Here is a 72089-nt window from a genome sequence, read left to right as displayed (position 1 = left end):
GGATGGTACAGACCAAGTTTGAAGTCCATCGGATGAAATCTCTAGGAGGAATTCGTTAAAGTATAGCACCTTGACTTTTAGGCCTACTTCCTGTTGCCACTAGGGGGCGCTATGACTTTAAGTAAATATCGGCCTTTATTAGTCCTCAGGGTTGGACCAAGGGGGTAAGCTTCGCTTCAGAACACGAACCTCCGATGGCACCATTTTGTTGCTACAAAGCGATCACCTCTTGTTAGAATTACACTGACCGCCATTTTTTTTTTTACGTCACTTGACTGCGAATAACTTTACATCTGAAGCGTTTAAAGACTATTTGTCCATTGTTTATTTATAAAGAAAAACGACAATGTATAAAAGGCTCCATTACCTTGTACCTCACGTTATAGCTCCGTAGCAGACGTTTTTGTAAAAATAAGCTAACGATTGTGTCATAACCAAGTGACTTACTGTCGCACAGTAGAGGAATTACCGTATAGTACAGGAGAAGCTCGCAGGCAGTTTTGACTTACATGAGCTGTTTAGGTTTAATTACTAATGTTAACTAGCATGTTAGTTAGCAATAATTAGCCTGTGCTTATGTTATCTCCTTACATATACCTACGCTCTCCGTCTCTGTAAGATTGGGAATGATTGAGATTTCTCTTGTCACAGCTACCAGAAGACTTACAACTTTCAGACACGTTGCTCACGTCACATTTGTTGTCTCTGTCAGTTGGAGGCTGCGCAGTAAAGCAAGTGATCACCGGAAAAGTGCTTCTAATAGCCTTCACTGGTCTCCGTCCAGAGCAACGGGGTCTATTGGTCCATTGTATATATGTCAATGGGTTGGACTCTTATGAATCCTGAAAAGTTTCGAGGTAATCGGACAACGTACACTCGAGTTACACCCACTTCCTGTTTCGGCGCCGAAACGCACAAAATGGCCGCCCTGCCACGGCCACGCCCTATGACAACTTTTCATCTTTAACATCTTAAGATGGCACAGACCGAGTTTGAAGTTGATCGGATGAAATCTCTAGGAGGAGTTCGTTAAAGTACGACATGTGGAAATGGCCAAAATCGCACTAATTTCGAACATTTAATTCAAAATGGCGGACTTCCTGTTGGGTTAAGGGTATGGCTCTAATGAAGTTTTTTGTACATCTTGACATGTTACATATGTGTACCAAGTTTCGTGAGTCTACGTTAAACGCACTGCAGGGGCTCAATTTTCTTAACTTTCTAGGGGCGCTAGCGAGCCATTTTTTGTGCGCCTATTCCCAAAACCCTTAAAATACGTAACTTTTCACCAGACTTGATGCGACCGCCAAATTTGGTGAGTTTTTGAATATATTAAGCCCCTCAAAAAGCCAATTCATTTGACGGGAAAATAATAATAGAAAGAAACAATAATTCCTTCAGTTTCAATAGGGCCTTCGCCGCTGTCGGCGCTCGGGCCCTAATAAAACCAGCGGTGTAGTGTCTACGTGATACGCAGGTATACACAGCATACCCACTAAGAAAGCTCCAGGATTTCCATATACCCTCTTAAAAATGACACGTAACAACATACTTTCCATTATATTTTTGATATATATGCACACTTTAACTAGGACAGAAACCGTTCAGAACATGTTTTTTCCCATGAGCCTTTGCAGAACAGTTCAAACGACCCCACCCCTCCCATTCAGAAACTTAACATCCTTAGTTACAATATCTCTGCTCAAGATGATCTGAGGACTGAATACATAGGCTGATTATTACAAACCACTAATGTGATTTAGTCATGAATATGGTTTTTTTTTTTTTAAAAAAAAAACAGGAAAGAATAAGTAGTGACCACTAAAAAGTTTAATAACAACTAAATCTGGGTTTACAGTGTGGAGTTACATTGCAGCCTGGAACTTGAAAGCTGAGGCTAAAATCAATCTTGCTAAATAATGGACCAATTTCTTGTTTACATTAGTCACTTAAAGGTGCCCTGACGCACGTATTTCATGACTTTGTGGTAATGTCTGAAGTTCTACCATGGACTCTAACATTTTTTGTGGAAAAAAATGCCTTGGTTACCTTGTTTCAAGCCATTCTAGCATGGTATAGAAAGCCTTCAGGAAGACTCAGCTTGATTTGTGCCAGTTCTCATTAATATTCAACGAGCTAAGCTGCTTGACTCTGATTGGCTAACAGCTAGCCAATGAGAGCCTGGCTATCAGCATCCTTTACCCAGCCCAACTGGGTGAGCTCATGAATAGTAATGAGCTCAGGCAACATGATGTCAGACTGACCAGCTTTTGTAATTGGCCTGATTTCTCTGCTTATTTCTTTTCAGTGGCTAGAGCTGACAGAGGAGGTAGCAGTTCATTTTCACATTCACCACATAACACAAACACATATGGACCTACTTCAAAAAATGCAAGTAAAAACGGTTTTGTGTGGCAGGGCACCTTTAAACACCAATGCATGGGAAAATGGAGTCCAGGTTGATGAATAACCAAAATAACCCTTTTATCATAAACATTTTGCTGGCAAAAATCCCAATTGAACATCATGCTGATATGTTCAGTGACTTCTTTACTATGTATTAATCGATATGTATTGTCATGTAAATGTCTGATTTGGTTTTACATCTACATGTGTGTTGAATGTTAACCCTGCCTTTATTCTAATAGTTTGATTAATGAGACATTTTTGTCTCAGTCAGGTCATAAAGGAAAGCTGGTTGCCATGTGGAGAGAAAAAACAGCATATTTAATGTTTGGGTCACTAAAAATCCTCCACTCTCTAATTTAGCCATTACTTTAACCTCCCTTCTTAGTGATTTATACCTTGTAACCAAACATGCAAAGCTGTCGGTACTGATGTCATGACATGTCTAACAGTTTCCTCCACATAGGAATGTCAGGGTACTTCCTCCCCTGCCCTAAATACTTGAATCATGATATGAATCACTTGTTTTTACAAGATAGTATTTACAGTAGGAACATATGAACTGCCAGCGGTGGAAGTATTCAGATCCTTCATTTCAGTAAAAGTCCTAAGACCACAGCGTAAATATACTGTTACAGTAAAAGTCCTGCATTGAAAATGATAGTTAAGTAAAAGTATGTATGTATAAATAAATGTACTTAAAGTATTAAAAGTAGTTAATGCAGAACTTCTTCCATTGTAGAAAGTGTAAAGGATCCAACCAGTTGTGTGTTTAATGATCTCATCATCTCAGCTGGACTTGTAGCCGTTATATTGTTGGCTAGTTAACTTTAGAATCAAACATCAGATTTTATAAAGTACATGGGTTTAGTGTGCAGGAATCTTAATGTGTAAAGTAACTAGAGCTGTAACAGATGAATGTAGTGGAATAAAAAGTACAATATTTCTCTCTGAAATGTATCGGAGTAGAAGTAGAAAGTGGCACGAAAAGAAAAGACTCAAGTACCTCAAATCTGTACTTAAGTACAGTACTTGAGTAAATGTACTTAGTTACATTCCACCGCTGTGAACTGAAAACTGAAGGCATTGCTGAAAAAGAAAGTTATTGTACAGAGCAGTGGGTAGGCATGGAACTCTTCATTTAAACCATAATTCATTTATGCTCATGTTGAGGTTAATGTAAATCATGTGCACATGACAAAGAAATGCACATAAGAGAAAAAAAGCAACCCCTCCCGAAAAAAATAAATAAAAGGCAGCGGTGTATATTCATAGTGCATTCCTTTCAAAGAGAAGTCAGTCATTATGCTGGGTTATCATTACAGGGTCCATTTGGAGTGTTGGAACATGTGGTCAAGGTTAACTGTCTGTAGGCTAGTTCCCACCCAACCCACAGCAGTTAAAGTGATGCCCTCTGACCGCAGAGTGCAGCAAGTGTGTGTGTGTGTGTGTGTGTGTGTGTGTGTGTGTGTGTGTGTGTGTGTGTGTGTGTGTGTGTGTGTGCTCCCAGGGATACAGCTTGATTGACGGATGTCAGAAGTCAGTGGTTTGATGAATGAAGAAGTGATTGGCAAAATAAACAGAATCTGAACGGTGACACCAGCGTATCTCTTTAGGAACAAAGGAAAGTCACACATTTTCTCTTCATATTACCACATAACATACATATTATAATACATATTTCCAGGCCTTAGTTCAAAAAGTGGACCTTTTTTGCAGTTTTTCCCTCATTTTGTATTTAATTATAAGGTTCAAATACTTCATTCTGGTGACTTTTTATGCACTTATTTGTGCTGGATTATCTTATCTGCTGGTATCTTAACGAGCACCAAAAATATTTACTACAATGTTGTCAAATCGCCCACCAAGAACACACACACACACACACACACACACGTATAAGTATACTGGTAATGATTCACAAATATATATATAAAAATTCAACCTAAGCCACCTCTATCACGTCATGTTGCTCATTGCAGCCACATGTCTGCCTGTATTATAATAAAACATGTGGAGCTCCAGGCGACAGTTGGGCCAGACTCGTTAAAAATAAAGATGACGTGTACAGCGGTTACCCCGGTTACCGGTGTTTTGGATGGAGAAACTAGGTGAAGACTGAAACCAGATCCAGACTGTTCACTGTCCTGGCTCCTAAATGGTGGAACGAGCTCCCCATCGACATCAGGATGGCTGAAAGCCTACCCATCTTCCGCCGAAGGCTAAAAACACATCTCTTCAGACTACACCTCGGATAAAATATATAAAAAAAAAATAAATAAATAAATAAACCTGTACTTTTATACGTTTCTTTGTAGCTTTGCTTTTTTAAAGCTAATGTGCTTGCACTTACTACTTGTTGTCTAGAGTTTGGACCTTCTCAGTTGAATGCACTTAATTGTAAGTCACTTTGGATAAAAGCGTCAGCTAAATGACATGTAATGTAATGTAATGTTTTTAGTTTTGTCAATAGTTAAAGCTGGGGTAGGCAGTTTTGTTTTGTGTCACTGGGCAAAAAATCCATAATAATCTTCAAGCATATGGTAATTCAAGTGATCTGAGAAATAACTAGACTTCTGCCCCTCCCCTTGGCTGTTTTCAGTCTTTAGAAAAACTAGCCCGTGACGGTAGACTATGGCCAATCACAGGTCATTTCAGAGAAAGGGTGTTCCTATTGGCTGTTCTACAAAAGCACAACAAGCACTTTAAACGTACATTTTTATAAATTTTGTATTGTATTTATGTATTGTATTGTATTATATTGTATTTATTGTATTAGGCGGGTATGAGAAGTGTAATTTCCATTTTTATGGATGAAATAAACTTGACTTTGACATGCAGATGTGCGGACACGTCCCTTCAGATGGTGAAAGCCTGATTCAATGGCAAATCCAGCAGAAGACGTGCCTATTCCAGCATTGGCAACAACTGCCTACACTGCAAAGCAACCCAAAAAAAAGGAAGACTGACATATCAAAGGAGTCTAAAAGGGAGTCCGACAATAAACAAAATAAAACATGTCAATATCGGCAAAGTGTTTTTAGGGATGGAGAGAAATTGTTGCTAATAGTTTAGCCTTCAAGGCTAAACTATCAGCAGCATTTTCTTGGAAAATGTAGAACTAATCCTTTTCTTTGAGTCTTTGAGTTGGTTGACATGTTCTCCAAAGCATCAAGTTATCCACTTTATCGCAATAAATGGGAATCAATGGCCATACATAACTTCAGCCTTATAGATCCATATATTCCTATTAAATCTTCAGTTTAATATCTTGGAATTTACGTCACCAAAGATGCCAAGATCAGTGAAACCTTAAATATACAAGAAACAGCTCAGGATTCGGCCTGGGGGTGCAGTAAAAAAAAAAAAAAAAAAAAAACAGAGCAGGCTACAAGGCTATACTTGTCACTCTGTAAATATGGGTGTATTTATATAGGAACCTTATGTAAATGCACTGACTTTGAACTTTGACATCCTTGAACAAAACGCTACCCTATACTATACGTATGTTGTAATTCAAATGTGGGTTTCTTTGATCTCCTCACATCCACTTAAAAGGAGTTTTTACCCGGGATGCTAAATTCACTTTTTGAACTACAAACTCAACTTGCCATGAACTTTTTCTCATTTGATGCATGTTTTGCCCCCAAGCTTTTTTCATTCTGTCGCCTTTTAAAAAATAAAACAAATACCACACTATGTCACGGGAGGGGGTGAACTAAGTTCACCCAGAGCTGTCTTGAGGGAAAACACGACCGAAGACAATTAGCCATAATGTCATTACTGCAAACATGGCGAGATATTGCATTTAAGGAGCAACATTGAAAACTCCCTGTGATGAACTCGACAGAACAGAAACATGTTTAGACTCTCCAGAGGTAATCCAGTTTGGGCAGGTTATATGGTATTGTCTCGACAATATCATATAACTGGAGCTGCAAGAGTCATTCTAAACATGGCAGCTTTATTCCAAATAATTTGACTGTAGAAAATTGGAATCTGTGCGTAACATGTTAGGACTGGATACCAACCAAATCGCGGGTTAAGGTGGATTTATATTTCTGCATTAAGGAGTTATGGCAGAGGTGATATCAAATGGGTCAAATTAAACGCTCACCTATAAATCAAAACCTAGGCCGTATGTATTTATGCTTGGACTGTAAATGTATCTTCAACGTCACGGTTCAACCAAAGCCTATAGTGGAGATCTTCAACAGGGGGTCCTCAGAGTTACCGCCAAATTATTGTTCAATGCATTTTTTAAATTTATTTTTAAATTTAATTTACACAATATTGAAGATAGGCTTAATATAGTTAAGGTAGCCACTGGTAGCCATGCAGATACATTTAAGCTTAATGATTCACTGTGACTTCCACATGCATGTTTAACATTAAAACATGATGTATACATAATAAAGAATTATCACTTCATTTTCTTCCATCCAGCCCAGTTCAATGCAACATTTTATACAATATATGTAGTAGAGGGTCCCTGCTCCGTCTCTCTTTTAGCTAAGGGGTCCTTGACAAGAGTTTAAGGAAAAACTGCCAAACAATCTAGGTTAAGGATCAAAGTACATGTTTGAAATGTTGCTCTGTGTTATACTTTTTATATCTTTATGATAACTTAAAAAGAGTCACTAACCTTGTTAAGACAGAGAAGTGGTCTAGCAGGAAGTCCAGCTCCTCTGCACCATAGTCTGTCAGCTGATCTCGTTGCTCTGGCCAGGAATCATGACTGAATATCTTGAATGACTTCACTGCCTTTGCTGATGCTGATGTAGACTCTTCATCTACCAAGGAATAGAAAGACAGAGTTGAGAGAAAGAGAAAGATGAATGTGTCATAATGACTGAATGCTTATCTTATCTTCACCGATTATTTTAAATATATAATTCTGTGCTTTCACTTACGAAGCAGATTGCTGAATCTCTGCTTCAAAAGAAGCACAGTGCAGTCGATGGTTGCTCTCACTGCTTGTTGCAGCTTAGGTGTGCTTGCCATGGAGAGTCCTTCCTTTCCCAGCCCAGCAGCTTCACATTTGATGGTGATCCCCTGAGTTCACACAACATTCAGCATTTAGACAACAATGAAAAAATAAAAAAATCAACTCCAAAGCGAAAATGGACTTAAAAAAAAACCTGATACTTGTACAAAAGGAGAGTCTCACCCTCAGACTGTTGTGGATTTCTATGGGAGGAATGTCTGCCAATAATTCTGCCAGCCTACCAGCCGGCTTGCATCTCACTGACATGGCCTCAATAGTTGCAATGAGATTCTCAATCCCATTCACAGCCTGTAAAACATTTTCCTTGTGAGGGTAAAAGCTACATATTCCTGAATTGAAAATATTTGTAGCCTACACGGTTTTAATCAGGTTAAACTATATTCTTCTTAACATGTCAACATTACCTGAGGCAAAATAATATGATTTCTTTGAAGAAGGCTGAATTTGATTATGGCCTCAAACAAGTCAGCCAAGAAGTGACAGAAACCCACACAGCTTCCATCTTCCATCATCTTCTTGACCTGCAAGACATAACCAATTACTAACCACTTACCACCAATATCAGTTATTTGTATGCCTCCCAAATATGAAATCATTTTTGAAATTAAATACATACCTTCCTTGATCTCCCAGCAATATCAGCATTGGTGGATGGTGCAGTCAAATGTTCCATGTGGTAATAATAAACTGCTGTGAACTGACCAGGGGTCTGTAGAGGTCTATCCTTTCCTCCAGGTTTCAGCAAGGCTTGCAGGGCCCTGTTCACACGTGGAAGCCAGCGTGACACTACCTGGTACATCGACACGCACACCCAACTCCTCTCCAAGTGATCCTGGTTCTCTCATAGACTTGCTGCTAAAGAGGTATGTCTTCCAAACCACGTTGAGGAGATTGTATGACATGATCCACCATGGAACTTTTCCTTTGCACAGATAGCATTACTAGCTCCAGTCTACAATGAAACATGCATTGATTAGGCTACTACCCTATCTTTATTCTAGAGGTTCACACGTAACCTACTTATTTGGCATGCAATTAAAATGGGACAATAAATGGGACAATTATGTCTTACATTCACTGGACGAAAACACCAATTCCCTGTCATCATCACACCTCACAGCTGAATCATTCTGGCACCTTAAGTGATTATTTAAACTAATAAAGATTCACAGTAAAGCCAGCTAAAGAAGTTAGTGATGGGTCTAAACATAATTTGAATTTAAAACATACCTTGAGCATGTGCATGTTTCACGTCAATGTGGCCAATCAAAAACATTCCTTGGTTTCCCTTCGTTTAGGATCCTCGCGTATATGATTTTGCATTCCTTTGTTGAAACGTCTGCGTCCCCATGGATCATAATTGATATATAGGCCTACGGAGCATCCTTGATCTTAGTGTAAGTATTCCCCTTCAGAGTAGCCGCAATTACTCCAACGAATTGTGCGCGTGCTGTATTGTTTGTTGTATGTTTCGTTAAGTTTTAAGCCATTCTTCCTTTAAAGGTTGAGTTGCCTTTTGAATTTTGTGAAGGGCAGTCCCTCCTTTGCAACAAAGTAGGCCGTGTTAAATTTCAACATCATCTCTGCCTCATCTGTGCTCTGATTTACAGCCTCTTGTCTTCTAAAAGCAATGGGCAGCGGCGTTGCTTTTTCATTTATTGACTGCATGCTCGAGGCTAAGATTGTGTTTAACAAGTGTATTGTGTTTAAACTGCGAAGTGCCTGCACTGTCGACAAACTTCGTTTTCCCCGCAGTTCTGGGGTAGGGACTGCTACGTTCGCAGTTCATGGAGTTTGTCTCCTTACAGTTCCTCAACCAGCTGAATTCTTGCAGCCAGTCTTCCCGAAAATGGTGGGTTCGGGCCTTTTTCGCCACACAAACCTCTGACTCTGAATCATCTTCTGACTGTGACGCTGTAGACTCTGGCATTAGCACGCTAGCCGCAGGTCGGAAGAACGAGTCAATAGTTAAAAGTGCTCATTGTTCAGACGCACGTAGCAGGTTGTGATATCTGTCTCCTTCCCACAGACGTTTACGCTCGCTCGATTACCTCTGGACCCTCGACCTCCACACATTAGCCACTTACAGTGGCCATTCCCTATCCTTCTCACACTCATTGGCCTGCCACAGATTCATTGACGCGCACTCTCTCAGATTTTGGTTGCAGTCTGGAGCCCTGAGTAGAAGATCTGAATAATTCTTCCACCACTGGTATTGCTACGGTGACAGTAAATTACATCTGCACTGCTGGAGGTGTGGCAGCTTTATTCAGGAGGAGCCAGAAAAAAAAACACACAACAAAACAAAGAGACATAAGTAGTATACACAAATATCAACTGATGTGGATTTCATATTTTGACGTAGTGGTGTGCTATAGCACAACCAGCAGGCTCTCACTCCAGAGAGCCAGGACCAGACTGAGCTTGGCCTCCGGTGTGGGCAGCTGGAGCTGGGCCACAGCCAGCGTCTCTGCCTGCTGGAGCTGCCTCAGGGCCTGGAGGTGGGACACGGGGAACTGCAGACCCTGCACAGACAAACACACCCGGGGACATTCTCAACCAAACATCACATACATTAAGGACCAAACCTTGGTACTGTCCTGGCGATGCACAGAGTGCTTCAGATGTTTGTTTGTGTCCACTGCTATGAGCAGCTGTGACCACACACTGAACCAGATGAGACTTCTCCATCCATGTTTATAGCCATGCAATGGCTCACACACCCTGCCATATAACAGACTTACCAGTAATTATCGCATTTATGACCAATACACATGCCCATAGTCTTTCTCTCTATGCTTTCTGACTTTCCTACGTGCAGCTCTAATGAAGAAGTTCACTTAGTATGAAGAAATACAGTATTTCTAGTCTATATCCATGGTCAGCCAGCAGTGTGTTAATGTGGTGTTATCATTGTGCCAGCCTTATCCTTTAAAAAGAGTGAAGAAGGGAAATTACAAGCACCTCAGCAGCGAGTCGGCAGCTTACCCTGGAGATGTCCTGCTCCTCCTCTTCATCACAACTCTCACCCATCATGTGGCTCTCCCTCGGGTTCCTCAAAGAATGCAAGACAAAGACTACCAGCTCTGTGGCCTCGTCCTGAAACACACACACACACACACGTCAGTAAATTCAACCTTTCCTGTCTGGATATGTGAGCAGTGATGGACTTACTGTTCTCTCTTGGCTGGGCTCCACGGTTATCACCATATGGTCTTTAAACCTCAAACACACCACATCCTCCAAGGCAGGAATCCTCCCAGCTGTGACACACACACACACACACACACACACACACACACACACACACACACACACACACACACACACACACACACACACACACACACACACACACACACACACACACACACACACACACACACACACACACACACACACACACACACACACACACGCAGAGTGAATTATATTATTCTGCACATAGTACATGTGTACATTGCACATGTTTGAACACATACATACAACGCCAGACCAGCTCACATGGTGTTAGCAGCTCCTGTTGGATGTACGGTGGCAGTCTGTTGCTGATGAAGTCCCTCTTCATGTGAGTGGAGCGGACGGCCTGCATCCCTGTTTCCATTTCATCAGCCAGAGATCTGAGGCCAGCAGCCAGCTGCCTGCTGACATCCAGGCCTCCACCGTTACCCTGAACACAGCCGACAAAACCCAGACGGAGCCTGTGTAAGTGCTTGTTGCTGAAGCAGCTTTCCATCAGTTTAAGGTAGAGGCGTGCAGATGTTTACTGCTGGAGAGGTGGACATGTGTGCCGACCAACTGAAGTCATACAAACGGCCGTTTGCACTGGTCGACATGAGCAAAGGCACAATACTAGGGCACAATACTAGGGCAAATGGACTCCCAACGTCACGACACGCTGCCTGATCTGCATAAACATGACCTCAGCTGCTCCCCCCCCAGTAAGTGGCGTAACATTTGCATGAATTCTGAAATTCTGACTGAGGTCGCGTTGCAAAAAATCTAATCTGTATTTGATTTAGCACCACATATGAATGTGGCCAAATTCTCAATTGAAAAAGATCAGGTTCCATGGGATTTGTGCGGTTTACACTGTTATTAAAAAAAACATACAGTGGGGGAAATAAGTATTTGACCCCTTGCTGATTTTGCAGGTTTGCCCACTTACAAAGAATGCAAAAATCTACAATTTTAATCATATGTACATTCTAACAGTGAAAGACAGAATCCCAAAGAAAATTCCAGAAAATCACATCATATTAATTTATTAAAATTGATAACCATCTGATGAGGAAAAACAAGTATTTGACCCCCTGGACAAACAGCATGTTAATATTTTGTAGAAAAGCCATTATTGGCCAGCACAGATGTCAAACGGTTTTTATAGTTGGTGACAAGGTTTGTGCACATTTCGCAGGGATGTTGGCCCACCCTCCCTGCAGACAGCCTCCAAATCATTCAGGTTCCGAGGTTGTCGCCTGGCAACTCAATTTTAAGCTCCCTCCAAAGATTTTCAATCGATTCAGGTCTGGAGACTGGCTAGGCCACTCCAGAACCTTGATGTGCTTCTTCTTCAGCCACTCTTTTGTTGCTTTGGCGGTGTGCTTAGGGTCGTTGTCGTGCTGAAACACCCATCCTCGACCCATCTTCAGCTCTCTCACTGAGGGAAGGAGATGTCGGTCCAGAATTCCACGATACATGGCCCCGTCCATCCTCCCCTCAATACGATGGAGTTGTCCCGTCCCCTTGGCTGAAAAGCACCCCAAAGCATGATGTTGCCACCACCATGCTTGACGGTGGGGATGGTGTTCTTTGGGTTGTACTCGGTGTTCTTTGCCCTCCAAACACGACAGTTGAGTTGAGGCCAAAAAGTTCTATTTTGGTCTCATCTGACCACATCACCTTCTTCAAGGCCTCTTCTGAGTCGTCCAGGTGGTGAATGGCGAACTTCATGCGGGCCTGTACATGTTTCTTCTTGAGCAGGAGGACCTTGCGTGCGCTGCAGGATTTCAATCCATGACGGGCGTAGTGTGTTACCAACCGTTTCTTTTGTAGCTGTGGTCCCAGCTGCCTTCAGTTGATTCATCAGTTCCCCCTTGTGGTTTTGGGATGATTCCTCACCGTTCACATGATCAGGGACACCCCACGAGGCAAGATCTTGTGTGGAGGCCCAGACCGAGGGAGGTTGGCGGTGGTGTGGTGCTTCTTCCATTTCCTGATAACTGCACCGACAGTTGATCTTTTCTCTCCAAGTTGCTTTCCGATTCTCTTGTAGCCCATCCCAGCCTTGTGCAGATCAACAATCTTGTCCCTGATGTCCGTAGAAAGCTCTTTGGTCTTGCCCATGGTGGTGATGTCGGATGCTGGTTGTTTGGGTGTTGACAGGTGTCTTTTATACAGGTAACAAGGTGAGGCAGGTGTATTTGATGTAGATAATTGGTTCGGATTGGGGCTGTGTCTTAAAGAAAGACTAACTGGCTTGTAGGAGCCAGAATACTTGCTGTTTGTCCAGGGGGTCAAATACTTGTTTTTCCTCATCAGATGGTTATCAATTTTAATAAATTCATATGATGTGATTTTCTGGAATTTTCTTTGGGATTCTGTCTTTCACTGTTAGAATGTACATATGATTAAAATTGTAGATTTTTGCATTCTTTGTAAGTGGGCAAACCTGCAAAATCAGCAAGGGGTCAAATACTTATTTCCCCCACTGTATCTGAGTCCCATATGGGCAAATAAATCAGATTAGAGCCTGATTTTTGCCTGCAGTGTGAACGAAGCCTTTCAGTCCTCAATTCTGAATACAGCCCCGAGTGATTATCAGTGAAGTGAAAACTTATTGTATTGCCATTTGTCACGAAATGTCACAAATGTACACACATGTAAATAAACATAAATTTCTTGGATTAAGTTGTTCTTCATTTCCATATATTAAAACATCTGTCAATCAATTTGAGAGTGAAAGCATCGGCCAGTCTTAGGTCTGAATTGTCACGAACTGGGGCAGACGGCACACTTATCGTCACACGCACTCTTTTAGCTAAAAAGCTATAAAAGTAGCATTTTACTTGTGTCACAGTCATCCAAACTTTTACCAGTAAGAATCTTCTGGGCATGCCCTCTCTCAGGCTGACTTCAGTCTTGCTGCGGTCACACAGCAAGCTGGGAAATATGTCCAACAGCAAATCCCCCCACGCCCTGAGGTAAGGACAGGGAGAGAGGATCACAGAACGTGGCATTTCTACAATTCTACAAACAGCATAGTAGTAATAAGATAAGTGTAGCCTAATCTTTATCTGCAACTGTGAGTTTCAACAGAATGAATAGACAAGCGGTGAAGTTTCCAACTATTTGGTACAGCCCTAGTCGGCACGGTGATAAAGTGAAAGCTGCACAGAAGAGGAGTCCCATACATTCTCTGGTAAGTGCTGAGAGTCAAGTGGGTGGAGTGGTCCACTCCTGCTGGGGTGTTGGCTTGATGGATGGTTCCCCTGGGAAAGTACAGAAGATCTCCCGCCTGTGGAGGGAGAAGCTGACTCACTCGTACGGATAACACAGAACTCTATTTTCTATAGCAACAACAGATTTCTATATGATTTGTGCATGAATGTACATTGGTTTTGGGGCTGTACCTTCAGTATAATATCATGGGTCGGGCTGCCGATCCTCTCCTCGGACTCCACGCTGTACTCCGCTGCCAGAGGAACCGTGGGTTTGTAGAGAAGCCAACGTTTCTGTCCCTCCAGCTGCAGGATGAATACCTGGGCAAAGAGCACCCCCGTTAGCATCAGAAGAAGAAGACATAGGGAAGAGGACAAGGGGAAATTACATTGTTACACATTACACACAGGCCCGAAATACACTCAGACACACGTGCACAGAACTTAAACATGCATTTATGGAGAGATGTCTAGAGTGAGGGGGGCTGTCCATGAACAGGCACCCCGAGCAGTTGGGTGTTCAGTGCCTTGCTCAAGGGCATCTCGGCAGTGCCAAGGAGCTGAACTGGCACCTCTGCAGTTACCAGTCCACACTCTAATTGGTCCTAGGGCTGGGCGGTGTATCAATATATTTTCAAACGAGATATGGGATTAGACAACGCCGTTTATATCGTTACACAATCCATTTCTTCTGTAAAGCCGTGCCTGTGTTTGCATCTGTCCTTTCACTCTCTGTGTAGCCCCTGCCCCTACACATAGGCACTCGGTTTTAATTGTTATTAGCACAAGCAGCTGTATATTTTGTTAAGCATGGGAGGAAAACCTGTACATGTACCAGTGTTTCCGCTGGTAACTTGGTGGCGGCTGCCATGACGAAAAACGCATTAGAACGGTAGGCCTGCTGGATGTAACCAACTTCACTTCTATGAGTAATAGTGGGAGAGAAGGCGCCTGCTGGACCCAGCGAGAAAGGTGAACCACGGCACAGATTATCATAAACATTTAGCACGGTGACGAAACAGACATTTCATACACAAGACGAGTGTAACGCCCGAGACCTCCTGCCGACGCACATTCAACCCGCGCTGGACCGGTTCATAACGAATCAGCCGTCACTCTGAGCAGAGAATCCACTCTGCAGTGTAGTTCAGACACTGATAAACCAGGGGAGTGTACAGTGACAATCAGCTTCATGGTCAGTGAAGGTTTACCAAAGTAACCAAAGTAAGAATAACTTAGATTAATATAGCGCATTTCATGAAACCCACAGATGCTTTACACAGATACAGGGGGAAGAGGGAAAAGAAAATAGTAGGCCAACACAAACACGGACTGAAAAGAAATAAAACCAGGCGCTAAATGGAAGGGGACGTAATTTAATGTTGGCTATTGCAGACAACCACATCGGGCATTGTAAAGTTATTTTATGAATGACATAGATGAAATAGACATATTACATACTTGAGGGCCAAATCGGGGAGGGTTTGGAATCATTTACTATCCCGTTACTGTCTCCATCTGTTAAAAGCCCGACCGAAGTTAACTCGCTTTTTCGCCTGTCGTCTTTCACTTTCCCTTTTAGTTGTCCTTCGTTTCATTTCCTTCCTTCCTGTGATGGTCCTGCCCCAGTATCGGCCATAACTACAGCAGATAACTTCTAAAATAACATAAAAATGCAATCAGGCCTCTATAAAGAAATCTCCTGCTACCTTTTACCTGACTGGATACACTAATACAGGCTATTCTGGTGTTACCCCGAAATCTGTGACCCGTCTGAATGTGTTACTGTAGCGCCGTCTACCTGCCTTAAATCATTTTGTGACTTTGCGGGAAAAATCGACCGGGCAGAGGCATTAATAAAAACTATATAAAAATAGAGTTCTTTTCACTGTTGGTCTCGTTTGCTGTTACAGATCATTTATGATCATCACATGAAAAATTTGTTTCAGAAACATTTTAAAGTTACACAACAATAGTCACTTTAAAAATAGGCTATTTATTTTAGATATTCTTTTCATGTGTTGCAGCTATATATTTTAAAACAGAGAAGGAAACCCTGTCTTTGCATTTTATTTTGATCCCAGTCTGTTTTTTTTTTTAAAAGTGCTTGTGACATCTCACGTGGCTTTGTCTCTTTATTTAGCCCACTTTGTAAAATACACCATGATATCATATAATGATTTTTGGTCTATATCGCCCCGCCCTACTTTGTCCGTACGTGACAGCCTTAAACAGGCAACCGTCCGGTTCCCAAGCCGAGTCTCTACGGACTGGGCTACTACTGCCCCCAAAGGGCAACATGAAGGCAAAAATGGCTCGGGTGCTAAATGAGTCCAGTCGTGGATTTGTTGCTGTACCTCGACATCATCGTAGTGAGCTGGAAGGCCCTGGGACTCCTGTGGTGTGATGTAGACGTTAGAGCCCACCAAGGCTCCAAAGAAACACTCCAGCTTCTCCTGGATCCTCCACAACTCATCCTGACAACACACAGCAACAACCACATGAGAGCCGCTTCACTCAGCTGTCTGATCGGAGAAACGAGTCACTGATAGTTGGACTAACAATAGCAGTAGCATCACCTGTACTAAAAGTATACGGTAGGGCTGCAACTAACGATTATTTTCATAGTCGATTAATCTGTTGATTTTTTCCTTGATTAATCGATTAGTTGTTTGGTCTCTAAAATGTCAGAAAATGGAGAAAAATGTGGATCAGTGTTTCCCAAAGCCCAAGATGATGTCCTCAAATGTCTTGTTTTGTCCACAACTCAAAGATATTCAGTTTAATGTCACCGAGGAGAGAAGAATCTAAAACAGTATTAACATTTAACAAGCTGCAATCAAAGAATTTTTCCTTTTGTCTTAAAAAATGGCTCAAACCAACTAATCAATTATCAAAATAGCTGGCAATTAATTTAAGAGTTGACAACTAATCGATCAATCGTTGCAGCTCTAGTATACGGCCTGAAAAAGTTGAAGTTTTAAAACCACTAAAATGTTCCGTCATACCGTTCCTGTGGTATGAGCTGTTTGTTTAGTTGTAGAAATCCCTCTCCCTGCCAGTGTGCAGTGTGTGTAATAATAAAATATGTTGTGTTCCTAGAAAAAAAAACTGTTGTTGTGTTTTACCCAGACATTTTAAAATAATACATTTTAACCTATGAATGCAATACGGTGATATTTCTGCCGAAGGTCAGAATCTCCCACCGACCCATGCCTACTCTCACCTTGAACCTCTGCGGCTGGTGGAACTGGATGGTGGCCTTATTCTGAACAAAGTCCTTATTGAGAACGCTGTTCTTAACGTGCCCCTGCTTGTTCAGCACTTTCTTCTTGCCGTTGATGCAGCGGACCACATTGACGTCCCTGCAGTATTCCAGATCCTGGGAGCACAGGCCCCGCAGGTCTGACAGCTGGAACAGAGACCGGTAGTAGGAGGCTGTGTGGGGATCAGACCTCTGCAGGTGGAGGGGTTTCTTCTCCCAGTACTCCCTGAAGAACTGCTCTGTCCCCATGGGCTGGATGAGGCTCTGGAACAGGCTGCCTGGGCTGCTGAAGCACAGAGGGGACGGAGTGTCGCTGGGCTCTGGCCTGCTCTGTTTAGGAGGGAGCTGCTCAGCATCAGCATCACTGCCCCGTCTCTTTACACTCTTTGCTTTGCTTTTCTTTGGCATCTTCACCTGAAAAAGGGACAGATTAAAAAAAGATATGAGTGAGAAGCTGAACTGAAATCAGGCTGAAAAGCAGAGGTACTGGGGAAATTATTTGTTGTTACTTGGGCTGCAACTAACAATTCCTCTGCGTTATTTTGAGTGTCAAAGACTTAATTTACTGTATTTTCGGATACACTTTTATGCACCAATTTACAGTGGAAATACATGATTTAGCCTATGCCAAGAAGAAAAACACAGATCGCAATTCAAAATATATATCAAAAATATAATGGAAAGTATGTTGTTGCGTGTCATTTGGGCCTTTTTAAGTGGGTATATGGAAATCCTGGAGCTTTCTCAGTGGGTATACTGCGTATACCTGCGTATCACGTAGACTACACCGCTGGCTGGACATAGCCTTGACCTGAACTAAAGTCAAATGGCTGTGACAGAGAAACACAATGGCCCTGACAGCAGTGTAGTTCTTGTTTCCAATTCTCATCAGTCTCCTCTCCTCGTATTATTTTGAGCTGCAGTGATGACGGAATGAGAGCATAAAGGCATCAACGCTGTCAGGAAAAAAACAACAACCTTGCAGCTATCGTCATTATGCATTTATTTATTATTTACCTTTATTTATTGTGGTTAGGGCTGGGCAATATATCGATATCGTGATATGGGACTTAGATTTTGGATATCGTAATATCGTGATATGACATAAGCATTGTCTTTTCCTGGTTTTAAAGGCTGCAAGTGATGTACTTTTCTGAACTTACCAGACTGTTGTAGCTGTTCTATTATTTCCCTTACCCACTTAGACATTATGTCCACATTACTGATGATTATTTATCTAAAATCTAAGTGTGAAGATATTTTTTTAAAGCACTAATTGTCAACCCTGAAATATCGCCGCAATATCGATATCGAGGTATTTGGTCAAGAATATCGTGATGTCTGATTTTCTCCCTATCGCCCAGCCCTAATTGTGGTTAACAATTGCCCCTCAATTTGCTAGAGGTTCTACTCTAAACCCAGAGTGGAAATGGAAAAGCCTGCAATAGCAGTGATTCTACTGGTCTGGTCTATGAACAGATCTATTGTTCTCTTTATTACTTTTCATTTTATAGTCCATCTAGGAATAATGAGTCAGTTCTTCCAGGGATCTGATTGGTTGCTGGTCGTTTGGGCTGTTGACAGGTTTAGATCTGATCCTCTGAAGTTAAAGGTCCCATGGCATGAAAATTTCACTTTATGAGGTTTTTTAACATTAATATGTGTTCAGGAAAGAGACTTCAGATACAGTATTAGGGGACCAGTAAGGCCTATACAGTGGGGGACATAAGTATTTGACCCCTTGCTGATTTTGCAGGTTTGCCCACTTACAAAGAATGCAAAAATCTACAATTGTAATCATATGTACATTCTAACAGTGAAAGACAGAATCCCAAAGAAAATTCCAGAAAATCACATCATATGAATTTATTAAAATTGATAACCATCTGATGAGGAAAAACAAGTATTTGACCCCCTGGACAAACAGCAAGTATTCTGGCTCCTACAAGCCAGTTAGTCTTTCTTTAAGACACAGCCCCAATCCGAACCAATTATCTACATCAAATACACCTGCCTCACCTCGTTACCTGTATAAAAGACACCTGTCAACACCCAAACAACCAGCATCCAACATCACCACCATGGGCAAGACCAAAGAGCTTTCTCACGGACATCAGGGACAAGATTGTTGATCTGCACAAGGCTGGGATGGGCTACAAGAGAATCGGAAAGCAACTTGGAGAGAAAAGATCAACTGTCGGTGCAGTTATCAGGAAATGGAAGAAGCACCACACCACCGCCAACCTCCCTCGGTCTGGGCCTCCACACAAGATCTTGCCTCGTGGGGTGTCCCTGATCATGCAAACAGTGAGGAATCATCCCAAAACCACAAGGGGGGGAACTGATGAATCAACTGAAGGCAGCTGGGACCACAGTTACAAAAAACGGTTGGTAACACACTACGCCGTCATGGATTGAAATCCTGCAGCGCACGCAAGGTCCCCCTGCTCAAGAAGAAACATGTACAGGCCCGCATGAAGTTCGCCATTCACCACCTGGACGACTCAGAAGAGGCCTGGAAGAAGGTGATGTGGTCAGATGAAACCAAAATAGAACTTTTTGGCCTCAACTCAACTCGTCGTGTTTGGAGGGCAAAGAACACCGAGTACAACCCAAAGAACACCATCCCCACCGTCAAGCATGGTGGTGGCAACATCATGCTTTGGGGGTGCTTTTCAACCAAGGGGACGGGACAACTCCATCGTATTGAGGGAGGATGGACGGGGCCATGTATCGTGGAATTCTGGACCGACATCTCCTTCCCTCAGTGAGAGAGCTGAAGATGGGTCGAGGATGGGTGTTTCAGCACGACAACGACCCTAAGCACACCGCCAAAGCAACAAAAAGAGTGGCTGAAGAAGAAGCACATCAAGGTTCTGGAGTGGCCTAGCCAGTCTCCAGACCTGAATCCGATTGAAAATCTTTGGAGGGAGCTTAAAATTTGAGTTGCCAGGCGACAACCTCGGAACCTGAATGATTTGGAGGCTGTCTACAGGGAGGAGTGGGCCAACATCCCTGCCGAAATGTGCACAAACCTTGTCACCAACTATAAAAACCGTTTGACATCTGTGCTGGCCAATAATGGCTTTTCTACAAAATATTAACATGCTGTTTGTCCAGGGGGTCAAATACTTGTTTTTCCTCATCAGATGGTTATCAATTTTAATAAATTCATATGATGTGATTTTCTGGAATTTTCTTTGGGATTCTGTCTTTCACTGTTAGAATGTACATATGATTAAAATTGTAGATTTTTGCATTCTTTGTAAGTGGGCAAACCTGCAAAATCAGCAAGAGGTCAAATACTTATTTCCCCCACTGTATAAAAGAGACTTCAGATACAGTATTAGGGGACCACTAAGGTCTATATAAAAGAGACTTCAGATACAGTATTAGGGGACCACTAAGGTCTATATAAAAGAGACTTCAGATACAGTATTAGGGGACCACTAAGGTCTATATAAAAGAAACTTCAGATACAGTATTAGGGGACCACTAAGGTCTATATAAAAGAGACTTCTGATACAGTATTAGGGGACCACTAAGGTCTATATTAAAGAGACTTCAGATACAGTATTAGGGGACCACTAAGGCCTATATAAAAGAGACTTCAGATACAGTATTAGGGGACCACTAAGGTCTATATAAAAGAGACTTCAGATACAGTATTAGGGGACCACTAAGGTCTATATAAAAGAGACTTCAGATACAGTATTAGGGGACCACTAAGGCCTATATAAAAGAGACTTCAGATACAGTATTAGGGGACCACTAAGGTCTATATAAAAGAGACTTCAGATACAGTATTAGGGGACCACTAAGGCCTATATAAAAGAGACTTCAGATACAGTATTAGGGGACCACTAAGGTCTATATAAAAGAGACTTCAGATACAGTATTAGGGGACGACTAAGGCCTATATAAAAGAGACTTCAGATACAGTATTAGGGGACCACTAAGGTCTATAGAAAAGAGACTTCAGATACAGTATTAGGGGACGACTAAGGCCTATACAAAAGAGACTTCAGATACAGTATTAGGGGACGACTAAGGCCTATATAAAAGAGACTTCAGATACAGTATTAGGGGACGACTAAGGTCTATATTAAAGAGACTTCAGATACAGTATAAGGGGACCACTAAGGTCTATATAAAAGAGACTTCAGATACAGTATTAGGGGACCACTAAGGCCTATATAAAAGAGACTTCAGATACAGTATTAGGGGACCACTAAGGCCTATATAAAAGAGACTTCAGATACAGTATTAGGGGACCACTAAGGTCTATATAAAAGAGACTTCAGATACAGTATTAGGGGACGTCTAAGGCCTATATAAAAGAGACTTCAGATACAGTATTAGGGGACAACTAAGGTCTATATTAAAGAGACTTCAGATACAGTATTAGGGGACCACTAAGGTCTATATAAAAGAGACTTCAGATACAGTATTAGGGGACCACTAAGGCCTATATAAAAGAGACTTCAGATACAGTATTAGGGGACCACTAAGGCCTATATAAAAGAGACTTCAGATACAGTATTAGGGGACCACTAAGGCCTATATAAAAGAGACTTCAGAAAGCATCCAAAGAGCACCATGTCATGGGACCTTTAAAGGTGCTCTAAGTGCTGTTACGCATTCACTGACAAGAAGGAGTTGGTTGAGTCACGAACGCTCATTGTGGAAGTAGCCTATGTGCTAACGCTGCTGCGGTGATGGCTCAACCAACTCCTTCTTGAACACTGTTTGTTATGTTTGGTGGTGCAGGTTGGCACAGTTTGTTTTTGTTGCAGTTTGTGGAGCCTGGGCTGTCTACAGAGACCGCGTTTGCTGTATGTGACAAAAAATGTTGTAGCCAAAAAAAGCTCATGACATCGCTTAGAGCACCTTTAACAAAACTCCACCGGGCACCTTGGAGTTTCTTTACAGAGGCTCTAGGATCAAATGTTCTCCTCAGCATATTCTGGCCCACTGTGGCTGGACAGTGTAACTTTCATGTGTGCAACATTCAACTTGGCTGATATAACTGCTAAATCAGCTCTATGCACCCCCGCTGTTAGCAAAACAGACTTTATTTAGGGCTACTTGGCTTGACAGTGGTAATGTGATGATTGTAACATTAGTGTGTCTGCATGTAAACACTGAAAGTGTGAGGGGTTTTTAATTTCGGGCCGAGAAGCATACAAATATCGTTCGTTCTTAACGTCTATAAACAGACTACAACAATACATAATAGACAGAAATACACTACCGTCTATCACCGTTGATGGACCTGAACCGAGAATGATGGTTGGGTCGTTGTTTTGACAGTAAAATAAGGAAACGCGCCCGGCAGCGTAGCTTCTGCGCGCTCCCGCAGCTCTCGGCACGTGAAGCACAGTGACAGTTTTTACTGCAGTCCGGTTCACATAACGGTATGGTTATGAATTAGTTATGTTTATGATAGAGTTGAACAACTCCACGGACCCACTCACCTTTTCAACAGCGGCTGAGACGAGCCGCTCCACGTGAACAGAGTTGTGTTTCCCTAAACATGTCCGACTGGAAACTCCTACCAACGTGGAACCAGAACACTGCTACTGAGGAAAGTGTGATCGTAGGGGGGCGACGTTCTACTTTGTATAAGTGGTTACATGCTGCGTCTTTTTGTTGACTTTTTTTTTTTTTACAACTGCTTACACACGTTTTCAAAGCTATGTCTCCTTTTTTTTCAAAGCTCTACACACAGTTCCCACAACTGCACACACAAAATGCAGAATGCAATGAATCGCCTTCAAAATGAAAAACTGCATTCTAAATGCCATAAATACATCTCAAAATGAATGGCAAACACCTTTTTCATTATGGTACATTTTCGGATACACCATATAGGCTACACACCGTTGTTTTAAATACAAAGCTCCTTTTTTCTGAGAGGGGTTGAGGACCACAGTGTAAACAACAATACAATGTTGAAACAGAGCGTGTGTAGCATTTTGATTGGTTGTCTGGAAAAGGAAAGCAAATCAGTTCTTGTTAGAATTTTGTGACTTAGTAGAGAATTGTGTTTTGAAAGAAAAAAAAGTGTTTTATGCAATTGAAAACTGAGTGAAAGACTGAGATATAGCTTATTGTTTGGTTTGGTGTGTACTTTTGCTCTTTGAGTAAGAGATTTAAAAAATCGTGCAACATTTGATTTTGTGTCTAAACTGTAATTTCCTGGCACAGCAGGGTCCCATTTTCTGATTGCCTGTGCCAGATACTGACCTTCATTCTGTTGTGCTTGTGTTGTTTTTGTGTGTTTTTCAGCATTTAAAGAAGGTGAGAGAGGCGCCTGCAGATTTAAAAATCCAATTGCATCATGAATAAAGGCCTTAATGTGAATATGACTTCTTCTCTTCTCCCAGAATTGTATCTTTCCAACTGTATGTGCTGTATATGTGTATAGGTCTCTGGTGGTGTCTAATGTCTTCTGAGATTTTCTAATGATTTTACAGATTTTACAGTGTTAACCTTAGTGTCATCATTACATTGTGTGTGTGTGTGTGTGTGTGTGTGTGTGTGTGTGTGTGTGTGTGTGTGTGTGTGTGTGTGTGTGTGTGTGTATGTGCTCCCTGCTTTGGAACCTTAGACCATATGTATGGAACCCAGACTGTTGTCTCTGCTGTGATGTCATATGGAAAGTGGAATGTGTCCTTATGCAGAATCCAGGCTGTTGTGATGTCATATGGAATTATGCAGAGAGTCAATAGGTTTTAACTCAGTGGGAGATACATTTCATTTGGTAAACCACATTTTAGACGTAGGTTACACATCGACTTAAACAGGGCATCATGTCTGACAGTTGTGACGCCCTTAGAAACGCTTCAGAGGAAGCCAGCGATGCGACGGTGGGAGTGCACTTCATACATCTGGAAGAAGTAAAGGACGTATCTGAGGAGCAGCAGCAAGATACCAAGTATGTGTCTTGGGGCAAAATATAGATGATTTATTTGCTCATAAGTATTGTTTGGCTTGTTTGGATAAAGCCTGCGGGCATTGTGAACACTTTATATTCTGGTGTGTCTGTAGTGAACAACAAGAGCTGAGGAGAAGACTCTATGAGGCTGCAACTTGCCTCAGAGAGAAGAGGGAGAACCATGATAGGTTGTTTAAGGATGGACTGGACCTGGAGGCGGAGATAAAAGAGACGGAGGCTGAGAATAAAAGCCTCACCGGCAAAGTGAAAGAGTATGAAACCTAATAACTAGGCTTTTTCTTTTCTTTTTTCCCATTATAGGCATCATGTTAAGACATTTATTTATACTGTATACCAGTGGTGCAATGTAACTAAGTACATTTACTCAAGTACTGTACTTAAGTTCCAATTTGAGGACCTACTTATGCCACTTTCTACTTCTCCTCCGCTACATTTCAGAGAGAAATATTCTACTTTTTACTCCACTACATTCATCTGTTACAGCTTTAGTTTACAAATTAAGATTTGTATACACAAAACACATGTAGTTTATAAAATATGATGTGTTATTATAAATTAAACTATCCAACGGCCTACACTTGCAGCTGAATGATTAGACCATTATACACTTTTAATTAATTGACACAACTGTTTGGATCGTTTCCACTTTCTTCAATGGGAGGATTTGTCTGCATTGAGTACTTTTACTTTTAATACTTTAAGTACATTTTCCTGATGATACTTACATACTTTTACTTACATAACATTTTCAATGCAGGCCTTTTACTTGTAACAGTGTATTTTTCCAGTGTGGTATTAGTACTTTTACTTAAGTAAAGGATCTGAATCCTTCTTCCACCGTTGCTGTATACACAGTGGCCATTGAGTCTGCTCGGCTCCAAAATTCCCCATCTATGTTAACGTTGTTAGTCAATCTCATATAGCTAATACATGTATCTGTGGTTGATTTTGTATTCAGGTTAAAACAACAGTTGGAAAATATAAGAAAAAGGAAGGCAGAGGAGGAGGAGGGTGAAGAAGCCCTGCGCCAGGAGATTCTGTCTGAGGAAGAGAACTGGAAGCTGGGGAATCAGTTGACACATAACATAAGGAAGATGGTGAGAATGTCAATACATGTTAAATACATGCTTGTGAATGACTACAGGCTCCATGCATATGGGAGAACTGAGTTCAAAGATTTGAAATACAGAATGTAGCAAAATATACATCATATACTGTATTGTTGTCAGACTTCCCTGCTTTGGCATACTTATGTTTGGAGCCTCCTAGACAGTGTGTGTGTTGGTGTGTGTGTGTGTGTGTGTGTGTGTGTGTGTGTGTGTGTGTGTGTGTGTGTGTGTGTGTGTGTGTGTGTGTGTGTGTGTGTGTGTGTGAACTTGAGAGTGATAAAGGCAACCTTGTAGCAGGAGTATTGAAGAAAAATTGTCGTGTTGGCTGTAACTTTGGAGTCCAACCCAAATAAACGGTATATGTGCCTTTTGCATTATAGGCATGTTGGAATAATTAACCACTTCCTGTTTGTGCAATTTTGTTTGCACCACAGCTAAATGGTAGAGACTGTCTAAACTCTGGATCATAGCTGTTGTACTTGTGATTTATCTTCATCTAAACAAGATTAGGGGAAAAAAAAAATGTTCCTATAAGTTCAGGACTGGTGGTCATCATTTCATCTAGGCCAGTGGAGCCATTTTAATTCAATTCAATTCAATTTTATTTATAGTATCAAATCATAACAAGAGTTATCTCGAGACACTTTACAGATAGAGTAGGTCTAGACCACACTCTATAATTTACAAAGACCAAACAATTCCAGTAATTCCCCCAAGAGCTAGCATTAGCATTGGCTAATGCGACAGTGGCGAGGAAAAACTCCCTTTCAGGAAGAAACCTTGGACAGACCCAGACTCTTGGAAGGTGGTGTCTGACGGTGCCGGTTGGGGGTGTGATGAACAGTGGCGATAGTAATTACACTAAAGATAATGGAACAGTGACTACAAATGGTAGTCGTAGTAGTTCAAGTCATAGCAGGGTACTGCAGGGCACTACAGGATGTAGCGTGGCCCAGTAGAGCATGGGTGGATGTAGCAGGACGCAGCCGGACACTGCAGGGCATCGCAGAGTGTAGCAGGATCACAGCGACAGCTGTAACCAAGATCTTGGTGCCACCCTAATCCAAGGAAATATGCTGGGCAATAAAAGAAACAATAAGGATTCCGGGGAGTAAACTCCCCAGAGCTAGGTTACAGGTCATTACAGTCATTTCTGGGACAAGGATGCACTCAAATGGAAACAGATGTAAAGAGTGAGAAGAGAGAAGCTCAATGTGTCACAGGAAGGAAGTAACTTCCCCGGCAGTCTAGAACTGTAACAGCATAACTAAGAGAGACAGGTTAAGGAGAGGAGCCTGGTCGGGGCCAGAACTCTTCCCAACCGGACCGGATTTTGAACAACATACTATATTTTACCACACAACTAGAGTTTAGAGGGAAATAGGATTTTAACCCTTGTGTTGTCTTCCAGTCGACCATGCAACTTTGTTTTTCAGTGTCCAAATTTTGACATTTTTGTCACTTTTTCCGATGTTGTCATGTTTTTTCTGCACTATTTTGACATTTGGGTATATTTTTTTTCCCCTTTCTGAAGCTCTCTCCGACATTTTTGTCACTTTTTTCAATGTTCTTATATCATTTTTTTCTTCAAATGCTATCAAATTGACCCCTCAAATTCAATTTTACCTTTTATTTTACCTGTGAAGAGCATTGTATGGAACTATCCAGGTTATTTTTTTTTTTGTTGAAAAGTTGGTTGAAAGAAACCCAAAATTCTGATATAGAAACATTTCGGGTCAAATTCGGGTCACATTTCGGGTCAAATTTGACCTAAGGACAACAGGAGGGAGGAATGATAGGTTACGGTGTAGCTGGCTCAATAGCCAATCTGACCAGCCAGTAGCCTCCACCTGAACTATTTGCCTTCATTTCATTTCATTTCTCACCTTTGTTTTGTGCAGGAAAAGGAGAACGAGAATCTGCGGGAGAAAATTGAGGATTTGAAAGCTAAGGTATGACGTCTGACTCTGCCACATACTTATTATCAGAGGTGGAAGAAGTACTCAGATATTTTACTTAAGTAAAGATACTCTGTTACAATTATAAGTTCTGCATTGAAAATGTTAATCAAGGAAAAATACAAAAGTATTAGCAACAAAATATACTTAAAGGACTAAAACCTAAAGTACTCATTATGCAGAATTGGCCCATTTCAGGATAGATATTATACCATGAACTATAATTATTGATGCATTCATGTATACATCACTAATTTGTTGCAGCTGGTTAAGGTGAAGCTATTTTTAATTTATGTATACATATCTTATATATTACTTACATTACATAATGCCTGGCAGCTTGTGAATTTCCCCCTGTGGACCAATACAGTCTCATTGATCTACAGTAATAATATCAATTTATGTATTGGTTATATTTGGTAGTGGTAATCTAAGTCTGCAAAGTAATTAAAGCTGTCAGATAAATGTAGGGAAGTTAAAAGTACGATGTTTCCCTCTGGGATGTAGTGGAGTAGAAGTAGAAAGTAGCAGAAAATAGAAATATTTATGTAAAGTATCTCAAAGTTGTACTAAAGTACAGTGCTTGAGTAAATGTACTCAGTTACAAGCAATAAGAAAAATTTAATGGTTGGATACTGTGCAGTATATGCGGAGTCAGTGACAGAACTGTAGAAAAAACCCACAGCCACAACTGAATAGAAAAGCGTTTAGCTGGTGTTGATGGCTCCCACTCTCACTTTGAGCTTCTTCTCTTCCATCTGGAACAACTCTCTCTGGGACAGAACTATCAGGAACCAATCCAACGGCTGGGGACAGCTGAGCAGGAGTTAAAGGTAAAACTACTGTTCTTTACTTAGGTAAAGTAATGTAACGATATGTTCTTCCATACTGCTTACCTGTTCAAATAGCACATTCATTCAGTTGAGTTATAGCGTACACTGGTTAGTTGACTTGCTGTGTGTTTTACAGCACAACCTGGAGCAGGTTCAGGAAGTCCTACGTAGGAAAGATGACGAAATAGAGCAGGTATGAACACCTTTGTGAAATCTTATTTGTCAAATGTCTCTTAGCTTCATCTTTTTAGAATCAGAGTTGTCGGAGAGTTGATGAAAATGTTTGTGTCTGGCAGAAATCTGTGACCTTGATTCAATTCAATAACAAGATAGAGGAGAGTTTGAACAGCATCACGGTATGTACCGCACACTCTGTGTGTGTGTGTGTGTGTGTGTGTGTGTGCGTGCGTGTGTGTGTGTGTCTCAATATTATTGCACCTTTCAGACATTTCATCTTGTCTTCTGCAGAAGCTCAAGCAGGATCAGCAGAAACTTCAAAAGCAGCTGAGCAGGAGACAGGGGGAGCAAATATTGTAATTACTGCATTCGAATTTAGCTGGTTGTATTTGTACAACAATTCTAAAGTACATCTTAAAAAATAACCCAGTCTGAGTGTTGTGTCGACCATGTCAGTGTTGACCATCTTATAGTGTGTGTGGAGTTGTCTGTTTTCTCTCATCTGTCTGTTGTTTGGTTTGACAGAGCTGCACAGAACACATCAACAATGGTAAGTATAATTTCCAATAACCATAATTAAACATATATTAACACAACCCCAAAAACATAACAGCTTTATTTCACCAGCTATGGCTAGCACTTCCAAACAAATGCGCTTATTCGCTTTATGAGAAGATTGATACCACTGTCATACCTGTTTGATAAATATGTAGCTGAGTCAGGTTAGCTTAGCATAAAGACTGGAAGCAGGGGGGAAGTCTTCATATTTTGTCCGAAGGTAACAAAATCCACCTCGAAAGCTCAATAATTCACATTCATGTCATGTCTCTGGGTTATCTGCGGGACTGTTTTTTTGGCCGGGCGCTGTGAATTCCTAAAGTCTCCGTGGCACTATAAGGTTGTCCAGACAACCAGTGTAGACCTCATGAGGTTACTCCAGGCCAGAAAAGTTTAGGATATGACCCACTGTAAAACCACAATGTGTTTGTACAGATGTTGTACGCATCAAACAAATGAGATATGGCGTGTTAATTAGTTTGGACTTTAAAGGCCAGCGCCTTTAAATTAGGCAGATGTTGTAACCTTTAGACAGAGAGAGGTTAGTTGTTAGCCCATTTCAAAGACTTTGTGCTAAGCTAAGCTAAGCTAACTTGGGGTTGCTGGCTATAGCTTTCTATTTACCAGACAGAAACAAGTATTATTCTCTCAGCAAGAAAGTCGATGAGTGTATTTCCCAAGTCACACTATTTCTTTAAGCTCTGTATGTCATAGAAGAGGCAGGCCTACTTCTAAGATATGTGATGAAGTTTTCTGTTGTCTTTGTAGGATAAGAAGGGTGGAGAGGATAAAGATGGGAGACCCTTAATGAATAAAAAGTACTTTTCTGTTCCACAACTACAACAACACACCATTTTTATATATGTATAACTTAAACCAAAATATAAACGTTCCCTTTCCTTTGCTTATCTGTGTATTTTGTGTCTGTGTTAACCAGGTGGTTGTGTCTGAAGAGCCTGTGGGAAGGAGTAAAGGTAGGAGGACGCATCCTCTTTTGTGTCCTCCTTCTTTTGGGTATCATTGCCTCCATGGTGCCTGTCTGCAACTGTCCAGATCCTGACTGCAACCTTTGGGACATCGCTTTCAACCTGCTGGAGCCCTACGGCCAGCTCCATCACACACTCCGCCATTACTAATAGCTAGCTCACTGTCACAAGCACCGCATTACACAAAGTAGTGATTACACAGGGTAAAAATAGAGATTATAGAGTTAAAATAATTGTTTAGCCTTAGTAATAAGTACTGGATAAATGGTTGAAATAGGAACAAAACTAAGAAGATCTAAAATAGCCGCTTAACACTTTGCTTCCTGTCTGGCAGAAAGGGGACTTCCTTATTTATAGTCCTTCTTAGGGTTTCTTCCATTTGTTCCCGTTAAAGGGATCTTTGGGAGTTTTTCCTTGCCCTCCTGAGGAGGGTGCTTTTTCTAAAATTTTGCGTGTCAAATAGGCTACAATGACTGTGAACTGTTAGCAGTAAACACTTTGTAGTGCTATTTGTTTAAGTACCGGAGCTTACCTATAACGGTTAAATTGTGGCTTGTTTCGACTGTTAACTCCTTACTATCAATTACCTTTCAAATTAGGTTTTTGCTGCCTTGTCATCTTCACAAGCTAACAGTTAGCTAGCTATAAACTAGGAAAAAAATAGTTTAAAGCTCTGTGCAGCTCAAAGGCTACCGCCAGCAGCTACTGGCAACTTTTAAGACGGAATGTTCCATGTTACTCATTCAACATCTCTCTCCCCCTTTCATATCTATCCACTGTCCAATAAAGGGAAAAGCCCCCCAAAAAAATCTTAAAAAAAAAAAAATCTTGTACTTTGTTGTCTCATTCCTAATTGCATGGAGAGAGAAAAAAAACTAACATCTTTTTTCTAAGCACGTCTATTTTATATCGGTGCAAATGAAATGTCCTCAATATTTAAGCCCAGATGGGGCCTGTTGAGAGGGGTGGGGCCCTAAATGCAGCACTCACCGTCCTGAAAGATAAGCAATGAAACAAAATTTATGAACCATGAATTAATTTTGCAATCTGGGTGAAGAAGGGAAATATCAATACTTAGGGCCCTATTTGAACGATCTGAAACGCAAGTATCAAACGCAAAACGCAAGTAGCTTTGTGGGCGGATCTCGGCCGCTGTTGCCATTATACCGGCGGGATAAATGAGTCTTGCGCCCGACGCAAATCTAAAATGGGTTGGTCTGAAGTAGCTAGGTGTGGTTTGGGCGTAACGTGCAATAAACATTCCCTTTAAGAGCAGGCGCGCTTGTTCCATGGCGGGTTGCTATTATGACGGCGGATTTGCCTGGCGCACGCCAGCGGGAGCTGTCCGAGATGCGGAAAAGTAATAAATGCCCGTCTTGACCAGGTGGCGATGTTGCTGCGGCCTCTCGGGCGCATCTCCTCATATCTGGAAAGGATTGTTGCAGCCATGGAGTGTGGGTCTCCAAACGCACCACCTGCACCTGTTGTGCCCCTTCCTCCTCCCCCCACTCCATCTCCTTCCACCCGCTCCACCAGGAGCGCATCGCGCATTGCCACTCCAGGACCAGATTCCGCCGGAGTGTCCAATCCCGCCGTTGTTCAACATCACGTCTCCTTAAGTCCTCTAATATTTCCTCATTTATGTCATCAACACATCCATGATTCATGGAAATGTTGTGTAACAAGCCACAAAGAATGCTGCGACTTTTTGAGGACTGTACTGTAAAGTGCCTCCTGATCTATCCAAACACCTGAAGCGCATTTTCAGTAATATTTTCCCTTGTAATTATGTATGGTTTGCAAAAATAGGAACTGCTGCGTCCGTTTAGATGAGGGAAGCAAAGTGTATGCGCATTGTGCCCACGCTACATTATGGCCAAGCATGCGCCCCTAAAATAGCATCTGAATAACGCGCTACTGACTTTAGACTAGCGCCACTGGCTTTAGACTAGTACCACTGACTTTAGACTAGCGCCACTGGCTTTAGACTAGCGCCACTGACTTTAGACCAGGTTTTTCCTGGTCTGTGGCGGAAATGTTTTCTGAAACTGCAAAATAGCACCAGGGAACGTTTGTGCCGGAACACGCCTCTTCTTTTCGCTGAACCGCCCCCGGGAGTGCAAATACATTCCCTAATTTACCGACGTGCGTCTGTGGAGGAAAATAGGAAAATAGGAATGATACATGCGTCGGTGTACAAAAGGCAATTGCACTAAGTGCAAGATAGGGCCCTTAATCTTTTTAGTCACTGATCTAAATTATATAAATATTAAAAAGCAGTTCATTGATTATTGGGTGGCAGTGTTTCAGTTTTTGCCTGGTCCAGCCTTACATGGTATGATATGCCTGCCAGTTGGTTTGATCAAGTTTACGTTTTTGTTTGTTCTTCTATTTCCTCTATATGGCTGTAATTGGGATTCAAGTCATGTGAGTTTTTTTCAGAGTGGCTTTCTCTTTGCTGCTCTAATATGAAGCTGTGACTGGTGAGGCATCAGGTAACTGTCGTATGAACAGTCTCTCCAATCTCTTGAGTGGTCGCAGGTCTCTGGGTGGCCTCTCTCACCGGTCTTCGTCTTGCACACTCACTGCATTTTAGAGGGCTATCTGCTTGAGGCCGATTTACCGCTGTACTATTGGATTGTCCCTTTGCATTGTGTAGGTTTCGCCACTGACCCACCAAATGCTGGAGCTTACTGACACAGGTGTATTTATACTACAACCAATTGAAACCCTCCAAGGTGATCTTCATTTAACTAATTATATAACTTCTAAAACCAATCTGCTGCACCAGTGATGGTTTAGTTGTGTCATAATACAGTAAAGGGGGTGAATATTTGAAAACATGTAGTTTGTATTATATGTTTGTCATTTTTCATAATTTTTTTCTCCTTTAATTTTACATGCAAGTCATAAAAACAAGTTCTTATTTACAATGGCGGGCTGACACACGACAAAAGCCATTTAGGGGAAGGGAAGAAGGGCTAGGAGATAATATACAATATACATACATACAGTTTAAAATGGCATTAAATACAATTTAAAGTAACACCTAAACTTGGCAATGAGAAGCAGTCAACAAGTATAACAAGAGAAACGCACAGGTACATGGGTGAATAAGGAAGGAATGTGTAGCTGGGAAATGATGATGTAAAAAAGCAACTGAAAGGATTTTAAAGGAAGAAATGGAAATGAGTTTGTCCAGTTTAAGAGTCTTTTGCAGAGCATTCCAGTCGCGAGCAGCTGAATTGGTTTCGGAGATGCTTAATTGAATATGAAGTGAGAACCGGGTATTGTGAGTGACAGAAATTGGCTGCAGCAGGCGACATAAAGTAATGAGGCGATCGGCCGAGAAGGGTCTTGTAAATGAAAGGGAACCGGTGAATATTACGGCGAGTATGAAGGGAAGGCAAATTAATTCATTTAGTAATTAATTTAGATTATGTAATCTATAGATACATACAGAGTGAGATAGTTTTTTTTTATTAAACATTTTCATGGTAATTGCTAGAGCATACAATCATAGAAGGGTTGCCATACCAATCTATATTAGGACACTATGCAGGGAAGATATCTCTCAGGGTAATGTTGGGAAAGAGGTGTGTTCCAGTAAATTGCATCTCTGCTACACACATAATAGTAGTGGAATCAGTCAAGTGAGGCCGTCTTGCTTCTTGTGCATGCGAATGAGCATGCATGAGTGAGTGCGAGAGGCACATTAAACAGGCTTTGCACTGAATTCAGGTTATAAGCAGCAGCTGAACTCCACCGTCGGGTTTGTGTTGTTGGATTTCCTTGCTCTTATGCCTAAATGATTTCCATATGAGTATGACTCAGGCTAAGACGATGATGACGATGGCAGTGGCATGCTGTGAGCTCTGTCTCAGCTTTTGAGACTCCCCTGAACCCATTACTGGGATCATTCAAAGGTGTGGTAATATGGAGGAAATCGTCTATGTAAGTGTGCCAGAGAGTGTCACTCACTTGACAAATGGGCAGTGCTGGTTCCAGCTTTGGCGGCATCCTCGGCCAGATCTGGCAAAACAGCTTAACTGCTGTTGGGGTTGCATTCGTAACTTAATAATAGCCAATCAAATCATATTTCAAACACACTTTAAACGCAGCAGACATGTTTAATGACCTATGAGGAAAGGCCAAGCTGGCGTTTTGGAGAGAGCAATTCTTCTAAACTTGTACCTTTTAGTTAATTTACAGTAATTCATATACAGTAGTTACTGGTATAGTCAGTTAAAAAGGTGAAATATATACATAAAAACATGAAATGGGTACAGTGACTAATATAGGCCACAAGGTGGCAGTATATTTAAGACAGTGGCCAAATGTGGCTTCATCCCAGCAGTACTCCCTGCCTCCTCAGTAGAAATATAGAAAGAGTAGAAACAGATTCAGTTGCTGTAATCTGCGATTGAAAGGCCTCAGAGAACTACTCACTACTTCCTGGCAAATCAATTACAGTACATGGTTAAATGAATCAATATACATAAGCACAATTACCCGTGGCTGGAACTGGAAAAAAAACAATGTACAAACATCCCAATTGGAGATCTCCCCTTCCTCTCACAATCAATCAAGAAATCCAACTTCGGCCAACGCATTACCATCTATTCAACTCTGACAGCCTGGTGGAAAACAAACCAAATCACAAAATCATCACTAGAATTAAACAAGTTCAACCCACTCTGGCACAATCCAGTGTTCATGTTACAGAACAAACCTTTTTACTTCTCCATACGGGCACAAAAAGGAAACACACACCTTCTCCACCTATTTGAGAACAACCATTTCATGTCATTTAACACACTCACAGAGAAATATGAGGTTGGGAGAGAACAGTTCCTTCAATATCAACAACTTAAAATCGGAATCACCAATAACACGTTACAACCCTCTCAGCTCACAGAAGAACTTATGAATATTAATAACTTCAAAAAACTAACCTCCCAGCTATATACAATGATTTCCAACCTAAACACAACAATAACACTTCCAACAAACAAGTGGGAAGCTGATCTGGCCTTCTCTGCCACCCCTGATTACTGGGAACAAATCTGTAAGAATACCTTCTCCATGATTGCTAACACCAACCTGCAGCTTATACAATATAAAGTCATTCATAGGACTCACATCACCCAAAGTAAAATGTTCAAAATGAGCCTGGCAAACACAGGTATCTGTTCACAATGCACCTTAGGTAGCATAGACGATTATCTGCACGCAGAGAGAAAATGCAGTTAGCCCTTACCCAAAATTAGGCTAATATACCTTATAGACCTAATAGGCCTTAAAATCTGGAGCTCCACGCCTTGGTGTCAAACCCACAGTAGAATGTGCAAAGCCACATGAAGGAGAGTTTTGGTAAAAGCCTGAGGGAAAGCTCAATGTGTGTAAGTGGTAATCTGCAGTGACTTTGTCAAAAGAGAGAAAGACCTGTGCAAACACAGGCACTCCACCAGAGGGCACCAGGAGAATACAAAGTATTTTTGACACACTGACCATGGCAGTGGCACGCTGTGAGCTCTGTTTCAGCTTTTGAGACTAGCAAATGTATTTGCTATGCACACATGGTACTTGTGCATAGCGAATACATTTGAAATAGATTGATGAGTTAATGTTAAGTTAATGTCTGACCTGCCTGCTTTATTTTGGGCCATTTAAGACCATGTGGCAGATGAACAAGTACAAAATCTAATCTAATTTTTTTTTAAGGTGGAAATTGCAGCTGCTTACATCAGATAGATAGATAGATAGATAGATAGATAGATAGATAGATAGATAGATGGGAATGGGAAATTTCGGTGTTGCAGCAGCAAAAATATCAGACACACATCACACATACACGATATATATGAAGTAAAGAATACAATATACATTAAATAATAACAGGATATAATATAAGAACAAATAGTTTAAAATATCTGTAAGTTGGGAATAAAAACTGTACAACTTTTTAAATAGTATTAATAAAGCTGTAGGTAAACAAACCTATTGTGCAAGTTGCAATTAGTGCAGAAGAATCTAAAGAATGCGCCAAATGAACACGTTTGAATTTGCAATGTAATTGTGTGTGTGAATACGAGTTATGATAAAAGAACGTGGTTGCCATTATAACAGCGCCTCAGTAGGGTTGACATGGGTCATTTGCTTTGTCCACTGAGACTGAACACTCCCTGAACATGTGACTTTTTGACAACCAGCACATCTGAAACATCATTCACCGAAACTCTACTCTGTGCACCATGAGACCATGAATGAATGAAATGTCCTATACATTTATACAAAATATAACGTCGAAGCATGTGGTGGATGTGTATAACAATTGTGATGAAATTTGACATCGACATGAGTTAATAAAAAACATTTTACAACACCCTAATGGTTTGATTTATACAAAACACACACCCACTGTCTGTGGAAGGGCATTCGGATCATCACTGACTACAAGCCCACCTATTTAGCTGCGGAAGGGCTCAGAAGATAAGTCAGACAGTTTATCTTTAGGACAATGTGTTATTTTACCAAAAAAGTTAACAGCTTGGTGTATTCCAACAAACCACACAATATTTATTCAGTAAACGTTTGGCCACGGATTTATGTTCACATCAACAAGAAATGTGGCATGACACACTCTATATGCATAAAGAAAATAGCCTTCGAGGCCTACAGTATTCTAGTTACTATATTTTTTATTTGTGCCAGGGTCCTGAATTCATTGTTCAGATTTTTGTTTCATCAACAAGTAATGTTGATAAAAAATCCCCATAAAGAAAAACTGTCATAGTACCCTGCACTATAAGAAAAAAACTGTAGAAAAACAGATAATGTCCAGGCAGAAAATGACCAGTACCTTTTCTGTTAAGATTACGGACATTTCTGTTAATCCAAAAAATGAGAATATGAAAAAACACCTGTGAAAAATCATTACAGAAGATTCCCTCATATAAACACAGTATATTATCCCCTCATTCTGCTGACTTTTCTTACAGTGTGGCTAGTAGAAGAAAATGACCATCCACCTCAAACAATGTTCACCTGTTGTCCTTTACACATAGTTATTAGTTTACTGGATGCGCCTGTTCTGTAATCCCTTACAACAAGCCCTTCATTAATAAAACCTGCCAGATCATTTTAGAGGCTGCAGTGTGTGGTCCAGTTGAATTGAATTACGTCATATTGAGAGGTGAGACAGTACCTAAGAGTATTTAGCAGGAATGTACAGTACTGCCATCCAAAAGAACAACACCAACAGCAACAAACAGTCGTACTTCCACTTGTGCAGTTCCAAAAGTCCACAGTGAGTCCCGGGGTAAGATTTTCCTCCAGAGTAATATTCATCCATCAACACTGACAGCCATGCAGAAAGTGATAGCCAGACTATTACAGCCAATGCAAATAAATGGACTGATTACTCTCTTATGAAAGCTGCCTTCAGGAGTGTGAGGAACATTTTTCTCCCAGTTACTATCCAGCTCATACATTTTAAACCTAGGCGTGATTAACACAACTTTAAAGTGTTAGTTAAATGTCAGGTTAAGACAAACAATGACTCTATTTCAGATAAAGATTAAAAAAAACGTTTTATTGTCACTCACAAATGTACTCACAAATGGAGACACGTGCCTTTGATCTATTCTATTATTGATCTACAATTTTTCGGTGACATTGTAGAGCAGTTTGTTTTAGACTTTTGTTTTGTATTTAATAAAAAAAAGTGATAATTGGTGAAATCCATATAAGATATATTTTATCTATAATACCGTGTTGCAAAATTAGTTCTACTTAACTCAATCTGCTTGAGCCAGTTCTAGCCTCTGGTTGAAGTATATTGGGCAAAACCTAATTCACAGGGTGCACTGCAATTTTCGCTGATACTTAAACTCCTTCACTTGGGGCAGCAATTCACTCCAAACCTGGAGGGAGTGATCCACTGTTTTCTGCCAGAGAACCATGGCTTCAGACTTGGAGGTTCTGCAAACTGCCCCAGCAGTCCATGATGGAAATCACTGTCAGATGAAGCCGACAGAACCACATCATCTGCAAAGAGCAGACACTGTCCATGAAGATCCCAAACAGAGTCGGTGATAAGGGGCAACCCTGCCAGAGCTACTCAATGACAATGTGCTTATGGGTGAAAACCTGGTCCAGTGTTCATGACCAGGATGGAATCCGCACTTCCCCTCCTGAATCTGAGGTTCTGGGTCTCCTTTTAAGTACCCTTAGGGCCAAAATACATTTCTGATCTGTTACTACATTATGACCCACCCAGACCTCTCAGGTGGTCTGGGACAGGTCTACTTGTTGTCCCCAGAGTCAGAACTAAACAGGGGGAAGCAGCGTTCAGTTTTTATGCTCCACATATCTGGAACAAACTCCCAGAAACCTGTAGGTCCGCTGCAACTCTCAGTTCTTTTAAATCTAAGCTAAAGACCTATCTTTTTGATGTTGCTTTTCTTTAAATAATCTATTTTATTAACTTTAATTTCTTATACTGCACTGTAACTTTTATTCTTATACTGCACTATCAATTTTATTATTGTTTTTTAATTGTTTTCTAACTGCTCTTTAATGTTTTATGTAAAGCACTTTGAATTGTCCTGTTGCTGAAATGTGCTATATAAATAAAGCTGCCTTGCCTTGCCTTGCCTTACCCTGGCACGAGCTGTCCCTGGGAGAATCATGGGTGTATAATAATAAGTGGATACAGCATTCGAGGCCGGAGCCACGTTCATTCCTATGAGGGTTGCTCAGTGAACGACAAAGACATCATGTAGCCAAAAATGACTAGGATGATCAGCACTGCTTCCGCACTATGGGGCCCACAGAGCAGGCGCACTAGAGACCTCTGTGTAGCCGAGCCGGCTACATCCGGTTTAGCGCTCCGCTAGTCTCGCTTGTCTCACAACTGCTAAGCTCCGGACACTCTGCAAAATAGTCTCGGGACAAAAGTTCTTTTGGTGGAACATTTTGTCTATAGCAATCCCTGCCAATAAGTTAATCTTAGCAATCATTCACAGAAAGAACCAAGCAGGCCTGCCTTGTCGCATTATCCAAATTTTCTTCAAAACTTGCCATTTTCAACGAATAGCTTGCTAGCTCTGTGTTTGTTGATGCTTTCCAAAACCAACAGAGTAATTTTGCGGGGGTTGTGATGCTCATAAAAAAAGTATACACTGATTTACAGATGTCTCTTTCCAACTCAAAATGTCTCAGTCTAAGTAAGTCCGTGGGGGAAAAAAAAGTCTTTCTGGGCCAGAGGGCATCACGTGAATGCCCGGGAGTTGCAATTCCACTGTTGGCCTGGAGAGAATAAGCAGCGTGATTCCCAAATAATTGGAGAACACCCCTGCGGTCCCCCTCTTTTTAAAAATGGGAACCACCACCCTGGTTGTTCACCACCAGATCATTTCCCCAGTTAGGGTCAGCAGTTCTCCTCCCCTGCTGAACACAGTCTGGGCCAAGCCCTGCTTCCCCCTGCCAGAACTCCCTGGCCTCCTGATTTCCTCACACACCTGGGTTTTTGCTTCGGCAACCACCAAAGCTGCTGCAGCCCCTTCTGGTTTCCCCCCAGTACCTGTCCGCTTCTTCAGAAGAGTCCTGGGCCAGCCAAGCCAGAAAGGTCTCCTTCTTTAGCTTGACTGAAAATCTTCTGACTCAGAGCAGCTGCCTCCACAACGACCATGGACACACGGCCCAGTTCACCCTCACATGCCCATCACCCCCGCTCCTCTCTTCGCCCGAGCATCCCCAGACTTTGCGGCCGCAGATGTAATCACATGACCAAAAAGTTGACCACTGACCTTTGAACTAAGGTATTCTGGTTACACTTATGAGTGATAACATGGTGTTTGTTATGGCTTATGGATCACATCAGCACATTAGCAAGTTCAAAGTATTGAACACATCTTACTTTAAATGTTTCTGAGCTGTGCATGTTGTACACAGTATGGTGTGTAGGCCAGCAGTTTGTGGTAGGTAGGCCTAGTTCTCTCACACACACACACACACACACACACACACACACACAGAGCTAGAGAGAGAGAGAGAGAGAGAGAGAGAGAGAGAGAGAGAGAGAGAGAGAGAGAGAGAGTGCAGATCTGAGGTTTTGAGACCAGTTCAGTTAGCAGTCTTCTGCTGCCCTGTCCTCTACATTTTGGTGACAACACGTAGCCTATCTAATAACTTCAGTTAGTCTTCTTTTTTGTTTTACCTTTTTACGGCGCACGAGGCCATGCACGATGTGCCGAGAGCAGCGGAGCGGGACATCTGGATGTCTGGATGTAGATGGATGGATGAATAGATGGGCGGAAAACTGACAGCGCCGTGAGATCCCCGTGAAGTGGACGTGGCGTTCAGCGCCGGGGGCTCCTGCAACTTTGTCCGCTGTTAGCCTGCTGTCGAACAGGTGAAGCTGGGGATTGAGATCGGCCCGACATGTGCGCCTATTCTCTGGCTTTCGGAGTGCGTTGAGCGGCTGACGGGATTAACAAAAGCGCATTCAGTCCGGTCCGTTCTTCTGGATTCAGATCGGAAACACAATCCTGCTCGTCACTGAAAGTTATTTTTTTTTTCTATAGGAACCTGACATTGGGGATGCTAGAGGAACATTTTTTTCTAATCTCTCAGTAACATAACACACCCTGTACGTAGGCTATACATGAGTATATGGGAAAAGGCTCAGCGGAGACTAACTTTAATGCAAGAGTCATTCATGTGAAATTTCCAGAGATGAAGGAAAAATGCAAGAACGCGGCGAAGACGCGGAGAGAGAAAGAGAACGGAGAGTTTTACGAGCTGGCCAAGCTGCTGCCTCTGCCGGCGGCCATCACCTCCCAGCTGGACAAGGCCTCCATCATCCGACTGACCAGCAGCTACCTCAAGATGAGGGCAGTCTTCCCCGACGGTAGGCACTGCACGGGAGCGCCCTCAGAGGGGACAGGCGTTATTATAGGCTCCAGTTCATTTAAATGTCACATTATTCTAAGGGCCAAAAAGGACAACACACATGGAAAGATTGTTGGCTATAGATAGTGACATATTTAAATGTGGCCTATAGCCTATACCCATACACTCTGAAAAAAACATCTGTCAAAAACACACACTCCATAGGTTTTATAACAGTCGATATAATAGTCAAAGCAAATTGGTAGCCATTCTCTGTAAGAAAGTATCACAAAATCACGGACCATTGCCTTTTTTACTTCATCAGATTATATTGTGAAAAATAGTACAAAATATATTCCAAATATAGGCTATAACAAATTATGTTAGTTGTCAATATAGAAAATATAGCCTAACTGTTCCCTTGTGGCGTATCCATGTGTAAAAAAAATAGAAAAGAAGAACAAACGTGTCATAAACATCCAACTAATATGAGATTTCACACTGTGTCTCGCTTAAATTGTGTTAGTAAAGAAGAAGAAAAATAGATCCAGGCTCCTTTTTTGGTAGCCTAAGTGTTTCTAAGTAGGCCTATAGGCCTAATTGTTTTTTATAAGTTGGTTACTGAATAATGTAGGCTACTAATATTGCATATTAAAACCTGAGTCGTCAGTTACCAAGTAACTGCATTACTAAATGGAAAACATAAATCAACCGAAGGGATTTTCACAACCATGATGCTGTTCTTGTCAATATTCCAAAATAGGCCTAAATAATTTATTAATAAAGCCACGAGTTACATCTTAAGCTCTTTGTAACGAGTAGCCTATCATAGCTTTTTGCCGCTTTAAAACAATGTTGACACGGTAATTTAAATTAAGTTTAAAATAAACTTTAAACTTAAAAAAAAAAAATAGATGTGTTAAAATAGCTGCATTTGCTGATCGTTTTTCCCCAGAGAGTTGCTAAGACTTTTGCCTAAAAGATACAATGATCCAATAAATAATAGCAATAATAATAGCCTAATAATAATAATCCTTTTATTTTTATTTTTATTATTTAGTGCTGTTTTGACTTTGCCGAGACGCAGCCTATAACACGATTCAGTCATGCTTGCAGTAGTAGCCTAAAAGTGAAAGTTTGCTCCTTCACTCAATCACCATCTCTGGGCTGTTAAACCAATTGGGTTAATTAGGATGTCATCCAAGTGTTGAGCTTGTTTTCCGACTCTGATTAAAAGCTGATGTCTGCTTTAAACGCCTCACTCATTCATCAAGGTGAATTATTTCATTAGGCCGCATGCAGCTGCGCCGGGGCAGGTTAGAGGGCAGGAAAACAGAGCCTTTCCTCTCTGTCATCACTCATAAAGTCAGAGGGAACACACGGCCTTCTGTGGCCGGGCCACCCGTTAGACTGAGAGTCCAGCCGCGGGGCCGCCGGCCTCCATCACCGCTTCTCTCTGTCCGGGACGGCGGCAGGCCTGCCCGTTTCCTCCCTCCACCAGCCTGGGGAATGTAACGCTCACAGAGCCACCGGAGATGGTGGATTATTGTGTAGCCCTCCCTGTAATCCCAATAAAGCTCCATAATATAGCCGAGGGGTATATGGGGGAAGTCAGAAGATCAGGAAGACAAACTTGGAGTTATCGGCGCGTGGCAGCACTTCATTTGATGCCTTTATGACTTCACCATGTGTTTAATGCTCGGAAGAAGCACTACACTTAATAGGCCTAGGACATATATATATATATATTTTTTTTAAAGATAATTTTTTGGGGGGACTTTATTTGATAGGACAGTTTAGACACCAAAGGGGAGAGAGAGGGGGGAACGACATGCAGCAAAGGGCCGCAGGTCGGAACCGAACCCGCGGCCGCTGCGGCGAATACTGTGCCTCTGTATGGGGCGCACGATCTACCAGGTGAGCTTCCCAGGCGCCCCAGGCCTATATGTTAATATATTTTTGATGTCACTGTAAATACAGACACGACTATCAAACAGACACAAGTCACTTTTCCCCGTTGATGTCCGGCTGCATATAGCCGAGGCTGCTATAGCCCGAGTGGATAGAGCGTCCCGACGTCTGGCGTCTGTTTGCTGACCGACCTGCTGTTGCATTTGTTATTCCAGAGCGTTTCCCCCAGGTTGGCCTACGACAAATGAACGGCCGGGGCACAGCAGTATCGTGCATCTGAAGGCATTATTATTTCATTGTTTAAAAATAAGTGATAACCTAAAAACATAACTTTTATTATTTTGGATAGCCTATGCAGTCCATGCATCCTCCTGACGCACATAAGCCTGTTTGTTGTGATCTGTAGCCTTACTTCGGCTGCTGAGTCTTTGCTATTTAATACACATGGTATCACACACACACACGCACGCACATATACACACACACACACACGCACGCACATACACACACACACACACAGACACACACACAAAATACATTTAATGTATTAAGATTAGAAATATGGACTGAACGGCTATACTATTTTAATGTTTACAGTAAAGATGGCTTTTTGCATTTTTTTTACATAGGCTATAATTTCGTATTTCAGTTTATTTAATGTTGGTGTTGGCCCTTGTTATTTTGGTAAATGTGTTAGTTGGAGTTATTATGAGAAGGACAACATCAGCAATCCAGCAAAGTCACAACATTTTTTTGAGTAATTTTAGCTAGGGGTCAAGAGATATGAAGCTGCTAGAATAATCTATTATTTAAACAAGATTATGTAGATTTAGCATACATTTTTGACTAATTTGTGTTTAGTTTAACACTTATTTTCTCAGCCAATGATTGTTAAGAAGAGCTTATAATTTTTACGATTCAAAAGAGTTTATTTAAAATTGAAGACAAACACAAGCAGCCTACATATTGAAATACATGTCATAATTCTGCATAAACATCACAGCCATTTTAATATAGGCTAGTTCTCAAAGATGAAATGTGAATCATTACATACATGGTGCCTCTTGTAATTTAGAGGCACTGCTTTAGTTCAGTATTTAACTGCTGCATTTATTAGTTACTTTTGCAGTCAAAGATTGTATGTATCAAATATGTTTTGCATTTAAAAACAAATGTGTAGGCTATCGCTGCAGTTCAAATTATTCATCAGCCTAACCCGAACCTGCCACAACCTTCACAAAACCGGCACACATTAACATTATTAAAGTGGCAGAGTTTGAGAATATGTTAAGAACTACTTGTGTACATTTCCCTGCTAATACTTGTACTTCTAGCCTAACATTTTAATTGATGTCATGTCCATTTCACTCCAACGAGTTTTAAAATATAGAAAATGGATGCATGTTGAGCTTTGATGATTTCTGGTGCTTTTTCTTTGCAACCCTAGAAATTCAACATTTAGCATTTAATATTTCCCATTGCCCCTCACTGCCAATATTCCAGCAGCTCTGGTAGGAAATTACAATTGATGTGAAAAGCAGAATTGATTCTACAAAGTGGCCTTAGCAGGAACCCTGTTGTGCATTTCTTTCTGCTTTCAGCACAAGTTTAGCAGGAAATGCTTCAGAAGAAATGCTTTTTTATCCATGTAGGCTTCCAAAAAATATTGATTCTGCCTTTTTTAAACTCAGTCCTAATGCGGGGCATTTTGTGTTCTAGATGTATGCAGATATGTTTATTTAGCTTTTAAAGAAGTTAACCCTTTATCTAGAATAATCTATTATATATTCCATTATATGCTATGTTATCAGTTGAACAATATACTCAACCAAACATTTAGTTGCTGACAGCTGATTGGACTCTGTGACATTGTGGATAGACTTCAAACTAATGAAAACCTAATGTTTATGACAGTGAGAAGTGAAGCGTAACACCTTTTACGGATCCTAAAAAAAAATTATTGACAGTTGCAATCTAAAAAATAAGCACTGAGAACTGGCTGGGCCATGATATGTCACCTTGTTGACCCTCCTAGCTCGATGACAGCTGGGCATTTGATTCACAGCAGACAGCGGGGTCTCTGAATGCCAGCATGGATTATGGAAAAAAAGAGTTTAGATTAACAGTGTCAAGCACTAACATATCACTCCTTCCTGATCAGGTGATGACAGAACTCTCTGTTTCCTCCAATGTTTGTCTTGTTTCGAGCTGTTCCCACACAGACTAACTCGATGCAAATATTATTTTTACCTCCGCCCTTAAGCACAAAGTAGGGGTTGGTACACGGAAACGTAGCCCAAGAAACGGAGATGCCACTCAGTGTGTTGGCATGTTTCACAAAGCATGTCTCAGTTCTGTCTCCCAAAGCAACACACACTTATTCTTTTCTCCAAGTGTAGAAGTAAAAACAATACTGTCAAGTCATGGACATACACAATTAGGTAGTTATGGAGTCTGCACAAGGATGTGGATACGGATAGAAAGCAGATCAATTACATATTAACATTTAAATTATTAATTGGAATAAATGAAATAAATTGGAATAAATATAGTGCTTTAAATCATAACTATAAATAATACATTTCAGAATCAGTTGGTCTCCAAATGAAATGTTTTGTATCCAAAAATAAGTGCCCTAGTCCTGTAGCTCTCTGGGCCATGTGTGCCCACGCTCGTGCAATTTTCTGGGAGACGTGAAAATGTTGGAGCAGTTGTTGAAATACTGTGTGAAAACACTCTTGACCTTACAGATTGATCGCTAATCTGCAAATGGGCCACAGCCTGGGAATTATGTATATATCGGATGATGTCCACAAATTGCATCACAAACCAGTGGCGACACTCAGTGCTGGTGCAAGAAGCAGTGTGCTCTATGTGTAGAGAACTGGAAAGTAACTGGAGGACGGGGTTGTGGATGGGCATGTAGCGCATGTGCTTTTTTAAAAACCAATCCCGGTCTTTCCCTAACCTTAACTGTACCACAGCTGCCATGATCCTTTACACCAGCAGCAGGCAGTCTTGAATAATAAAGGGTTAGTTTGTTAGTTGTTTGCATGTTTGAGTTTTTTGTTGTTGGCTATAGCCAGACCAATGTAGTGGTTAATAAGGAAGTCAATTTAACCAAATTCCCCAAAAATATATTAAATTGTCACTCCCCTTTATTGGTATCTCTGCATGCAGATAGTTTGGGCTTCATTTGTCCCGGTTTAGAGCTACCTTGCCCTAACACAATACAAGACTCTGTGAGGCTGCAGTCTATAGGCACAGCAGTGTAGTGTCAGCGTGCTAACATGCTCACAATTTCAGGGCTAACATGCTAATGCTAACCTGGTATAATGCTTACCATGTCCAACATCTTATTTTAGCATGTTACATTGCTGCACTAAAAACCATAAATGAAGCTCATGCTGGCGCTAAAATGGACAGTCAGGGGATCACGTTGATCAAGTCAATAGGATCCATCCTTTTTGGTGCCAATCCATCCAGTAGATGTTGAGATATGAAACTGTAATTCTACCTTGAACTCACATATCAGATGTGAGTCTTCAGCTTCTGGAGAGACCATGAGAACAGGGAACCAGGCGAGGCAGAGGACGGCACAGCCACTACAGTGACAGACATCAGTAAGGCTCATGTGGTTACTTTTGCAAGTACTTGTTGGCATTAATCTCTACAATGAAGGTTAGCATGACCCATAGAGCCACAATGGCCACATTTGTGGGAAATACAGCACGTTGAAATATACCAGAATGTTCCTGTCTGAATTAGTTACTGTGTTACATTTCATCATTGAGAAGAGTCTACAGGCGGAGTAGTTAGCATTTATTTATTCTCTGGTATGATTAATACGGACTATGTATTGTTGTATTGTATGTTGTGTTTGAATGTGCCTGACCACAAACAAAGTTCTTTTGATTTTCAGTTTATTTGCCCACACCGCCGAGTAAGAATCAGATATACTTACAGTAATGTGTTACACTAATGTTCTGTTCAAACATCCTACATATGATCAACACACATATGATCATAACCGGGATACTGAGCATGTATGTGCACAGCTGCACCCTTAACTCAAGTCATGTAGTAGTTAATCAGTCGAAGAGAAGAAAAAATTATGAATATTTGTAATGATCTACATCCTCAGATGATCGTCCAATACAAAGACATTTTGCAGATGAGACACATTTCTAAACTGCTGCTGTTGATGGAAAACTTCAGTATTGTATTCATGCTGTTATTGGAGAACATTTGTCTACTAGATCCGATATCCTCTGTGGACATAATAGAACGCTATACAAAATATAACAGGAAACCATAAAGCTTCTAAAGTTTAATTTTGTCTGCTATTTAGCTGTCACATACACATTGTTTTATTCATTTTAATGCAGGCCTTCTGGAGGATACGGTCGTGTACTGTAAATAGCATTAAAATAAAAAATATTGGATCATAAAATATGGTCAGGATATTCAATAGTTATTGATAATACCTGCAAATCAGTAGAGAAATGACAGACTGTCCCTTGTGGAGGAGTCAAAGACAATATACAGACGAACAAATCTAGAAGATATGGATAAGCAGGTTTCTTATGTTCCATCTCACATCCCTGAAGGCTTCTAACAGGAACCACTGTGTGCATGTACACATACTCACTGACAGACAAGTGCTGTTTATGACACAGACCAGTAGCTGAATAAAGCAGAATTAAACTCAAATATAATGTTTTCTGACGGCACATATGTTGGGTGTTCCCCGAGTTAAAGAACACAGCTAACCAAGCTGCAGTTGTGGCCCTCTCTACATTGCTTGCTTGATGACTGATTCTCCTCAAATGGAAAAAAGACGGCACCACCATCTCACTAATGCCCAAAAGCTAAAGCAGACTACTCTGTGTACAGCCAGTATATGTATATATATGACCTGGAGTCACATCTTCTCTGATATATTCTGTAATGTTTTTAATATTTTTTTCCTCAAGTCCTGGGAGTATCAGAGAGTGTAGTTACATAACTCTGGAAGTTCAACATTTTTATTGGGTTAGCGTCGTGGAAGTCAGCATATTTGGGGTCAAAGTTCAATTTAGTTGAATTCTTTTGCCACAGAACCTCGTAACTAAATGAAAGTGTGCTCACACAGCCACTCTCTCCTCAGTGATGTCCTTGATATGAACAATTTTAAAAATGCATGTTTGGTGTGAAAGCCCAGTGAGTGTCTTTACTGTATTTCTCTGAGTATTTGTCTCTTTCATGTTGACTGTCTTACAGTGTCTGTCTCTCTCTGTAGGTCTGGGTGATGGATGGGGTCAGTCAACAAGGTTCAGTCCTCTGGACAGCATGGCTAAAGAACTGGGCTCCCATCTTTTACAGGTCAGTACAGGAAACAACAAACAAAATCATATCACTGTATGCTAGTGTATGCTTTGCTATTTCAAATGTCGCTATGCTGTGCTACATTAGAGTGCGGGTCAGCAAACAGCAGCATAAAGCCTATGGGCTAAATCTGGCCTACAGCAAATTATTAAAGGTGTTATGACATGCTGCTTTTTGGATACTTTTACATAGGCCTTAGTGGTCCCCTAATACTGTATCTGAAGTCTCTTTTATATAGACCTTAGTGGTCCCCTAATACTGTATCTGAAGTCTCTTTTATATAGACCTTAGTGGTCCCCTAATACTGTATCTGAAGTCTCTTTTATATAGACCTCAGTGGTCCCCTAATACTGTATCTGAAGTCTCTTCTATATAGACCTTAGTGGTTCCCTAATACTGTATCTGAAGTCTCTTTCCTGAAATTCAGCCTTGGTGCAGAATCTTTCTCATGGGCGGGCCAAATTTTCTGGGCAAAGCAGAGAAAGGGGAGGTAACCTTTCCCCTTATGACGTCATAAAGGGAAGATTCCAGATCAGCCCATCTGAGCTTTCATTTTCTCATAGGCAGAGCAGGATACCCAGGGCTCGGTTTACACCTATCACCATTTCTAGATACATCTGTAGGCTAGCTGGGGGAACTCATATTAATGTTAAAAAAACCTCAAAATGTGCAATCTTCATGCCATGGGACCTTTAAGCCCTGCAGTTACAGTTGGAATTTACAACACATAAGGGATTTTGGGCTTCTTCATCACTCCATGTAAACATGTTCTTGTAGAAACCTAAAATACAAATATGAACCTGAAAATGGGCATAATATGGGACTTGTAAGAACCTTTTGAGGCTTGGTACCAGGATCTTCATTGCGTTTCCACTATATTGTAATTAATATGGCAGCAGTGGGACCAACCATAATTAAAGTGCTGCTGATGTTGCTACAAATTGCCCATTAAATGTATTCAGGGCACTGCGTCCTGTGCATTGAACCACTTCATGGTAACAAAAGCAGAACCAACGGCAGCGGACACAAGTTATTTTACGTTTATCACCAAGTGTCTGCTAGTATGCCGTGGAAGAGAGATATGTCAGATAATATCACATATATTAACATATAGACTAGGTATAGACTACTGCAAAAGTTTGACCTATTGCACAGGTCGGGCCATCCGCTGTGGGCTCTGTGTGGTGTCGGTGCATGGGGAGGAACGCAGCTCCGCGGACTAACTTTGTCCTGGGGCGCTCTGCCTGAGGTTATTTCCTCACACTTGCGCTGGTTTGGTATGTTGGTGACCCGGTGCTTAAAGGGGATGACAGTAGAATGTAAATGGCCATGATTGTCCCAGGCTCTAAAACAGCCACTATGATGTATGATAATGTTTTCTTTCTGATCCCACACCGGCCTAAGTGCACCACAGGCTCTTTCAACCACCTTCTCATTCAAATGTGTTTCCTTTTATTTTCATGACTATTTACATTGTAGATTCTCACTGAAGGCATCAAAACTATGAATGAATACATATGGAATTATGTACTTAACAAAAAAGTGTGAAATAACTGAAAACATGTGTTATATTTTAGATTCTTCAAAGTAGCCACCCTTTGCTTTTTTTATTAATAAGGGAAAACTTCCACTAATTAACCCTGACAAAGCACACCTGTGAAGTGAAAACCATTTCAGGTGACTACCTCATGAAGCTCATTGAGAGAACACCAAGGGTTTGCAGAGTTATCAAAAAAAGCAAAGAAGAATCTAAAATATAAGACATGTTTTCAGTTATTTCACACTTTTTTGTTAAGTACATTATTCCATATGTGTTCACTCATAGTTTTGATGCCTTCAGTGAGAATCTACAATGTAAATAGTCATGAAAATAAAGAAACACATTGAATGAGAAGGTGTGTCCAAACTTTTGGCCTGTACTGTATATCACATGACAGACCGCTGCTACTAAAATACCTCCACACTACTGTTTCAACTAAAGTGCTACCAGTACTTTGCTATTACTGCCAATGCTACTCATGGTACTGTTATCCCCACCATAGCCTGGGGAGACACTGCAGGCAAAAACATCAGATTTCAACTCCAACCCTCCTGTTGTCCTCGGGTCACATTTACCCATTTTCATAAAGTTTCTGTATCAGAAATGTATGTTTCTTTCAATCAAATTGTCAAAAGTTATAACATGGATGGTTCCATACACAACGCTCTTCACAAGTAAAATAAATGATCAGTTCACTGCTTTCATTGAATTTGGGTGTTTCATTCATTTTTATGGCAAGCAAAAAAGCTTCGATAATGTCAGAAAAAGCTTCAAAAAACGTGGGAAAAAACATCAACACCATAAAAATTTTAAAAGCGCAGAAAGAAATCTAACAAAAACATTGGCAAAAGGTTTCAAAAACCGTCGAGAAAAAAAAAAGCGTAAAAAACGTCAGGAAAAGTTACTAAAGAAACGTTAAAAAAAGTGACAAAAGTGTCGAAAAAGACCAAAACAATGAAAAAAAGTTTGAAAATTTTGACCCAGAAAAACAAGATCAACTTTATTGTCCCAAAGGAAATCTGTCTTGGGCAAAGAGAAGGGCTGGCAACAGCTGAATGCACACACATACACCAGATATTAAGTACATAACAATATATAACAAGCCAACAATGTGCTCTAGGACGAGCAAAGAGGTGTGAAAATATAACATCTCAACACTTGCTCCTCGGCCTCTAATGACTCATTTGCATTTCAGAAACATTGTAATATAAAAATATAAGTCTTAATGTAAGTATCCAGCTGGGGAAGTGTCATTGTATCTTTTCCCTATTCACCTGTAGTGCCTTGCAAAATGTGGGAAATTTTACAATCCATATCTTTAAAGGCCGTTTTCTCAAAATGAGTTGTTCTCAGAAATCTCCACTTTAGTAGCACTTACTGTACATACACACTTTCCAGTTTCATTCCTATATATCGGGCTTGGTTCATATATCAGCCCTAACCTGATTTTTAGCCTGTAACATTTTAAAAACATGGGGAAAATTGATTTGTTTTTTATGGCTATTGACAGTATTTTCTGATTTATGGAGTGATAAAAAGAGATATCCAAAATCCCCTCTGTAAAATGAAGGCTTTATCTAATGTTCAGATTTCTGTTTTGAAAATGTAAGCCAATTGGCGCATATTTAATTGGATAATGTCCCATTTGCACATTTAAACATACCATTTCAGAAAACTTATAATGCAAAAACTAATTGTCTTGCTATAAGTAATCAAGGGTGATATCTGTTAGTTCAAATGTTTTCCCCATTCACAGTGCATATTCATTCTGCTACTATTTTACATTTTACTAATGCTGATACCACCAGCCACTGTTACCCTAACACTGCTAATACAGTTATTATTATTATTATTACATATGTAAAATTATTTATTTGTTTTTATGTTTGAAAGTTACTGGCATTGCCTCTATCATTCTGCTTATACGTCAACCTTTTCAAAACTATTTTCACTCTTTCACTCCCTTTTTATTCAACCCTCCTGTTGTCCTAAATGGGTCAAATTTACAATAACTTTCTATATTAGAACTATGACAAAAGAACGTTGAAAAAAGGGACAAATGTTGGAAAAAGCTACAAAAACGCAGGAAAAAAAATCAACAAAAACACTTTTTTTTGAACGCTGAAAAAAGTGACCCAAAAAATATCAAAAACATGCTAAAAGTGACAAAAACTTGACAAAAACATCATTAAAAAAACGCCCAAAAGTGAGACAAAAATTTGAAAGAATGTGACAATAAATTGGAATAAAATCAACAAAAACGTCAAGAAAAGTGTAGAAAAAGGCTCTGGCTACTCCTGTGTTTGCTTTCACACACCTTAATGTCCCTTGGATAATATATCACACGTACTAGAATGATGAACACCTGCAAAATGTTCATATTTTTTAATATGGTTTAAGAAGTCTGGCTCATCATTTTTGTTTGTTTTTACCAATATTCCCTGGTAATTATTCAAATATAACAGCAGATTTAAATGGAATGCTCCTGTATCTTACAGTATGTCTGCATGCATCAATAACATAAAGAAGAGAGTGTCCACTGGAGTTAAGAATGAACAAGGTCTTCTTGCTGCAGGTAGCACTCAGAGCATGCATTCCAGTGGGAGAAAATGCAAATGAGCCGCTGATTACTATTTACAGTGTATATATATTTATGTATTAATTTATATCAATTTTTAGAAAAATGTATTTATAAAGACACACATATTCCCAGATGCTTTTCCTAATAAAAAAAAATGAAGTCTATACTTACTAAATTACGAAGTCGCTAACACAGAAATGAGGCTGGGCTGGAGACTCTCAGAATAATGACACCATCTATTCTTACATAATATGGGCAAATGTATTGGCATATAAAATTGTAAAACATTAAAAACATTTCCAATGTGTGTGTGTGTGTGTGTGTGTGTGTGTGTGTGTGTGTGTGTGTGTGTGTGTGTGTGTGTGTGTGTGTGTTACGGCTCCCACAGACTCTGGATGGCTTCGTGTTTGTTGTTGCCTCTGATGGCAAAATCATGTACATCTCTGAAACGGCATCGGTCCACCTCGGCCTGTCCCAGGTACAGTAAGAGCCTCCTCCTAGACCTCAGTGGTACCATAAGGAATACAGCCATAGAATGTAACATATTCACCGGTGGAATGTAACTAAGTACATTTACTCAAGTACTGTACTTAAGTCCAAATGTTGAGCTACTTGTACTTTACTTGAGTCTTTTTTTTTTTTTGTGCCACTTTCTCCATCTACTCAGCTACATTTCAGAGAGAAATATTGTACTTTTTACTCCACTACATTTACAGCTTTAGTTACTAGTTACTTTGGCTAGTTACTAGCCAACAATATAACGGCCTACAAGTCCAGCTGAGATGATGAGACCATTAAACACACAACTGGTTGGATCCTTTACTCTTTCTACAATGGGAGGAGAGTTCTGCATTGAGTATGCCTACTTTTACTTTTAATACTTTAAGTACATTTTCCTGATGATACTTACTTTTACTTAAGTGACATTTTCAATGCAGGACTTAGACTTGTACAGTGTGGTATTATTACTTTTACTTAAGTAAAGGATCTGAATACTTCTTCCACCGCTGAACATTCAAGGTCTATATAAAAGATTCAGCGTATGTCTCTGTTTTGTCTCAACTTCTGGTCGGTTAGTTGTCATGTAGCTGATCACTACACAATTCAGCACATTCATGAGCATGTGTTGGAAATGTGTGTGTTGCAGGTGGAGCTAACAGGAAACAGTATATTTGAGTACATCCACCCATCAGACCATGATGAGATGACAGCAGTGCTGGGTCTTTGCCAGCCCCCGCACCATCACTTCTCTCCGGGTATGTGCACATGTCAGGGTTCAGTATATCACACATACTGGAAACTCTCAAATTGATCTCAACGGCATAGAGAACCATTATTTAAAACAGGCTTATATTAGAGACAGACCTTTGCTAATTTACCATGTTCCCTGGTCAATGCAAACTAAAGTATTAGGAACACCTAGCTAAGATTAATGCAGTAGGACACAACAGTCCTGCAGTAAATCCTCCTTCATAACCAGGGACACAAAGAATCTGCATACGCAGAATTTTCAGCAGATTTTTCAGCAGATTTTACGCAGATTTAAAAACATAAAATAAACCTCAGAATCATAACACATCTTTCAAGTAGAAAAACAGGCTGCTAAATTCTGCAGATTTTCATTCTGGATCACTGCTTAAATAGCTATTGCTAATGAAAACATGACTCAACAGTCTCCCTGGAGAGATATTGTTAAGTCTGAATGAAACGTTTTGTTCTGTGAGGTTCTGCACATGCAGGTTGTTGGTCGGCTACCACTGCTCACTTCTATCCAAAAATATTACATAAGCATTACAGTGCCAAATGATTACAGTTGTATATTATGAGAAACTTTGTTTACTGTGACGATTCATTTTAGATGATGGGTCTTACATAATAATGTAATGATGTCTCGGAGTGTGCTGCTCTTTTTTTCAGCCTTGGAAGTCTTGAGAATCGCTGGCATGCCCCATTATTAAACTTTTAAAACAATATTCCTGGATTTGTAGACAGAGGGAGTGGCCTTTATTTTTTTTAAATGTGGGCTGTAGGGTATGCTTCCTTGAAATTCCTTGAAATGATCCCGGTCAGATTGTTCCAAAAGGTCCTGGCTGATGGTCCAACCTTAGGATGAGCAATACAGACAGTAAAGCAGCTTTTTACAGCCTCATATGTGTACTTGTGGCTTGGATTTTACCTCATTTGTAGGTTGCTTTGGACAAAAGTGTCTGGCAAATGAGTAAATGTGAATGTAGCCTACATGTGTTATGGTCATGAGGTGTTTCCAATCATGTCTATAGCTTTATGAAAGCATTAAGGATGTATTGGAGATGATGCACTGTGCTGGAGGTGCTGAACAGTGGGGTGCTTTTAGCTATTCATTTGGGTGAGGCTTGTGATGGCAACAGGGGTGAGCAGAGGCGTCTCCATTGTGCACATTTGATTAAACTGGTCTGTAAAAATAAGAGATTTAGATAATAAGAGCAGTGGTGGAATTTAACTAAGTGCATTTACTCAAGCAGGGACGTGCACAGACATTTGGAGGGGCTATTGCTCTAATCTGGAAAAAAGGTTAGCCTGCTGCTGCAATATAGGTCATTAGCTTTGGTTGATAACGTAGTATTTTACATTGCTATAGCTAAGGCAATGCTGCGCGACCTGATGCAAACGTTACAAGCTGAAGCTGCACTTTATTCAAAGCTCAAGTGGATTTTTTGGTTACTATATACAGGGCATTTGTCATAATCTCCATAACTTTAAAAGCTCACGTGAAAGCAGAAGGGCTTGGCTTTCCCTCTTTCATATGTGCTGCTCCGTGTGTGAGAAAACAATTGATTGATGTAACATTTTGTTAATGATGGTCGTATTGATGCAGCCACAACTGCAAAAAAAACAACAGAAAGAAAGAAAAGTTTATTTAGGCTCTTTCACCAGAGTGAGTCTTGAGTCTTTCCATGCTACTTTCTACTTCTACTATTATGATATTGTACTTTTTACTCCACTACATTCATCTGTTACAGCTTTAGTTACTAGTTACTTTACACATTAAGATTTTTTTCACACAAAACACATCTGATGTTTGATTGTAAAGTAAACTAGCCAACAATATAACGGCCTACAAGTCCAGCTGAGATGATGAGACCATTAAACACACAACTGGTTGGATCCTTTACTCTTTCTACAATGGGAGGAGAGCTCTGCATTGACTACTTTTAGTTTTAATACTTTAAGTACATTTTCCTGATGATACTTACATACTTTTACTCAAGTAACATTTTCAATGCAGGGTTTTAACTTGTAGCAGAGTATTTTTTTCAGAGTGATATTAGTAAAGGATCTGAATAGTTCTTCCATCACTGAATAGGAGTAAGAAATGCTGACCAGAGAACTGGGCTATGACTTGTAAAAACACAATATGCTGTAACATGTGAGTAATGCCTCTGTAATGTGTGTTTGTGTGACAGAGTATGAAATAGAGCGCTCCTTCTTCCTGAGGATGAAGTGTGTTCTTGCTAAACGAAATGCAGGACTTACATGTGGGGGATATAAGGTAGGTGGAGCCACTGGATTGTCATTTACTCCAACACACACATGATGACTTCAATATGGTAACTTAGGGGTCTGGAAGTGATTTCATGTCATAAAGTGATACATAAACAAGTAATTGGTCATTTTGCTGGCTACACATTTTGGACACTCTGAAATATTAGGAGTATAATAAAACTGGAGCTGCTGTATGATTTTTGTCCAATCAACGAATAGAGCCTCTCATAATCATTTCAAGCTCACGTGTGATGCACTGTGCACCAGGTAAAAGAGCAGCCATAGACTACAAAGACTGGGAGAGCACTCCTGAAGGAATAATAACGTATGCTTGTTTGAAACCACGTATTTATGACAAACCAGTGGAGAAGTGGATGCATGAAGAATGTAAAAAAACCTGGCTCATTGCTTTGGAGAGGCTTGTGTTTTGTAAAGCATCTAATTTACATTAATATGGGTAGTATAATTAACAAAGTACTGGCTGCAATTAAAGACAGGGTTGGTAATGTTGACAGCTAGCAAGATTTGAAAATAGCATCTCCTCGGGGCTCCATCTAAACCCTCCCCCCTGCCCTCTGTGCTATGTCTAACCCCTCCCCCCTAACCCCTGGGAGAAGTGAACGTGAACACAGATTAGGAGCGATCCTTTCGCCCTATAGTCACCAAAGTAAATATTGGACCCATTTCTCACCAGCCACATATATCCAGAACATTCTGTCACTAAAATGGCATTTTTCAGACGGACACATCAGAGGAAAATTAACTTAGTTTGAGACCTGTTTCTGTGTCAGGATCAAACTCTCGCGAGATCTGGCAACACAGAGAAGCTAACGTCAGCTAACGTTGGTGAACGCCCTGACAAAACTAATCTCCGTGATGCTAAATATGTCTGTAGCTCTATAAATATCCAACGTTAGCAAAAGAACATATTCATTTTTATCCATCCACACGACGTTCACCACACGTTCACACGAGGCCACGCCCCTTTAGGAGACAGGAAATGTGTAACGTTTCCCACCATTGGCTTCTTCACCATCTTTAGTATAAAGGATCTTTGGCTCCGTCTAACCCCTCCCCCTACCCTCGGGGCTCTGTCTAACCTACCCCTGCCCTCTATGCTCAGTCTAACCCCTCCCCCTGCCCTCTATGCTCAGTCTAACCCCTCCCCCCTTAGCAAGTACCTAATATTATCATACTGATTTTTAAAATAAACATGATTATTTTTAGCAATGCGGCGATGACACACATTAAGCTAAGGCTCGTACACGGGAGGGGTACAGTACACACAGCGGGGCAAGGACGCATTTCATTGGTTCTTTCTAAGCGGACCGGGAAGCAGCAATTGGTGGACGTTTTTACAGGATTACAGTAGCTACAGATGACAGATCTATTTAGCTCCTTTTTCAGAGCCCAGAAGATATTTATTGCTGTCGGGGTGTAAAGACCAATTCAGACAATATATAAAAAAGTGTACATTGGAAAAATTTCCCAACCCTGCCTTTTATCTTAGAATTTGTATTGTAGAAAGTGATTCTGTCTTTGTACTGATCAATCCCTTCTGGTTCCAACACAAAATGTCTTGCGGTGCAAATCAGACAAATGTCCTTCTGTCGTAAGGTAAGGGGGCTACTCATGCACACATAGAACTGGAGTCACAGGTAACTGTCAGTATTTTTGCTTGTTTTTTACATATGTGTGGGCCTCTAACAGGATTTGTTACTTGCGTATAACATGGGTTAAGGTTGTTAAGGATGAGTTAGACTCCAAGCTGATGATGTGATTACATACCTAGGCTTAGCTTCTGACTGGGCAGAAAAGGTGATCAACAGGGGTACCCTAATCAGACGCTCTTGCTGTCAAACCACAAAAACAGCAGCAACCAGCCTGAGCACTACAGGGGTCCCACGACCAACTACACTGTATAATCCTGCACAGGTAAGCCTTGCAGGGGAGCATGGTCCACTATCTTATATGCCTTCAAAGAAGATGCTGACATAGCAGGCGAGCACACAAGCATGACACAAGATGTGTAGGCGTCCTTCTGCTTCATCATGTTATGAGGGGGAAAAAATCCTTAACCACAAAACCTTGGATCAAAGTAAAGACATGACTATTTAGTGTAGAAAGGCCAGGTCAAGTCTGCTCTGATGCTGCCATCATGGACAGTAGAGCTACACTACGGCAGAAGCCGCCTTGTATTGGGGCATCTGAGCGACAAAAGTTCAAATAAAAAAGTTCTATTTGTTTGGAGATTGTGATCATGGATGGATAACATGGCAGTAGCTGGACAGCCCAGGGACAACTGGTAGCAGTCGTTGCATAATGGTAGTTGCAAAGTTTTGGGAACACTGAGCGACCTTAGTTCAAATCACAGTCTGCTCTCGAATAAAGTGTAGTTTGGTTTCCAAAGTACCAAGAGATTGTGTTTAGTAAAATCCCTAAAAAATTTCCCATCACCCTGAATTCCTTTTGAAAGTGTAAACTTGTAATGACATTGGTGTCATGCTGTGGTTTCCCAGGTGATCCACTGCAGCGGCTACCTGAAAGTGCGTCAGTACATGATGGACATGGCGCTGTATGAATCCAGTTATCAGACTGTGGGCCTGGTGGCAGTCGGTCACTCCCTGCCCCCCAGTGGTATCACCGAGATCAAACTCCACAGCAACATGTTCATGTTCCGGGCCAGTCTGGACTTAAAACTCATTTTCCTGGACACAAGGTAGGAGAGAAAGCTTGACTGAGCGGGTTGATAGAAAAATAGAAAAAGCCATGATATCTTGATGATCCCTGTATGGAATGTGAAATCATGAAAACCATCACAAATGATCATTTGTAATTACAGAACAATCTTTTCTACAACACATGCATACAATACCATGTTAAAGGATTTTGAATTATGTACACAAAATGAAATAGTTAGCTGTTAACCATCTGAGGACGAAAGACGCCCCGCAAAAAAAGCGATAGTACAAAATTTAATTTCAGACATTTATTAACTATTTTAATCATACATAACCTAAGACTTTGGTAAACTCATTTCAAGCACCAAAACAATTTGTACAACACATAAGTTAAGGTTTGTTTTCAAAAGAGATTTGAGGACTTTCAAAAAGCCAACATCAACGTTATAGCTTTAGCGCCAAATTATCTCTATAAACATTGCTCTAGAAAAAATTTGGCTGGCACTATACGGAAAGCTGAGTTTGTTCTGAACATTTTTGATATGAAACACATGGGACCAATTATATGCAAATACCCTAAAAAGGTACATTTAAGAAGATGTGTGAAAATGCCCTTGGACCTCAGAGGGTTAAATATGTAGATTGCTGGATTGTTAACTAAACATTATGATGCACTTGAGCTTGAACCGATGTCCAAATCCAGCCCTGACTGTTAGCCTGTGCCTTCTCTCCTGTGTGCTGGAGCCAGGGTGGCAGAGCTGACAGGCTTCGAGCCTCAGGACCTGATAGAGAAGACTCTCTACCACCACGTCCACGGCTGTGACATTTTCCATCTGCGCTATGCTCACCATTTATGTGAGTCCCCGAAAATCCTTAGTCACTCTTGGGTGGGATGGTAAGTGGAAGTTAAGTGACAAATCAACAGTGTAATGGCCTCAGAAAAAAATACAGAAAGCTTGAACCCCAGAACATGACTCCCAGGCAGACAGGTTAAGATAAAAGTTCACATTTACCTGAATCAAAAAACGCAGACAAGGGTCAAAACCAGGAAGGCAGTCAGAACAGTGTCCGTGTTTAGTTTAATTTAGTTTATCGGTTTACACATGTACAAATACTACAGATTAATACACACATAATCAATAAAAGATATGATGGAGAAATGAGGGGCTTAATCTGGGCACCCTCCAATGCATAATCCAATTAAAATAGAAATAAACTAAAATATTGATAAAGAAACTCAAATACTGATAAGATCAGGTAGGCAGAATCAGGCAGGCAGGAAAAGGCTTGAACGCTATAGGGTGGATGCAAACTGAACAGTCTGGCAAAGACAAAGTGGGGAATGGGCTGGCAATTGTACTGCAAGACTAAACCGGTGAGAAGGTGGGTGGGGGTGGTCAGGTGATTGGAATGGTGGGAAACGGGGTTACTGCAGGGCAGGAGGATGTTACTGGATCTGAAATGACAGGAGACATAGTATATTGCACACACAGGGCTTAAACTACGTAAACAGCTATTTTGTAGGCATTTGTGTCTGTTTCTGTATTTATTGTTTATTTCTTAATAACTGTCCGTAACTACTAGATGTGTGGTAAGCATCTATTTGCTATCAAGTTCACCATATAAAACTAAAATAATAATAATAATAATAATAATAATAATAATAATAGTAATAATAATAAGTCAATATTTTGTTCACAGCTTGTTTCTGCTGCCCCCAAGTGGCAAAATCTTCTAGCTATTGCAGGTTTAAATTCCGTTGAGCAGTGTTCTTCTTTGAATGACTGATGCATACTGCTGGTTGTTAAAAAAGAGGCCCCTCCTGTGTGATTCTAAGGGGCTGATGTCAGATTTGACCATTTTTCTCTTTGATCCGGATCTTTGTGTTCCCTGTAGTACTGGTGAAGGGTCAGGTCACCACTAAGTACTACCGCATGTTATCAAAGCACGGCGGCTGGGTGTGGGTGCAGAGCTACGCCACCATCGTCCACAACAGCCGCTCCTCCAGACCTCACTGTATCGTCAGTGTCAACTACGTCCTCACGTGAGTAGGCGCCCCCCCCCCTAATAATCCATGTACAACCTCCAGTTAAACCGGTACAAAGCTACACGGGGCATGCCTGTTTGTACACAGTGACATCGAATGCAAGGAGATGCAGTTATCCGAAGACCAGAGTCGAGCCACTAAGCTTGGTCTCGGTCTCCCTTCCGCTCAGGACCACCGCAAACAACTCCGAACCAAAGCAGTCAAGATGAAGCCCAAACCTAGAGCAGCTCCCTATCCTGAGGTGGGACGTCCACTTGGCTTACTGGCTGAACAAAAGGTGAATATTTTCACACAGTTATGATGGAAAATGGTTTGTGTCCCCATGTAAAAACTTTAGTGCATTTATTTTTATATATTAATGAATGTATGTTATATTCAAGCAATTGCCAAAATGAGTTGATACAAAGCTAAGACTATCTACAACTCTCTGGATTTCTCAGTATGGGTTAGAGGATGGATACCCGAACCGAGCCCGTCGGGACCCATCGGGACCCGGCGGTACGGGTTCGGACAGATATTTAGAAATGATGTTCGGGTTCGGGTTGGGGGTCACATCAAAATGATAAGGCATTGAACGTTTTAAATTTAAAAAAGTAAAAATCATCGCGATCCGCACTCTAATATGGCTGTGTTTGGAAAATGGTGTCGTCAGAAGTTTATTTTTTTTGAGGGGGGGTCCCGCCTTTAATGGACAGGACAACTAGGGGCAAGGGGGGCAAGAAATGCAGAAAATCGGCACAGTTCAGACTCGAACCCTGGACCTCTGCGTCGAGGTATAAACCTCTCAGTTTATGTGCCTGCTCTACCCACTGATCCAACCCGACCACATGCGCAGATGCTTGAGTGGAAAGAATGACCTATTCTGAAGAGTCCATCATGTTTTTTTTAATCCTCCGTGTCCTCCTTGGTTACTAGCAACTGTGTGGAGGAGGGGTGGGGGGGGTGCGATCACGGAAGGCTTGTATCATGTGGACACGCCGACAGTTTTGGTGTCATTACTTAGAATTCCTCATTGGTGGGGGCAGAAACTACGCGCTATATAGCTTTAAAGAAAATCATTTCATCTTGAGCATGCAATTCAGATCTTGAAGTGCTGCTACATATACAGCAGTAGCTTTGTTTTCAGTAACCTTCTCTATGCTGTTTTGTGTCTGTTCATGGATAGCAGCAGGCTGCTAGTGTCTTCCAGCCAGACCGCTTGAGCTGCTCCCCACAGAAGGGGCTGTGGAAGGAGAGATCCCCGTACCCACTGACCCCATGCAGGGAGAGGAGCTCCAGCTTGAGCCCTGAAGCAGGCCAGGTGTCCGGCTGCGGCTCCACTTGCAACCTGACCCTGCACTACCCCTACAATCACCGACATCTGGAGGCTCAGAGCCAGCTGCCGTGCTCAGGCCCGTCCTCCCAGCTGGCTCAGCAGATCATCGGCTCCCTGCACAGCAGAAGGTCTGTTGGCTGGAACATCAGCAGCCCCCCAGCACCCAACAAATACGCAGGTACGCTCGTTATCAAACAAAGGAACCACAATTAAACCTCATTAAAGGAGAATTCTGGACCATTTTTACGTTAATCTTCATCGCTATAAATATGAGAGTACTGTCGATAGATGAAAAATAAACGACCCAAATCGGCGCTGGCAACACGGAGTAGCTACGTCTACGAGCTTCCACTCAGCTAAAACGGCAGTTGTCGGGGCATATTTTAGAGTGCATTTGTGCCTCTTGACAGACACAAAATGCAATTAAAATGTCTGTGCAACATGAACAGGGCCCTTACGTGACAACAAGATGTGTTTTCAACTCAGACATTGTTTAAATTCATCTACCCTGTCTCTATCCTGACGGTAGCTAGCTCGCCCTGCTAGCTGCAGCTACTCTGTGTTGCCAGCACCGATTTGTACTCGACAATACTCGCATATTTATAGCGAACAAGATTAACGTAAACATTGGCCGGAATTCTCCTTTAAGAGTTAATTGTACAATCTGTAGATATGTTTCCTGAATTTATTACATTTTACCTACATGTTTGTCATGAGAAGAAGCAAGACGCGGGTCGTAATCCTCATAAAAGAGAGTTTTATTTAACTACAGCACGGGGTAACGTCAACCATGCACTTTTCTTATTTTACGCTAATACTGCCGTCTTCCGGTGGTTAGCATACCCCACCCCACTACGGTAACTCCACATGGACAAAAGACAATCTCACAACATCTTCCCCTTTTGGAAGTTAGCAATAACAAGATCCCGAACATCTGCATTTTGCAACATCAATTAAACCTTAAATTGTGTTAAACAATATAACAAAGATAAGTGCAAAACTTTGCTATCAAATAACGTCTTTCTTTTGTTATTGAGTCTTGGCAAACTATCTCCAAACGGTGCAGGACCTCACAGGGGTAGACTACCCTCAGTCCTGAAAGGGGTTATTCTGCCCTTTTGAACATCTCAGTCTAGTAACCTAAGAGGCACCCTTATCTCACGGCCCCTGGAAGACCTTTTAACAGGAGTGGACGGTGGAAGGGGAGACCCTGGGGAAGGGTCTGCTGGTAGCTGGCTCACTAGTGATTCTGGCGGCGCAGCCACATCTTTCAGCGGGGAACCGCTGTCCGGCTGAGACACTGTAGGCTGAGCACATTGCTGTTCCTCCGAGATTCAGTCTCCGGAACCGTCTGGAGATGCCGCCTGTTCCGACGGGTGACGTTCCCATTGTCCATCTCCACGAGGTAGGATCTCGGCTCCTTAGACTTACTGATGACCCTGGCAGGTGTCGTCCAACCCCTCTCCCCATCGAGCTTCACCCCAACAGCCTGACCAGGGTGAAGTTCAGGAGCTCGCGTGCCGAATGCCTGCGGTCATGGTAGAACCTGTATGAACCCTTTGCTGTTGCGTCCTTCATGTAGACTTGGTTCCAGTTGAACGGACGTGGCAGCAACGTCTTTTCCAGGACCGGAACAGTAGTACGGATCTGTCTACCAGTCATGAGCAGTGCTGGACTTTCACCTGTTGCTGCGATTGGGTAGAGCGATAACTCAAAAGGGCCAAGCAGGGGTCCGGCTGTTTGAGGATATACTTAGCAGTCTGAACAGCCCTTTCTGCAGCTCCATTCGACTGGGGGTAATGTGGGCTGGAGGTAATGTGAGTGAAACCATACCTCCGTTTGAAATCACGGAACTCTGCTGATGTGAACTGTGTCCCGTTGTCGCTGATCAGTTCCAGCGGGATGCCCCACCTCACAAAAATGTGCTTGAGCCTGTCGATAACCTGCTTGCTGGTAATGGCCGGTAGGGAAGCAATCTCAATGTCCCTAGAGAAGTAATCGACAGCGACAAGAAAGGTCTTACCCTCCAGCTCGAACAGGTCAACAGCAATCCTTTGCCATGGGCCACTGGGCAGGGGAGTGGTCACCAGTGGTTTGCGTCTTTGTGTAGGTTTGTGTTCTCTGCAAAAGTCACATGATTTCACTTTGCTTGTGATCTGTGCTCCAATGCTTGGCCACCAAACTGTCAACTTGGCTCGCTCCCGACACTTGGTGAGACCCTGGTGACCTATGTGTAGTTGGTTCAGGACTCCAGCTCTGAGTACTGCTGGAACTACTATGCGGTCGTGGTATAGGACCAGACTGTCCGACTCTGATAAGTGGCTTCTGGCTGCATAGTACCCACGCAGTGGTGAGCCCTCCGCCATTTTGCGAGGCCACCCTTTTCTGATGAATGTGATTACTTTTTGAAGTTCAGCATCACTTTGTGTGGCCCTGCGAATTTCCTCAAGCTTAGGTGACTTGATTGGTTTGCTAGCTACCATAGTGTTCACATATGCCTTCACTTGCATTTCTGTTTCAGGCACGCAACTGTCTTTCAGTGGATGTCTGGAGAGCGTATCTGCGACTACTAGCTGCTTACCGGGAACGTGTTCGGCAGTGACGTTGAAGCGCATGAGGCGCATAAGCAGTCTCTGACATCGTAGTGGCGTTTTGTCCAGATTCTACGAGTTAATCAATGGCACTAGTGGCTTGTGGTCAGTTTGTAAGCGGACCCGGCCCATACCTTGGATGTAGCGGGCGAAACGTTCACAAGCCCAGACCGATGCCAGGCACTCTTTTTCAATCTGTGAATATCTCTTCTCCGCATCTGTGAGTGTGCGTGAGCAAAAGGCAACAGGCCGCAACTCTCCATTGTGGTCCTGTAACAGGGCAGCACCAAGGCCATAACTGCTGGCATCGGCGCTGACCACCGTTGGTTTGTTGGCGTCGTAATAACAAAGGGCTGGTGCAACCATGAGCATTGCTTTCGCTTTGTTAAATGCTTGCTCCTGAGGCTCACCCCACACCCACGCAGTCTCTTTCTTGAGCAGGTTAGTGAGCGGATGCAACACTGTAGACAGGCCCGGCAGGAATTTTCCAACATAGTTAACCAGTCCAAGCACCTGCCGCAGCTGCTCCACGTTGGAGGGACTGGACATCTGAGCAATAGCCTCCACTTTGCTCTCATCAGGCTTCACCCCCTCCGCGCTAATGATGTGTCCAAAGAACCGCAGTTCAGCATTTCCAAAGTGACACTTGGCCTTGTTGAGCTTGAGACCGGACGCCTTAACCGTCCGCAACACCATGTCGAGATGGCGGTCATGCTCCTCTTTTGTAGATCCATAAACCAGGATATCATCCATCACAACGACGGTCCCTTCTAGGCCTTTGAGCAGGTCGGTCATCAGCCGCTGGAAGATCTCAGGCGCTGATGTAATGCCAAACGGCAGACGTTTGAAGCAAAAACGGCCCATTGGGGTAATGAAGGTTGTCAATCTTTGGCAGCTGGGGTCCAGTGGAATTTGCCAGAACCCACTAGAGGCGTCCAGAGTGGAAAACCTTGGCTCCTGCCAGCTTAGGTGTTATATCGTCCAGTGTGGGCAAAATGTAACGTTCGCGCTTCACTCCCTTGTTCAAGCGTTTCAAATCCACACACACTCTGACCTCGTCCTTGTTGTGTTTTGGAGCAGGCACCATTGGGGCACACCAGTCTGTCGGCTCCGTAACTTCCTCAATGATGTCAAGGCTCAGCATACGCTGTAGTTCCTTTTCCACTTTTGGAAGGAGCGGAAACGGAATTCTGCGTGGTGTGTTGACGCTGTATGGGACTGCTTCTTCTGTTAGCTCGATCTTAACAGGCTCGCAGTTCAGTAGTCCTATTTCCCCGAACACATTGCTTGTTAGATCACTAGTGATAGCATTGACTCTTGCTACCAGCCCCATGCGCTTTGCCACTGCCTTGCCCAACAAGTTACTAACGTACCGTCCTTTTATGACTGTAATCCAGTATTGGTATCTCTGACCTTTGTATGTAGTGGTGGCAAGGAACTTACCCACGCATCGGACTTTCCCTCCTGGGCTATACACTGTTGGCCTGGACTTGTTCAGTTTTGGTATTTGACGTAGTTTGCTGAAAGTCTCTTCAGTCATAACGGTGGTATCAGCGCCTGTGTCGATCTTAAAATCGACCGGACTGCCATTCACTAGTAGTTCGACATCCCAGTCAGTATCCGGGTTCGACTCCTCAATGATGTTTGGCTTCGACTTTGCGGTTGCCCTCAGGAATAGTTCTCCAATAAAAAATGAATCCTCGTCTGAATCCATAACGGCCTCTGCTCTGACTTCTTTCAGCATCTTGCATTTACACACAGCCTCGAAATGTCCGAGTTTATTACACTTCCTGCACTTTTTGTTGCGGGCTGGACAGTTTTCCTTTTTATCATGCATTCTGTTGCATCTCTGACAGTTCAGTTTGTTCTCACTGTATTTCTGTCCCTGTCCCTGCCTTGGTTTAATATAGCTCCCCCTTGTGCTATTGTACTGTTTCCGTCTCACCTCATTCACTGTAGCTTCAACACGCTCTGCACCTTGTTGTTTCACTTGTTCACTCTGCCGTGCAAGTTGGATGGCTCTCTCCAGAGTCAGGCCCGCCTCTAGCTGGAGTTTTTGCGAAACCTCCTTGTCCGTTATTCCGATGACGATCCGGTCCCGGATCTGCTCGTCCTTCCCCGCACCGAACTCGCAGTGCTGCGCGAGCTCGTACAGGCTCCGCACGAAGGCTTCAACTGTCTCGCCAGCCCTTTGGCTCCGCTTATGAAAACAGGCGCGATCGTGGATGACGTTTCTTTTCGGGACAAAGTGTTCATCAAACTTCTGCATCACTAGATCAAAGTCATACTCCGGATGTGGCATGGCCTCGGTTGCCGCAGGAAACACAAACGAGCCGTAAATAGGTTCGGCATCTCTCCCCATCGAGTACAAAAGCGAGTTCACCTGCACTTCGCTGCTCTCCCTGTCAAGTTTCGAAGCGACTCTAAACCGGGAGAATCTCTGCCGCCATGTAAGCCACTCCACTGGCTGCGAGAAATCGAACGGCTCGGGAGGCCCAAACTTCGCCATCCTGCTCTTAATGTCGGCGTGAAGTCCTTAATCCCACTTCTGACACCATGTCATGAGAAGAAGCAAGACGCGGGTCGTAATCCTCATAAAAGAGAGTTTTATTTAACTACAGCACGGGGTAACGTCAACCATGCACTTTTCTTATTTTAAGCTAATACTGCCGTCTTCCGGTGGTTAGCATACCCCACCCCACTACGGTAACTCCACATGGACAAAAGACAATCTCACAACAATGTTAAAACAGCTCTTCTGTTTCCAATCCACAAAGGTGGTGATACCTATTGGGTAAACAACTATTGGGCTCTGTCCTAAAATTCTAAAAATCACTGATCACCACTGAACTACAGTACGTGCCTTGCTGGAGGAAAATAATGTCCTTCAGCCACAGCAGTCAGAAAGTTAGACGTGCTCACAGTACAAATGCAATGGATAACATTGTAAACTTACTTCATAAAAGGCCATCTTTGTAGATGTCTCCAAGGCTTTTGATACCTTACTGTAAATCAGTTTATTTATGACACATACTGTATGGTTAGCCTGTTTACACTTCTGGCATTGTCTGACATTTGGTTTTTGCACCTTATTTCTAATATTTATTCTTTATGTGCACTTTTTACAATTACACTATTTCCTACTTTGTACTGCAACTGCTGCACCACAGTGTCCCTCTGGATTAATAAAGGTCTATCTTATCATACTTTTTGATACTGCTGATCACAACATTTTGTTAAAGCCTCTGAACACCCACACAGGTGTTTTCAGTTGTGGCTGATTAGACCTCTGCTCAGGTTGAAGGCGGGCCAGAGCTTAGATGGGGAACTTTTTAGGTCACAAATCTTCATCTACCAATAAGAATGATAAAGCTGTCATTTGTCCCGCCCTAACTGGTGCAACAGAGCTAACAGCTGACACAGGATGATGTCAATCAATTAGTCTATACACACCCACACAGTCCCGGGAACAATATTACGAATCCCACTATGGCCACGCCAAGACCCGCCCTTCAATAGCGTTCACACACTACTATTGGCCAGGCGTCCATGCTTACATGTACAGGTCTTATCCCCTGACCAATCCCCTAACCCTAACCTTAACCCCTCGAGGTGAAATGCCTAACCCCAACCAATCGAGCTGCTTCGTAGGGCGGGTCTTGGCGTGGCCATAGTGGGATTCGTAATTTTGCGTCCTGGGAAGCGGTCTAATCAGCCACATCGCACTGGAAACACCTGTGGGGTTTTGACAATTCTGCTTACAGCTGATTCAGATCATCAATAGTATCTATTGCAATACTTACTTGACTTGCTTTAAAAAACAAACAAGGTAGTCATCAGCAAGTTGGGTAATAGGAATTCCTCAATTCTCAATGTGTAGTAAGAAGTTGCGCACATAGAAGAAATAAAAATAGCGATGCAGGGCAGCTATGTCTAATTTCTCAGCCTAAATTAATTCTTGCAGATGTGCCTCTTTTTGACCTAATACAACTCTTACAGTTTGCATATATCGTCCTAAAGGTTTCACAAAAGACATCACTAAAGCCAAGTTTCTATGCTAAGAAAAAATTAAGTTATGCCTATGGTATCAAAGGCTTTATACAAATCAGGAAAGAAAATTAAACTGTCATCTGGAAAGTCATTAAGTCTAAGCCTAATATTGTTAGGAAATGTCTTTTTTCCCCCCCTCCCATAAAACGTGATTGATTGATTGATTGATTGATTGATTGATTGATTGATTGATTGATTAATCGCATCAGTTCCATTTCTGATCATTTTGGTGCCCTTGGTGAGACTTTCCACTGGTGCCCCTGTGGGGATTGCTCTTTTCGCTGTATTACTGTATAACAATTAAAATATTTTTTAAATATTATATATAAATTGAAGTTTATTAAACTTCACTCGACTTCTGTTCTGTGTCCTGTCATCAACATTTGTCAACTCTAGTCTCTTTCATTGTGACTCTGGTGTTAATCATGTTTGGAATATAATATGGAACTTAACCTTAATATCACAGACATGATCAGTCATTTCTGTTCTGAGCTCATGGTATTATTAGTTAAGACTTTCACTTATGGATGTCCTGATCACTATCCTTCACAGCTTACAGTGCACCGTTTGGCAATAGGAGAATATTGTTTGCTAAAAATAAATATATTTGTATAGTGTCCTGTAGTATGTTCTGTGATAAACATACATAGTCAGTGTGGATCTGTTGCTGGTAGGTCTGGATATAATTTAGACCTTCTTTAACTTCAACTTTAACAAAATACTGAAATGTTCAACAAGTAGCAGCAGTTTAGAGAAGTGCTGCAAAATGGGATTACCAACGACATCAACAACAAAAAGCTGGTAACTAAACATAGCTGCTAACAGGAAGCACATTGGCCACATTAAAAAGGTTTAGCACATTTTAGAAATCCACACATGTCCACACAACAGGCATGCCTGTGGTTTTTAAGATATGTCTGCTTGGGAGAGTGTTTAAAGCTTCATTTCAGAGGTGGAATGCTGGCTCAGTGTAAGGCCCCATCTCAGAGAATAATAATGTGTCGCCAGTTTATAGTTTTTAGTTTTGGCGGACAAAAACATATTAGTGTAACATCATACCACAATTCAAAAAATACAGTGGGGGAAGGTAACTAAGTTCATTTATTCAAGTACTGTACTAAAGTACAAATGTTGAGGTACTGGTACTTTAGTTGAGTCTTTTATTTTCATTCCACTTTCTACTTCTACTCCGCTACATTTCAGAGAGAAATATTGTACTTTTTACTCCACTACATTCATCTGTTACAGTTTTAGTTACTAGTTACTTTACATATTAAGATTTTTGCACACAAAACACATGTAGATTATACAATCTGTTTTATTATGAATGAAACTAGCCAACAATATAACAGCTACAAATCCAGCTGAGATGATGAGACCATTAAACACACAAATGGTTGGATCCTTTACTCTTTCTACAATGGGAGGAGAGTTCAGCATTGAGTACTTTTACTTTTAATATACTTTTAAGTAACATTTTCAATGCAGGACTTTTACTTGTAACAGAGTATTTTTTTACAGTGTGGTATTAGTACTTTTACTTCTGTAAAGGATCTGAATACTTGTTCCACCACTGAAAAAAATGTATCTCTTCAGAAATCTTTAGACCAGCTTCATTAACACACTGCCTTACTGTCCCCCCCCCCCCCAGGTCCCGTGCTGGCAGCTGACCGTAGGTACCCTGATGAGCTCTACCACGATTGTCCCAGCAGCACCAACCCACATGCTACCAGCAGGCTGAAGGAAGAACCCTACGAACATTACATGCTCGTCCACGGCGAGGTGTCTGAGCTTTGTCCACACCCCCGCCCTCACGCCAACAAGGACAGTAAGCCTCTAAACCCAGAGGTCCAACATCACACAAGAGGTGGAGAGGGGCCCGGAGGTGACCGTACCCTTGCCTGCCCTTTGCTCAGCGGCCTGGTACTGGGTAAACCTGAGCAGGGCGGCCCGTTGCACAGTGTGGGCCAGCCTCTCCCTGTGCAGATGGTGCTGGAGCAGCAGAGGAGGAGGCGGTGCATGATGGAGGCTCCGTACAGCCACCCAGCTGCAGGATATCCGCACCCTTCCGACGGTCCCCAGCACCAGCAGCACGGAGCAGCCGCGGAGCCGCTGCAGCCCAGAGCTGCTGGGGACGACCGGACGATGTTGATAGGTATGGGGGTCGGGGTGGGACTTCCAGCCCAAGCTCCATACATGTCTTTGAACTTCCATAAGGTCTTGGGCAAACACGGTTCAATTAAAGCCCCCGCTTTTGCCACACTGAGCCATATAACAGACGGCCACAGTTGCCACGGTAAAGAGACGGCCTCTTACAGCTGTAACAGCCAGAGCCAGAGTCCCAGCTCGGGCTCGTCGCCGGACAGCCACAGAGAGATCCCACATTACATCGGCACATCCGTTATTATCACAAATGAGAGGTGACCCATGCAGGACAGAAGCTCCGGAGACTCTCAAAGCCATAACTCTGACTGCTTCAAAGACTCCAGCCAGGGTGAGCAGGGGTGTCGGACTGGGGGTGGAAAGGGGACTGAGTACCCAGGCCCCTCATGTGAGGAGGGGCCCAAAAAGATGCTAGAATGAATAGCTGTGGATGTGGGGAGAGGACCATAGAGAATGCCTTTCTACAGGGGCCAGAATTTTGTGATACGCCCCTTGAGGGTGAGACTTTTCATTTTGCACTCCTGCAGGATAGTTTGACACGCAACAGGGCATTCCAGCTGTAAGCTGCTTTTTTTTCTCTCCCATGTTGTACGTCCTATAAAAGATCAACCTGAACATGTTCTATAGAATATATATGCAATACAGCTTTCGCAGGAATCTTATTCACTTTTTCTTTTATTATTATTATTCAACCCAAACTAAGGGCCTAAACATTATATATTATTTGAACCTTGTTTCGTTCTTAAATAAAACATATTGTTTTTTTAATTTAAATTTGCATACATGGAAATATCATGTCTAACTTGGTAGGTTCCATAGTGATGCCAAGCATACATCAATAAACAAAAAAATCTCTCTCAATTTTTTTGGCAAATAAACAGATTTGCAAATCCTGCACTCGACCCAGTGTATAACTGTGTGTGTGTGTGTGTGTGTGTGTGCGCGCGCGCGCACGTGTGTGTGTGTGTGTGTGTGTGTGTGTGTGTGTGTGTGTGTGTGTGTGTGTTGAGGTGCAGCAACTGGCCTCCAGCACAGCAGCTCTTGAGAGGAAAATCGCATTATATTTACCAGGCAAAGGATTGTTTTTCTTTAAATGTTCTATTTATTCGACATTATTTATTTATTAGCTAACTTCAATCATGTATCAGGCATTAACACGCAGCAGAGGGAAGTGTTCAGCAGAATGTAAGTCAGCAGCCGTTAGAGGCTCAGACATTCATCACGCTCAACTCTGTGGCTGAGTTGGCATGCAGATATTGGAATTGGTATCATGAAAACAACAAAATAAAGCTTTTTTTTTTTCATTACAAGTTGGGTTTTATTTCCATAGCTCTGGCCATGTACCCCGGAAACCCAGAGTTCTCACGAGAGCACAATTTGAATTTGCTCAGCGAGTCACTCTGGCATTCAGTAATGATGCTCATTAACTATGCCCTTGTAGCCGAGCTGCACCAATCACATCGGTGTATCTGATATAGGCGGGCCAGAGGCGAGCTCAACAGATGACGACAGCGCTGCGACCTCCAAGTCATTAGTAAACATTGAAAGATGGCTACGGATGAACACCAGTTGTTTGAAACGGCTTTGGCCGCTACAATGTACGAGTTAGACTTGGCTTTTAATTTTATCTAAAAGAGGAACAGAAGACAGTGCTCCAATCGTTCCTTTGCAAGAAGAACGTTTTTGCTGTTTTGCCGACCGGATACAGCAAGAGTTTAATCTAC

General features: G+C 41.7%; 3 protein-coding genes across 4 annotated transcripts; 2 read left to right on the top strand and 1 right to left on the bottom strand.

Moving 5' to 3' along the window:
- Positions 1 to 9663: 9663 nt before the first annotated feature.
- On the bottom strand, positions 9664 to 22737 carry riox2 (ribosomal oxygenase 2). 2 transcript variants are annotated; one of them, XM_028596454.1, is made up of 10 exons: positions 22597 to 22737; positions 17081 to 17533; positions 16212 to 16331; positions 14047 to 14175; positions 13828 to 13931; positions 13510 to 13612; positions 10919 to 11084; positions 10589 to 10677; positions 10403 to 10513; positions 9664 to 9939 (listed from the first exon to the last, which is right to left on the bottom strand). In XM_028596454.1, the coding sequence occupies exons 2-10, from the start codon at positions 17525 to 17527 to the stop codon at positions 9787 to 9789; spliced, it is 1422 nt and encodes a 473-aa protein (XP_028452255.1). In that variant the 5' UTR covers positions 17528 to 17533; positions 22597 to 22737; the 3' UTR covers positions 9664 to 9786. The 2 variants fall into 2 exon arrangements, with proteins under 2 accessions (XP_028452255.1, XP_028452256.1); XM_028596455.1 differs by lacking the exon at positions 22597 to 22737 and adding an exon at positions 22374 to 22570 and having other exon boundaries at positions 9787 to 9939.
- Positions 22738 to 23886: 1149 nt separating this feature from the next.
- On the top strand, positions 23887 to 30386 carry LOC114567368 (trichohyalin-like). Its single transcript, XM_028596456.1, has 11 exons — positions 23887 to 24059; positions 24173 to 24331; positions 25039 to 25177; positions 27091 to 27141; positions 27930 to 27980; positions 28117 to 28173; positions 28277 to 28336; positions 28449 to 28513; positions 28683 to 28707; positions 29484 to 29533; positions 29653 to 30386. The coding sequence occupies exons 1-11, from the start codon at positions 23935 to 23937 to the stop codon at positions 29849 to 29851; spliced, it is 981 nt and encodes a 326-aa protein (XP_028452257.1). The 5' UTR covers positions 23887 to 23934; the 3' UTR covers positions 29852 to 30386.
- Positions 30387 to 40441: 10055 nt separating this feature from the next.
- On the top strand, positions 40442 to 71262 carry sim2 (SIM bHLH transcription factor 2). Its single transcript, XM_028595748.1, has 11 exons — positions 40442 to 40616; positions 47790 to 47872; positions 52385 to 52474; positions 53144 to 53252; positions 55440 to 55525; positions 58038 to 58237; positions 58948 to 59054; positions 60096 to 60243; positions 60334 to 60523; positions 61412 to 61739; positions 69854 to 71262. The coding sequence occupies exons 1-11, from the start codon at positions 40442 to 40444 to the stop codon at positions 70624 to 70626; spliced, it is 2289 nt and encodes a 762-aa protein (XP_028451549.1). The 3' UTR covers positions 70627 to 71262.
- Positions 71263 to 72089: the final 827 nt, after the last annotated feature.

This window comes from Perca flavescens, chromosome 13 (assembly GCF_004354835.1).
Source record: "Perca flavescens isolate YP-PL-M2 chromosome 13, PFLA_1.0, whole genome shotgun sequence".
Lineage (NCBI taxonomy): Eukaryota > Metazoa > Chordata > Actinopteri > Perciformes > Percidae > Perca > Perca flavescens.
The sequence above is the reverse complement of the archived record's forward strand: the minus strand, read 5'-3'. Positions and strand labels throughout refer to the sequence as shown.

Excerpts from the sequence above, each read along its gene's own strand:
- riox2 (XM_028596454.1), bottom strand. The coding sequence starts at position 17,527 with ATGCCAAAGAAAAGCAAAGCAAAGAGTGTAAAGAGACGGGGCAGTGAT. Across the intron at positions 16,332-17,080 it reads ACCAGCCGCAGAGGTTCAAG|GATGAGTTGTGGAGGATCCA; the intron begins GTGAGAGTAGGC and ends GTGTGTTGTCAG. Across the intron at positions 13,613-13,827 it reads CTCAGCACTTACCAGAGAAT|GGCGTGGGGGGATTTGCTGT; the intron begins GTATGGGACTCC and ends TCCTTACCTCAG.
- sim2 (XM_028595748.1), top strand. The coding sequence starts at position 40,442 with ATGAAGGAAAAATGCAAGAACGCGGCGAAGACGCGGAGAGAGAAAGAG. Across the intron at positions 40,617-47,789 it reads GAGGGCAGTCTTCCCCGACG|GTCTGGGTGATGGATGGGGT; the intron begins GTAGGCACTGCA and ends CTCTCTCTGTAG. Across the intron at positions 61,740-69,853 it reads AGCACCCAACAAATACGCAG|GTCCCGTGCTGGCAGCTGAC; the intron begins GTACGCTCGTTA and ends CCCCCCCCCCAG.
- LOC114567368 (XM_028596456.1), top strand. The coding sequence starts at position 23,935 with ATGTCTGACAGTTGTGACGCCCTTAGAAACGCTTCAGAGGAAGCCAGC. Across the intron at positions 27,142-27,929 it reads TTGAGGATTTGAAAGCTAAG|AACTATCAGGAACCAATCCA; the intron begins GTATGACGTCTG and ends TCTCTGGGACAG. Across the intron at positions 28,708-29,483 it reads CACAGAACACATCAACAATG|GATAAGAAGGGTGGAGAGGA; the intron begins GTAAGTATAATT and ends TTGTCTTTGTAG.